At 38.2% G+C, this 72,089-nt stretch overlaps 1 protein-coding gene and 1 long non-coding RNA gene across 4 annotated transcripts; both read left to right on the top strand.

Moving 5' to 3' along the window:
• The first annotated feature begins 1,736 nt into the window (after positions 1–1,736).
• On the top strand, positions 1,737–26,425 carry PI15 (peptidase inhibitor 15). 2 transcript variants are annotated; one of them, XM_065668465.1, is made up of 6 exons: positions 1,737–1,843; positions 2,779–3,120; positions 20,896–21,014; positions 21,296–21,428; positions 21,580–21,695; positions 24,688–26,425. In XM_065668465.1, exons 2-6 carry the CDS (start codon positions 2,848–2,850, stop codon positions 24,821–24,823), a joined length of 777 nt encoding a protein of 258 aa, XP_065524537.1. In that variant the 5' UTR covers positions 1,737–1,843; positions 2,779–2,847; the 3' UTR covers positions 24,824–26,425. The 2 variants fall into 2 exon arrangements, with proteins under 2 accessions (XP_065524537.1, XP_065524536.1); XM_065668464.1 differs by lacking the exon at positions 1,737–1,843 and adding an exon at positions 2,039–2,220.
• Positions 12,385–16,333, top strand: LOC136008753 (uncharacterized). Of its 2 annotated transcripts, none has more exons than XR_010610220.1 (2): positions 12,385–12,405; positions 16,077–16,333. It is a non-coding gene; the product is annotated as an uncharacterized LOC136008753 (long non-coding RNA). The 2 variants fall into 2 exon arrangements; XR_010610221.1 differs by lacking the exon at positions 12,385–12,405 and adding an exon at positions 12,444–12,724.
• Positions 26,426–72,089: the final 45,664 nt, after the last annotated feature.

Raw genomic sequence — 72,089 nt, forward strand, 5'->3', positions numbered from 1 at the left:
TGCTTCTTATTTGAGAACTTATTAGTACAACAGGCTTGGGTCAAGACACTCTCACGCCCTAAGGTCTTTCATGTTCACAACATACTTTCTGTTATTGTGCCTGTTAACACTGCTCATAAACTTTTTTCCTACATTTAGATGAGTAGTTACACTGACTTGCCTGTTAGACATGGAAACAAATAATTAAGCAGTAACCACAAGCAATGGAAATAAAAGAAATCTGATAAGCTGACTTGTTCTTAAGGAAGTGCAGCTCAGTTTTACAGCTGTGAATGTTACAGCTATTTTACAGCATTTACTTGTATGTCCTAACTGTTCTGGGTAGAGACCAGCGTCATAACAGCCTCTGAGTACTGCCACAGGGTGAGTATGAGGAAATAATTATAGCAATCTAAAATGTGACTAACTAGTAAAATCTACCCTCTGAACCTCCTGAGATGTTAAGCTGGTATCATCCCTTTTGTAACTTATTGCAGTTCAGATGAAATCAAAGGACCTGCAGCAATTCAAAGAAACTGAGATTTTTTCCCATTGTATTCAAACAATGGGAGGACAGTTCTTGATGTTAACATAAACAAATATGCACTTCATTACAGAAGAAAGAAAATGGGATGAAATGAATCATCTACAAAGACAAATGATGTGTTAAAGTTTCTTGTATAATCATGTAAAGGGATACCAGCAGCTGCATTGTAAGCAGTCGTTTTGGACAGGCTGGATATGCATATAGTAATATAACTAGTGATGATATTTTATACTTAACAGCTTTCATCACAAAGCACATTATCAAAGGCTAGTTATTTGAGCCTTACAATATGTCTGTGGAAGACTATTATACCATTGTAGAGATTTCATACAGATTAAATGGCCTGGGCTAGGCCACACAGTGAGTGTGTAGCAGAGCCAAAAGGAGAGCGTGAGTGTTGGCTTCCAGCCCCTGTGCTCTAACTACTGGACTTTGCTTCCTTAATACTTAATTTCCATATTGCTTCTGTAATAGAGCTACTGAAAGTTTTGAGCACTCGGTAAGATTTGGTGTAATATCAAACCACTTGTGCTTCTCTCTTCTAGCTTCTTTATGATGTGGCAAAATGTTGTAATTACATTTTTAAGGGTCTCCTTTTACGGGTTGCCCCAGGTCGCCTAGCTCTAGTGGGGGATCAGCCTGATACTGTATTGCTCTCATTGCCTGCCCCCAGTACACAATTGCTGGCTGCTGCTGCTTCTCTCTGCTAGCTTTTGTCATGGCCCCAGTGTTATGCCCTTAGCTCTGCTGTGTGACTGGCTGGACCATTCTGTGCTTAAATAATTCCAGCTATATGCTAATATGAAACAGATGTTTCCCAAGCACTGGCATGAGCTATTGGTCCTGCTGCTCCCGTAGTTTCTCACGAGCATTCAGGTAACTGATACTGGCTAGCCACAATCTGCCTTGAGTTTTGTGTGTCTGAGGGAGAGCAGGCAAGGGAAGAGGATGAAGGGGGAGTGAAGCGGGCGGCAGACTGGTGAGGGGTAAAGGGTAAGGCGCAGCACCTAGGGCATTTGCTCGGCGATGAATAGAGCAGAGACTGCTCGCAAGTAGTGCCTCTCGCCTGCCCTCCCGCTGCCAGGCATGGCTCAGGGCCCCCCCGGGGCAGGCTGCCCCACGAGACAGCACGGGTCAGGACAGGGGGGGATAGCTTTGTATAAGTTCCGTTTCCTGTGAGTGAAGCAACAGCGGTTTGTAAATCCTCTGCGCTTCTTGGTGCTCCGTCAGTGCTTAAAGAGCTGCGTAAAATGTTTGTCAAGCCAGCATGATGCTTGTGAAATGAGGAAAAAAAAACCGAACACGGAGGAAAAAAAGGTAGGAAATACTGAAGATATGTTGCCTCTTCATACTATAGAAACTGGGGGTGTGACTGAATACCCAAACCACCTACACATCGGAGATGCCACCCAATCCCTGCCTGTGTGCTGTGCAGAACTCCTCCCCTCTCGTTTTGGCTAAGCAGAGACCTTTAGAGAAGCTGCCTGTTCTGGCTCATGCGGACTGTAACATATAAAAGCTGTTAGCAGCTGCTGTGGCCAGAAGATTCGAAATCAGCACAGTTTTGTGCTTTGGGGGTTTATAATAGGAGACACTCCTTCACAAAGGTTCATATCATCATATAGGAGAGTGCTGTATATACTGGGAGAACAATAGACTGTATTCTTTTTATTTTTTCTTGGTATTATCCAGAGGTAAGCCATTCAGCTCAATAAGTTTGCTTTGCATGCAGTGTTATCAATGCTTATCACATTTTGCTGAAGTTAAGATCTGAATGCTATTTCTAAGATGTCCTGCCTTCATGCTTTATATGTTGTCTTTTGCCTATTAGCTTATCTGTGCCACATTGTGTCAAAATAATCCATGCATATGGGATAGGCATAGCCTAGGATATATTTTTCATTTTCACTGGAAAACATGCTGTGAGGTTCCTTGAAGTCTCCCCATTTAAGATTTGTAGTGTGTTTTATGGACTGATCAGGTGTGATAGCACTGTCCCTATTTCAGGAATACTGCTAGCTCTGATTATGTGATTCATTGTGTAATGATACTTCATTTGGTGTGATTGTAGTAAAGACATATTAGCCCTTAAGATGGTTATTGGAAATTGCTCAGTAGCACGTGTTCTGACTGGATTGTTGTTATGATTGAGCTGACAGACAGAATCATTTTTCTGATCACAGGCTGCCAGTTCACTTTGTTCTGCTACCCAGATGTACAGAATCACATCTTTGACATCTTCTCTTCTACAGATTTATTTTCTACTGCCCTGACTTAAAGCAGAGTACCTCTGTGGCCTATCCTTCTCCTTTGGCCCCAAAATGACAGTAATCACTGCAATCAGTTGTGCTTTCTTATTTTCCATTCTCTGTGAAACAAGTGCATTAGTGTTACCCAACTCCACTGACCTACTCCTGTCAGACGATAATTTTACTGACATTGAGACAGCTTTGGCAGCTCATCTGGATTCTGCAAAAATTCCCAAAGCCAGGCGGAAGCGCTACATTTCACAGAATGATATGATTGCCATTCTTGATTATCATAATCAAGTCAGAGGCAAAGTCTTCCCACCTGCTTCCAACATGGAATATATGGTAAGTGAGCTTTGTTTATTTCAGAGTAAAACAAACTGTAAGTCAGTGATTTGATTTTCTTAAATTGTGAGTGTTTAGTTGATAAATGACTTTTAGCACTGCTTACTGAAATGTTCTTTCCTTACATTTTTAAAGTTGCATTAACATAAGCAAGCAAAAACCAGACACTGAACTCTGGACTTGGGTTTTCATTTCTATGAGTAGTCCCAGTGAAGCTTCTGAGACCCAAGTAAATGAAGCTGTGAATTAACTCTTTGTTGGCTGGAGGAGTAATGTGTGTGATCACAAGATGTGCTCACACACATTCACATGTGTTTAAAGTACTGACCATTAGTAACCCCATCACTTTTGTGGACTTTGCTTAAAGTCATTGCCCTGATTTATACAAAAGGTAGCCAGTGACCATTTCTAATTTATTTCACACATAATACTTTTGGAGGCAATATGGTAAAACTGTTTGTAAAGTAATTCATCTGATGCACGGTTTATCTCATGCTCACGTATTTTACTTACTGCATATGGTCTGTGTGCATCTAATGCTTCTATTTTTCCATCAAATACAATGCTGCTTTTAAATGTTTCTCTAATATGTAGGATTTCAGTGTACGCAAAATGTTATGTTTGTGGCAGGCACTTTTTACCCATATTGGCAAATACTCATTATATGAATTCTCTGTTCCTGCAGGTATGATAGAAGTTATTCATTCACTGTGATTTCATACTTGGCAGTAGTAGCTAAAGTAGTATGTTTGCTATTTGTGTTCCAACTTTGAATGCATGCATAGTGTAGACCTCTAATGTTAAACATAGGCTGGCCAAGCACAAACTTTTTTGCCTTCTAAGTAGGGTATTCACCCTGTTCTAAAAGCACAGACAAATTGTGTCAGCACCATGTATCTGCTTGAAGTTACAAGAGTTTCTCATATGACAACAGTTAGTTAACAGGTTTGAGAAACAGGACACCATCAGCTTGACATAAAAAGGGGATAAGAGTGATAACTCCTCCTTTTTAGCAGCTAATGACTAACAACTTGGAGACCTTTCTATCACAGATGTTACTTGAATTTGGATTTGATTATAAAATTGGCTTAGCACATCCCAGCACCACCTCAAAATGCTGAGTGCACTCAAAACATATCAGGATGAGACCTGTTGCTATACTATAGGCTGAGTTTGAAGTTTGGTTGAGTGGAAAGGTCAGAGACATCAAAAACAGACAGGTCAGAAGGCAAGCTCAGTCATCGTTTTCATTGCTGTGCTCTCCACTGATGTTTCCTTTGACTCTGCATAAATAAACTTTGTTGTAATGTCTGAGGGAATGGCAGCCTACCATGCCCTTCCTTGGCTTGTGTGCTTTAGCAATGTGCTCCTGCAGTTTGCTTAAGTGAAGCCAACACCCTGTCATATTCCCAGGAGTTTTGTAAGTGCAGTGTTCTTAGCCTGTTCAGTAAACAAAAAAAAAAAAAAAAAGAAAACCAGCTTCAAAAGAGAAAGCAATTTCCCTTGATAATCTATTTTAATGCACTCATATGCATAAACTGCCAAGATTTTATCTGCTGTGGGTATTCTGCTGCAGCTCTGCTCTGCAATCGTGCTGTGCAAGGTCTGGTACAAAATCGAGACTGAAGCCATGCTCCATACTATCTTTTTCTTTGCCTTTCCTACTATTGCTTTTACCAGTACCAACCAGCTGTGGGTTGTGTTCCCATCAGCATCAGCCCAACCAGTAGTCTCAAGGGCAAGGTCTTAGGCTTTCTTTCACGTTTGGCTTCCCAGTCTGAAAGTACTTCATAACTTCATGCTGCAGAATTCAGAGCAGCACCTCAAGCTATCTAGGTAATGATCCAGAGCACACCTTGAACTTGGATTCTGGAGTGTCAGCCAATCCCTTTGCCCCCAATTCTCTTCCAGAATTTAATCAATCTCTGTGTGTCCCATGTAAGAGAGCAAAAAAACCCCAGCGAGCAACATTGCACAAAGCTTGCTCTGCCACCTTCTTTGTAGCCATGGTAACATCTATTTAATTTTTTGCATCTGTGGCTTCAGAAAGGTTTTGGTAGGGAGGTCTTGAAGATGACATGTAAGCCATGCAAAGACTGGGAACCCCTGTATCAGTAAAGTTTGAATTTGCTTGGCCCACTGTTAGGTCTCTGTATAGTTTCAATGTATGGCACAACATCTGTTGTATCTTATAGGGACATAAGGTTGCTGCTGTTATATATAGAAGATGTTGTGTCACTTGCTACTCACTTTCACAAATAACACAGCAAACACACTGTCGTTACCAGCAGACAAGTGCTGTGCTTGAAAGAACCTTCCAGAGCGTGTGTTCCTGTCCTGAATGCTATGGAAAAGTGCAATGGTAGTGATGAAAGTGGCCTTTACCATTTCCCCTAACAATGACTAAAAAGGATGTCACATGTTGGAGAATTACTGGAATTACTTACAGATGCAGTAGGCTGTGGAAATCTTTTGTCTTTTGTAAGTGTGTTGAAGTAGAGAAAGACTAAACAGTTTGGAAGCACAAGAAAAAGATGTTTTCTCATCTTTTCTCTGTCCACAGTCATATTAGATTGTATTTTGTTCTTTTTTCCTAATTCTGTTAGGAGCTCTGTTCTTCTCATGAATTGCTGTATCACATTCTTAGTTTTGTACAGTCCATTTGCTTTTTCTTCTCCACTGGTAAGAACTCAGGGTTTAGCTATATGGGTTGGTTCTTGTGATTACATTCTCCACAGCCAACCTTTCCTGGGGCTTTTTCTCCTTGACGCATTCTGTTCCTTCCCTTGATGCAGTCCCCTTCTCACACATTCATTGCATGTCCCTGCCCATGGAATGGAGTTGGAATGATATAATCATTAAGATTGCTTCCAACCCAAACCATTTTATGATCCTATGATCTATAGAAAATTAGACTTCCTTGTGCATTATTTTGTCTGCACTTACTGTCTGGGAGGACAATGAAAGCCAACAGCCAGGAGTGAAAAACAGTGATGGGGCACACAGTTTTATTATCAGTCCTTAGTGAAAGAAACCGGTGTGCTTTACACCAGTTAGACTTTGGGAAATCTTTCTTCTGGGACATTATCACCCTTTCCATCAGACTTTAAAGTAGTCCTCCTTTTGGTTCTGGTTCTGGTATTGCTGATGGCATCAATTGGAAGTTTTTCTGCAAGTACAAATCTAGAGTCAGTGCATATGTGAAAGATAGTGAAAGAGAAATGAAACAAGGACTTTCAGACCTTTGGAAGTAATGACCTCTTCTTTTAATTTGGGTCTTATGACATCCTTCATTCTTCCTCAGCCTATGACTGTCATTCTTCAGTGTTCTAAAAGCTGATGCCATACCTGCACAAAGAAAGATGACACCATAGTCTTGATCGGGCAAAGGGTCAAAATCATCCACTTGGCTTTAGTGTTTTTTTTTTTTTTAGGGGGGGGGTGTTTGTTTGCTTGTTTCTTTCTTTTTTTTTTTTTTTTTTTTTTTTCCGGAGAAAGCAGAAGGATTCCATTAAATTAATGACTCAGAGAAAGTGAGGTGTAGAATTGCCTGCATCTCTCTAGTGTGAAAGGTGTGTAAACCTGCAAATCTAGTGGAAGTCTGTGTACAAGCAAATCCCTTTTCCTGAATGCTTGTTCTGTACTACAGAAGCCTGTGTTGCCTTTCTGGAATATCTCGGCTACTTGGTAGGCTAGTAAAGATTTGAGCTGTTGCTAGCTGAAATTTGAGTCTCACAAAACATATCATTTAGTATGCATTGGTACTGTCTTTAGGCTCCCAAAACATTCATTAATGAAATGTCTGTTCCTATGAGAATCAAATGTTAATTATACCTTTCCTACAATCACCCCACTTGAGGTCAGTTTTTTAAAAGTCCATATGGTCTTTATTGTAACCCACATCACTGTGTGCATGCAAAACCTGGTCAAGAAGTGCTTACATACAGGCATGCTATTAACAACTTCTCATGTATCAAGCAGAAGCAATAACTCTGATATAGCTGGGCTTTAATGAGCATTGTCCACCATGACATTGCCATAGGGAAAGTGGGGAAAACCTGTTCTAGTTAAAAGTACTCTGAAGTGGTCTGAATAACTTGTTGAAGAGTGATATTGAAAAACTAGCTGTGAGTAGTTCACTGTCGGCTCTGCAAGGGTGAATCCTGAGCCCAGTACTGATCAACATGGTCATTAGTAGACTGGCAGCAGCATGTCTGAAGTATAATAGATTGCATGCTCAAAAACATAAAGCTGAATGTTTGTGGAATGCTGTCTGAAGATAGAGCAGAAAAATGCTCCAGATAAACTTGAGCCTGCTAAGGTATGGAAGATGTTCTGATACACTTTTTTTTTTTTTTTTTTTTTTTGTTCAGTGATTGCATAAATGCACTTCTGTATTTGGCAAAATCTGCCCCTGATTGAATATGTCACTTTGTAGGACTCAAAATAGTAAAAGATTCCCAGACTAGCCTGAAATGAGGTTTTTTTGGAAATGCAGGAGTTATTTCATGGCAATATAAAGATATTTTCTTACGAGTTGGTGGCAGAGGAGGCAGAAGGGAATGGAGAATCTGATCCTATTAATTTCTAGTAAATCCACATAAAAGACCATTATAAAATGGACAAAGGAAATGAACTATTATTCTAAAATAAAACTAATTTTGTTCCAAAAGAAACTCCTGCAGTTGTGTGAGGGAGTCTGTATGAGTCACGGGAGAAATCTGTGCACTATGTGTGGGCCAGGAGTGACCCCTTTTGCTCAGGTGATGAATTTGGAGACTTGTCTGCAGCTCTTCATGGATAGGAAGCAAACTTACAAAGTCAGGTCAGAGAAGCAAGAAAATACCCCACTTAATGGTCATAAATGTAAATAATTGCTTTATTATTTCACTCTTAAATTTGAAAGTCTTGATAATATTTTCTTTCTGTCAAAGTGATCTTTAAAAAGGAGTTCTGTGAATATGCAATAGGTAATGGGTAAAACAGAATGAAAAAAAAAAACCCCAAACAAAACAAACAACCTAACCCCCCAAAAGAAAAACCTACTTCAAGTTTTCCAAAGTCCTAAACCTTTTATATAGACATGGAAAAAGTGAATTATTTTGGTTTTCTCTCAAATTCAGAAGCATTTCTGCTAAATAAGCTTCTCATCTTGTTTACATATTGTTTTTGCTGTTGTCAATGTGGCTTATTACAGACTATTCTATGTCTTAGAGGACATTTTGTTCTTGAGTTGTTTGCCCTGGCTCATCTACATGGTCCCACTGAAATCATCCACATATGTGAGTGAGGATTGTAGGGCTAGTTCCTTCAAGATTTATGTCTAATGAGTTGGATAGGAACTCCTAATTCATATAGTTTATCCCTGCCTTGTTGCAGGACTTCCTTCTGCATTAAATACATATGGTTTTCATCTTGTCTACTACTGAACACATATAGTGATGCTATCTCAGTCACATCTCTTGGCAAATATTTTACCTTAGGAATAGAAATGATTTCCAAATGTCTAACCTAAATATTTCCCTCTAAACCTCAGATAATTAATCTTTATATGCACTTTTTAACGGTCTAATATAATTTCTCTCCTGTTCATTTCAAACATTACCCTTTACCTATTTACTGGTAGTTTTCTTGGTATTAAGATACATGCATGCATATAATCTTTCCTTAGTTTCCATGTGCATGTCTTACAATGCTTCTGTGTATTGGAGCAAATTACAGTTGCATTCAGTTTACAGCTCCTTTGTTAAATCGGTGAGTAGCGCCCTTAAATGTCAAAGCAGATTAGGCCCACAATGCAATGGAAAATTTACTATAGAAGTTACTGGCAGCCTTGTTCCCTTAAATCCTATACACATGATGAAAGTTGGAATAAAGTAATCAGATAGTAAGTCAGGGTACAAAGATCTTAATCTGATTTTCATCATGGCAGAGAACAAAGTAAATCTAAGTATAGCCCAACCCAGTCTTCTGGGAGGAAAGACATCAAAGTGCTGAGAGCTTCCCCAGTGTAGTCCACATATCCCAGTTTGCTGTAGCTTTTAGCCATGCTGGGAATTCAAAGTGAAGTGAGAACAAATGAGAAGGAGTGTAACGAGGAAATGTGTTCACTGGTTCCAGTTTGACCCTCATGCCAATTATGTTTCTATTTAGCCAAATGAATATGTCCCTTCTGCCTGGTGCCATAACCAACACCAGGAGTGCCTAAAGATCATGGGCTAATGAATTCCGCAATATCAATCCTTGGAAACTTAAAACAGAAAGAACTGATGTCCTTTACATGCTTGCAGTTAGGGGTGGCTGTCTGCATGACAATATTGAAAGGAAGCAAACATTTTACAGCATACTCAGCCTTCTTCTGCAGTGGGGGCAAAACATGGCAACTGGCACTAAGCTGAAAGAAAGTAAGAGTAGCTGAGCTTACTTTCTGCTGATTTTGGCACAACAGAGTTACCTGGCTCTCTTTTTCCTCACAGGTGAGTTTATCCACTTATCTATTTCCTACTGCACCACTGTCAGTAATGCAGCACTATGCTACCTGTAGGCTATCAGTAAGATGCAGGATGATGCTGATTTTTCTAGTAGAGTTTCATCTACAAAAGGCTAGGAAACCCTATTAAAGCCATCACTTATGTTCAGAGTGAATGGCAGAAGACTTGTTCAAGAGTTATATTACATAGAAAGGACTTTTCCTGGAAAGTGTTCCTTGAAAAATCTGAAGAACTTCCCCCAAAATGCTGTTGTTGATAAATATTGTGATAAAGAATGACTGTGTTAAACTTGCTTTGGTATTAGAGCTCATTTCCAATGTTTTATGTATAAAAATTTTAAAACATCTATCTAGATGGTGTTTTAGAATATTTACATTTTTTAAATTTAGTATTAAAAGAAAGCCTTCTAGGAGTCTAAGCAAACAAAAAACAACCTAGTAAAGTCTCAGATAGAGAAGCAGCCTGCCCAGAGCCATCAGAATTAGACATTCCTTTATTATTAAATGTAGCACCTCTTGAACTTCTTGGCTAAAAACAGAGACAAGGCATTTTTCACAACAATCTTGATCCAAAGTACACATCACTTTGTTTCAGACATGAATGGAGATGGTAGTAACCTTAAACCTCTCAACATTTTCATTCGTTTTCCATACCTGAAAAGAACATCTGAAAAGAAGAATAGTCTACCCAGGTCTGTGGAAATGTGTATCATAAAGACAGCAAAAGATGGAAACTGTAGGGCAACCACTTGTTTGCTTTTTGTGGACAGAATACTGTCTTTAGCACAGGCACCACCATGTGTGAATGCATCTCCAGGTGCCCTGGGATGGGGTTTGAGGTCTATTTTAACTTAACTAAGAATCACCTGGGTTTGCAGTTTGCATCTTTTGCAGTATCTGTTAATCTGTGTCAAGAAAAAGAATCTTAAATTGAGCTTTCTTCTGAGAATAAATAACTATGCTTTTATACTTTGTCCTGAAGAAGCTGCTATGTGTTTTCTTTTGTCATGCTGCCATATCTTTCAGTCAGACCTACTTAGAAAATAAAAGTATTTTCTTTGAAAACTTTTACAGAAATTAAGAACATTTTTTTTTTGACTGAAAAACTTTAGTGGTTCTTAAAAAAAGGCAAAAAAAGTGTAGATTTTTTTCATCTAGAATAGAAGCAAAACACCACAAAAGAAATGATTTTTTCATTCACATTTTGTGGGTTAGAGAAAAGGCGATTTGCTCTGATTGTATTTAAAATGATGGAGGTCAGACACCTTCCTTGTTAGATTTAGGACCAATTGTCAGGGTGACATGGAACTAGACAAAGTTTGGTCCGTGTTACCACTTCTGAGATAAGCTCTTGCCAACTAAAATATGCCTTGCAGTAGGTTAGGAAAGCACTGAATATTTTAAGATATGTAGCTCTGATATTTATCTTTCCCAAAAGCTAAACAAATAATAGCATATCAGTGAAGCTTATTGTTATTAAATCTGATAGCCTACCAATTTTCTTTGTTTCTTATTGTTTGAAAGCCTGGTGCCAAACATGAAAAGAAATGCAGACAGCCTTTAGAAGAAACAAATTGACTATTAACAGTGGTCAGGATTCAAATGATAGCACTTTGAATTTGTACCAAATAGACATGCAGGAATATAAACTTCTGTATAAAATACAGACTTGAATTTTCATAAGAAAATAATTTCTGGCAATGAGGTTTCTTGCACATATGTCTGGTGATGCCCTGAATACTGTAAGAGAGACCTTCTAGTACTGAGGCCTTCAGAAGTGTGAATCAGATGTTTGGAGGTTTGGTTATATGAGAGTAAATTGGCTATAAAACATTGCACAGTTTTATTTTGAGTTGCATGGGGTATTGGACAAGCAGCTTGATGTATTAACCCTCTATTTATGTGCAAAAGAATGAAGTACAGAACTGTGATTCCCTTCAAGATCTTTTTCTCTAGAGAGAAGACGTTGGCAATTTTCTGTGTAAACTTTCAAATTATTACCTAATGCATTTGGGAAAGGACTTGCACATATGGTAGGCACCAATTACAGTATGTACAGTAAAACTTCTAACAGGTGGTAGTTGAAAGCAAAGAGTATTCATATTCTTAGAGAGAGAGAGACAGGCTAGAGCCCAAATGATCTCAGACCCCAAATAAATATTTAGGTTTGCCAGATCTGTCTATAAATTCCAATGAGCTCATGTATTTTCATCACACAGTATGTATTGAAAAAAGTGAAGGCAAAGAGATGAGGCTCAGTCACTGCTGAAAAAGCATGAAGGCAGAAGGGCTGGTAGGTTGTTTAATTAAGCTTTGTGGGGTAGTGGACATGGTGAGGGGTCCTACAGGAAGTCTCTGAACCTGAAAATGCTACAGGCTTGACTGTGCAAAAGAGAAAGGGAGAAGCTGGGCAAGGGACTCTAGCGTGCTTTGCATGTTGCTGTGGGATTTCTGAGAGACGGCCACTGCATGTGCAAGTGGTACGGCTGGTGCGAGGCTGCACGGCTGAGTGACCCATGAGGACAGGATCTGCATGTTGGAGGATAGCAGCTTACATCTGCTAATCCACTCTGGGACTTGCTCTAGCAGCTGTGGAGTGCAGCTGCACAGATGGGCTGGACACATCAGATTTCATCCATCAGCTGCCCAGTGTTTTTCACACAGGAAGAAATCACTTGCATTGAGGTTTTCTTCTTTCCCACTTGTTGTCATTCCAGAAGAAAGAGCTTCTGATCTTCAGCTGGGCAAACAAGCAGAAGTACAGAGCTAATGGAGAATAAAATCACAAGTCTGAGGTAGAAAGGTTAACTTTTTGTCTGACTGCTGCTAAAAGAAGGTCCTACTGGCAGCCTTTCTGATGTGCATATGAACCATTGTGGATTTGTTTGTGTCAAATAATCATCTGAAGATGCTAGTATGAGTCCACAGTTGACATATATTAATGGAAATTAATATGCCCAAACAGGCAAGAAAATTGCCATTTTTACTGCAAAATACAACAGTGTTGTCATGCAACTGCGTTCAGATTGTGTATCCCAGCATTTACAGTCTCATCACATCATTGCAGTCCTGTAAAGAAGGAGGAGTATAGAAAAGGAGAGTGATCAAAACAAGGTATTTCACCTGTTTGCTCTGGATTTGTGCTCAGCCTGTACCTGGTGCTTGTCACTTCAGCTGTACAAGCGGTGTCAGCCAGCTGACAGGGATAGTCACGCCGTGGCTATTGTGGCATTATGGGCAGCAGCTCTCACTGTACTGGCACTCAGGGAACTTCTAGAAGGGTAGTGAGCGACCAGGATGTATATGCTTTGTTTAACCACCGAGAAATATGCAGATTATTACCCTATCTGATATGTTATTATAACAAACAACCAAACAAAACCAAACAGCAAATTGCTGGGGGCTGCTGCTGTTATTTAATATTCAGAGCAGTGCTCTGCTGAGTTTCTCCTGTACTCTTATGCAAGGGAGGGGAGCTTCCTTGCTACTGGTTTTAAAACTGGGCCAGGAAAGATTAAGGATTGTGATGGCACAAGAAGAATGGAAGCACAGTTCTCTACTGCTTGAATGCTTTAAAATGATCATTAGCAGACTGCCTAGGCTGCCAGGTTAAAAACATGTCTTTATGGATTCCCCAGTTAGCCCATATCTTCTGTCTAGCAATCTGTCTGCTGGCAATTCTCAAGGAAGGAGCACTCCTACTTCTCACATTTTTCTCATAGTTTCTTTGCTACAATGAGGGCTGTAAATTTAAATGCTTCTAAAAACATCCACGTTGCACACACAGATATCCACACAGAATTAGCTTATCACTGTGTATTCTGCTCCTTTTGTATTGAGAACATAAATTCTCGCTACCTGCTGCCATTAATAACTATTTCAAAGTACTTGCAGAGAAGGGGGAGTTCATTGCCATTTGCATTGGTAATGATGTCTCTCATACAACAAGGCATGCATAAACAAGATATAACTATACCGAGGCAGATATTTTCTTTTATCACTGTAAATTTGCACTCTGAGCTTCAGGGAAGGTATCCGATTACTCCAAGAATACATTTTTTGTCTCTGAAAAACAGGAAATCAGGAAATCAAAATTAAAAATGTTTCAGCTTTCTCATGGAAAGTCATCCCTGGCTGAATGGTCATCCCCATTGAATAATACTTCTCCTTTTTTCCACACATTGCATAATGAAGAACTAGACTATCAAGGTTAGGTTGATATTTTTTTCTCAGTCCCCATATTTGCCAGGAATAATGGATCTTAACTTTATCTTCTTCCAAATTCTGAACTTTAAGAACACCTTACAAAGGGGTGCAATTCCAGAGGACAGTGTCAGTCATTCCTTCTCAGGTGTGGCATCTGTGGGGGAGGTAACTAAAATGTTAATTTTCGGTTTACCTTTCAGCTTTAATGACATGACTGATTTAAGTACCTGTTGGGAGGTATTCTGCTGCTTGAATCAGTCCTTTTTGTCTGCCTGTAAGAAAACTGAAATAAACATCTTAATATGCATGTACTTTAGTTTTACTTTTGAAACAATGAGTCATGAGAAAAAGACAATATAACATCACTCTCACAGAACATAAATGCAGTAAAGTGTTGACAGGTGTTACTGATGACTTTGGAAGAAGCCAGTAATTGCTTTCTGTGGGGACAAAAAAAAAAAAAAAAAGAAAAAGAAATCACAGCATGTTTTGCAAAATTTACCAATCAGATAATAAATCTGAGGGTAGGTATCAACAACATGGAAATTTAAAAGTTGTCAGTCTTTTTTTCTTTGACAGTGTGTTGAAGATATGAAATAGAAATGAATGCCCATTTTAGTATTTATAGAGCACACAGATTTTTTCCCTATTTTTAAACTAAGAAACATTGAAATTCTGCTTGTTTTTCAAATACTGAGGAGACATTCTCTTGCACAAATGGGAAACAAGTAATTAACATATTGTAGTATGCATAAAATTAACTTAGGAGTATGACATTTTTATACTTGCATGGGTAGGAATTTTCTGGTTTTAAGAAAAATATCCATCAAGGGTCTGTGTGAAGTTCCAAGATATTTGTTCTTTCCTTTCTTGACTTTGCTAGTGATACTTTGGATGATCTATAGCATCCAAGAACTCCTTTACAACACAGAATATGAGAGGAAACCTTGGCAGGCTAAGGGATCCTTCTCTCTCCTCTCTTCTTGCTAAATAAAAGTTTTCTCTAAAGCAATGAGAAAACTTAATGCATGTGATCAAAAAGCTAAAGTAGTAGACATGCATAGCCACTTCTATATTGAGCTGTTCCTCCTATTTCATCACATCATGAAATTAATATTCATTAAATGCGCTTCTATTATGTATAATGTTCATAGCTCTTCCTGCTATGGAAAAATCTTGGAAAATGACCTGATCCTTTGGACTGACAAGCTGAGAGACATGGACTGCTTCCTAAAGTCCTGTGGACTACAGAGTGAAATCTTACAAAATCAGCTGGAAACACAGGGTTTTAATATTGGTTCCAGGCAGAAACTTTGTGGTGCCTGTGTTTGCACCATCTTGGTTAACATCTTGGGTTAGTTTAAGGAAAAAACAGTCATGTGTTATGAGCTTCACTGACATCCAGAGTTCCTAAATCAGACCTTATTCAGGTAACTGGGAGGTGCTCCATGGAAATAGGAAGTCTTCAGGGAGGGTCACACATTAAATAATTTCAGTTAGTCATACAGAAGGCCTGTAGTGAATATATGACCCCTACTTTAGGAAAGGTACAGATCTCAAGTGACACAGTTCCTTGATACCATCAAAATTCCCAGACCTGATGTTTCATTTCATAGGACCAATGATGGGATCTAGGCCCTGAGAATGCTGCTTCAAATCCCTGCTCTGTTTTAGTCAACGTAATTTAACCGCAACTTCATATATACACCATTCACAGATGTTCTCAGCAAAGTTTGCGTGTTCAGACTATGCTTGTTGCAGTACTGCATTTAAATCTAGGAGTATGAAAATTTTAACTTTACAAATAAAATTACCACAGGGTGAAAGCAGCCAGAGTAGCAGTATGTTTACAATAATATAATTGTCTTAGAAAGTCTGTAGTAAGAACAAGTGATTTGGATTAGGGTTCCATTCAGTTTCCTCTGGTATACTTGGTACGTGTTTTCTACTCACAGATAAAGTAGTGAGGTTGCTATCTGAAGTAGCTTGTGGTTTGAGCTTTAACTCCTGTTCTGCAACAGGATTTGTCCCCTAAGACATGTGTTGAGCAGGGTGTCAAGAGAAAGCTACTCCATTTAATGACTGATATTAGGAGTACAATTCTAACTGTAAAAATGGTTATGTACATTATGTACATACAAAAGCATAGTTATTACTGTGGGAAAAGAAGAGCCAGTTATTTCAACAAGTGTTATGGACAGATCTTCTTAATATTATAGTTGCTTCATCTTTTTTTTTATTCATCATAATGTTTATACAGCTTCATCATCATTTTAATACCTATGAGGATAGTTGCGACCAGGACCTCCTGTTCCAGCAAAGCTGTTGCAACAAAAGGGCAACTCCATCCCTTCTACAATCTAAACTACCTAAGAGCAACTGAGAGACAGCTATAAAACAGCGATAGAGGATACAAAGAAACTGTGACCCACAACATTAAAAAGCTTCCCTTGGGGAAAGAAGTTTGTATTCTGGGCTTCAAGAAATTTCATTCAACATTAAAGATATTTAATTTTACACTCCACTGCTTATTATACACTATTGGAATAAAATAATTTGTTTTACTATTTGTTTACAGAGTGAAACAAACAAAAAGAAAAAAAAAAAACTTGGGCGAAATTCTGACCTCACTCGCAAAATTCCTGCTGACTTTTATTTACACTAAGATTTTAGTCTTAATTCTCAACCAGCGTGTGCTGTATGAGTGCAGAGAACAACACACAGCTGCCTCATAAAGTGTTCTCTCATGCTGAAGCTCCCCATGTAGAAGCACTGGCCTGTTCCCTATATTCAGTCCACTGGTCGATTTTCAAGTGTAGTTTTGCAGTGCAGTTTTGCTGGGAGGAGTGCAGAGAGCGCAGTCGGACAGCTTTCTAGGAAAATAATCTTTGGCTGAGGAAAGAAAAATAAATTGGCCAAAGGATGTTCACTTCAAGTTGCTAGTGGAAGTGTGGTGAGACGCTTTAACTCTATCACAGCTCAGTTAGACCCAGTTGAGGAGTGGGGAGGGTTTCCATGATGGACCAAATCAGTGATCTGGAGAGTTTGGGAGGGGGTATTTATACTGGGTGGAAGGAAGGTGTCTGCTTCCCCAAAGATTTGCAGTCACCACAGAGATAATGAGCATAGATTGGCACTGAGCGTTTCCTTAAATCTTGACCTACTGAGTATGCAAATTTTTCTGCTTTTTTTCCTTTTGCAATTTTACGTTCATGCCAGGCAGCTTTCTCTAACATGTTAAATAGAAACACTGGATTGGCCATCATTTCAAAGTTTATAATTTTGTATATAGCATTGTTTTTGAAAGTCTTTGCTAATTAAATTGGGATTTTTCCTTTCTTATGTCGTGGTTTAAACTCAGTCAGCCACGCAACCTCTCTCACTCCCCCCACTTCCTTCACCCCACTCCCAGAGGGATGGAGAGGAGAATCGAAAGAATGTAACTCCCACGGGTTAAGAACAGTCCAGTAACTAAGGTATAACACAAACCACTGCTGCTACCACCAATGATAATAATGATAAGGGAAATAACAAGGGGAGAGAATAAAATCTCTCACCACCCGAGGAGTAATACCCAGCCTGACCGAGCAGTGATCTAGCCCTTCCGGGTAACTGCCCCCAGTTTATATACTGGGCATGACATGCTGTGGTATGGAATACCTCTTTGGCTAGTTTGGGTCAGGTGTCCTGTCTCTGCTTCCTCCCGGCTTCCCCCCTTCCCTGGCAGAGCCTGAGACTCAAAAAGTCCTTGGTCAGAGTAAACATTACTGAGCAGCAACTGAAAGCATCGGTGTTACCAGCGCTGTTCCCAGGCTGAAAGTCAAAAACACAGTGCTGCACTGGCTACTAATAAGGCGAAAAATGACTGCTACTGCTGAACCCAGGACATCTTATCATACAGAAACCGTCCTTCTGGCTTTCAGGTTACTTCAGTTTATCTTTTTAGAATATTTTTCTATTTCTTTATATGTTATTTATCTATACACAACAATGAAGCCGCATGGTTAAAAAATCCAAATGTCTTTGCCCTTTTCTCTTACATGCCCAAAACAGGGGACTTAACTGAAATATAAATCAATATGAGTGTGGACTCAGGATTGGGATTCTTTGAAAAGGGGAACTCTTACAGTTTTAAGATTTTAAAGATTTTAAGTCATCATGTGATAATTTCTGTGCATCATCTGTCTTACTCATGAAGATGATCGAGAGCTAGTTTTAGAGGGAGTGAGACCACCATTTCTTATAGGAAAATAAAATAAGGAAGGTGAAGCACTCAATCTTCTGCTATGAAATACAAATTATTTATATAGCAGGAAGGGACTCTTCACAAAGGCTTTTCAACAGCTGCTAATAAAGGAATGGAGGAAGTTAAAAGATGCTGCATATGATCCCCTCACCTTATTTCTTATTCAGTAGTTAAGTTCTTCTCATTCTCGCTTTTTTTTTTCCTTTTCTGTTTGCCAAAAATTTCGTATGTCCAGAGAGTGGTCAAGAGTGAACAGATAATGGAAACCAGAGCTCACTATATATCACAGTAATGCTTACCTGCCAAACCCACAACTTATTAACTGAGTTTGAAAGAACCCCCTGAAACTTTACCAGTGAAGTGCTGCAGAAGATTCCTGAGAACCAGAAAATGAAACTGAGGAGAAATGGAAGTGGACTAGCAATGCTTTCACTGTCCAGGGCGGGGGCCATATCTAGTTTAGAGAGGGCATTAATAGTGAAAAACTAATCTGGTCTTCACATTTCTTTCAAACACATAACATGCTATTTTGCAAGGCAATTTAGTATGCAAAAATGTGCTGGATGGACATGAGGAGCTTGGTGCTATTTGTGCAAATACAGTACACATTTAGATTATTGTGGGACTGCAGCCAGGTTACTTGGGAGCAAGAACGCAAACCTCATGTTCAGCCTTCTGGCAGGGAGCGCTCACACCAGAAGCATGATTAATCCCAGCAAAGGAGGGTGTTTATGGGGTGTCACAGTTCTGGTGGAGCTGCCCCTTATGGATGCACACCAGGCAACTGTGTTTGGACTCATGTGCTGGATCCTTGTTCTCCTCTGTTCCCCTGGGCCTGGGCAGGCTCTGAACGCTGACTGTGGCCCTGGCCTCTCAGGCACACTTTTATGCTTGCACCCTCTGTTGTCCCCTCCTTTAACCTTCTTTTTGTGATGTACCACAGAGGTTATAAAGGGTTTATTTTTTACACTATCCACATGCAGCTAGTTGACTTAATATCAGAGATTTGAAGCAAAAAAAATGTCTGTACACTGTTTTCTTTTCCTTGGGACCTGGAGCATTTCCTGGGGTTTGGATGTTGCCATAACAGTCCTGGATCCACTCCCTTGTACCCTAGTACTCCAGCTTACCCTTCTGTACACAAGTTATAGACTTATCTCTAACTCCTCTGAGAAACTCCCCATCATTTTTCAGAGCTAAAGTCAGAGTGTTCCTTGGCTTAAGACCAGTCAGTCCTTCTTAGCATGCTGCTTCCTGACACTTCTCTGTTTTGTCCTTTTACTGGCAGTTTGTTTTGACTTTATTCTGGGACTCTTTATAAATAGGTGTAAAGTAAATATGCCCTGCTTTAAGCACCATCCATCTTACTTTTCCTAAGGTGGTTCAACTTGAATCAAAGTTTGCATTAAGGGCTCATATTGCTCTCTGTTGTGATGCTTCAGTTTCACTCTAGGAGGTAGCCCACCTGCTCAATATTTGCAGTTTTATAAAATTTACTGAATTTTGTCATTTTCACTTAGAAAAATCTCACAAACTACCAGACAAAGTCAGGACATGAATTACTGTCTTGGTCTGTGGTCCGTGGTCTGTGCACAGTCTTCTCACTCTACAGGTCGCAAAATTAAAGCTATGAATTCAGTGTTAGAAATCATGATTAGTTCATAGTACAGAAAATATCTGTGGTATGGGCCACTTTATCCTTTGATAAGTTAATTTCTGACTTTGCCTCTTATTTCATACTTGAGAGAGCATACTCTTTATTTCATAGCCACTCAAGGTTATGAGTTCGGGTTTGTGTTTAAAAAGCTGCAGTGGGCTGGGTAAGCACATTCTGTTCCTGCCTTTTTACCAGAAGTTCACTAAAATTATCCTGCATCAAAACACTCCACTCAGGATATTAAAAATGTAGATCTAACTCCAGAATCTACAGCCTAGTTGGATATCACTTAAACACTAAGTTATAGTAGGATTTATGCATACTTGTGATATAACAGTGAGATACTCTTTATACAGCAGATTCTACTGCTGATCTCTCTGTTATTGTTGAAGGAAGCCCATTTGCTATGTAGAAGACAGCAGAGTTACAAATTAAGAATGTGAGCAGGCAAAGCATATAAAGGAGGCAGTATTTAAGTTCACTTGTCATGTTCCCATCACTGGAGAATTTAAGTCAAATTGTCTCTTCTTACAGAGTTGTTATTTTTTTATTCCAGGCAGGGAGTAATGTCAGCTCCTGTGCAGAATAAAGTGGTGAAACTCATACTGCACCTGGAAACTATCCATAGTCTGCGTTTATGGAATCCCTTTTCTTGACCTTGTGGCCTCAAATATGAAAAGCTGCCACACACACTCTCTCTGGCTATAGATACTCTTGAGATCCTATTTCAAATGTGTTGGGGTTTTGCGGGGTATGTAACACCTGTGCTGAACTGTTCTTCCTCATGTGTCTCTCCTTCACTTTGACTTTCTGTCTGAGTTTCAGCCAGCATTTCACTCCTCTCTACACATGGATCTCATCAACACGGAAGGAGAAATGATAGGAGAATGCCTGTTCAGTAAAGGGCTTTTCCAGAAAAAAAAGAGAGAGATCTGAATACTTGGCTTCCTCTGATGTGGGTGGGAATTCTATCCAGTGTTAGGGCAAATCCTGCTACATCCTGTACATGCTTCCCCACAGTTTTCTGAATTGAAGAGCTCTCTGCCTGGTTACACACCTCATGGGTTATGATAGTATATTTGTGACTTAAGCTACTTGCTTCTTGTGTTCTTGCAGTGTGATCACTATCTGGGATTTTTTTGTCATTCTTCTGCTAAGGATATTTTATTTTGTCAGGTTTGGGATGAAACTCTTGCCAAATCTGCAGAGGCTTGGGCTGCTACATGCATTTGGGACCATGGACCTTCTTACTTGCTAAGATTCTTGGGCCAGAACCTATCTGTAAGAACTGGAAGGTAGGCAGATACCCTACAAAACAGTTATTTTGTCAATCTTTGAACACCTTTTGAAATCCAGATCTTGGACTGATGCAAGTTGTCATCCAGTATTCTAGCAAGAATTGATATCCACTGTGTTCATTTGTCTTAAGAGTATTACTGCTTAATGCTGTGCCTCTAGTGATGCATGGAGAAATGTATATTTAGGTAACTTGCATCAGAATAATTAGCAGCAGAAAGTTCCAAGGATTTAAATCTAAAATTACATGTTTTTCTTTCTGTATTTTAAACAAACCCAGGTATCGATCTATTCTCCAGCTGGTAAAGCCGTGGTACGATGAGGTGAAGGATTATGCTTTCCCTTACCCTCAGGACTGCAACCCCAGGTGCCCCATGCGATGTTACGGACCCATGTGCACCCATTACACACAGGTTATATGAATTATATTCTTCTATTCAAAATCTATCTTCCAAAGCTGGACTTTTCTGTGATGTATTTATAGCTCTCTCTCAAATAAATGTGTGTGTATATATATATATTTCCTTTCAATTTGGACTTCACCAATAATAAATATTTATTCAGATGGTTTGGGCCACTTCCAATCGTATAGGCTGCGCAATCCACACATGCCACAATATGAACGTCTGGGGATCTGTTTGGCGACGAGCTGTTTACTTGGTATGCAACTATGCACCAAAGTGAGTTGCTTTCTTTTAAATATTGTTTACTTTTTTACTTCATGCATGGTTTGGTCCTCTCATAGGATTGCTTACTCCTTTTTCTAGCTTGACCTCTTGTGCTTTTTCTGCCTGCTGCTCTTTTGTTCTAACTTTACATCTGAATATACAAAAAATGCATGACTTTGGTATACAAGGAAGAAAAGGAAATAACTTGATATGTAAGGAACAAGCCCAGACCATTTTTTTCTGGATTATTATCATCATCATCATCATTGTCTTCCTTCTTTATGCTGACTCCACTTTACTTTCAATTCTGTATTTCTTCATTCTATTAAATATAATCATGGTGACCTAGTCTTCTTCAGGTGAGCAATCTCACTGTAGTTCGGACCCTTGATTTACTGTGAACACATGTTGTTGTCCACAAGATGCTTTTGCTTATAACCATGGCGCATAAGTGTATCCATAGCATAGGTTTCCTACAAAGTCCATCTACCTAAGCTCAGTGTCTCCAAATCTCATCTTGCCTTCCATGTTAGGGTCCTTCAAAGGACAGCCATAGGCAGCCCTGTATCAAGTAGCTGTGCAGACATGTGTTAGGTTGAAATGAAGAAATGAATTTTCCCCCAGCATTCCTAGATATCATCCCAAACTTACATCTGGGTGCAGAATGGATCAATAACGTGGCTCTGTGAAAGGTTCAATTTGCAGTCTGCTTTGGACCAGTGCTTCATAAGCATCATGGGCAATGTAAATGGCTGTTTTCTCTGACTCTATATCAGGCAAAGCCATAGTTCTGTACAGAAATCTAAGTATAATTAATTGAGCATGTTTTCCATAAACTCACAATGGCACAGGTCCATTTGTGGTAAAGAGCATGCAAGAATATGTCATTATTCTAGCTGTTACATGAGTAAAAGAATTTCTAAGGATTCTGCAACTTAAAAAAAGATAGGATTTAGTAAGAAAACTGAATTCAGGGAAAATGGCCTGTGGGAATCAAAAAGATTTCTCTGTCATTTAGTCTTTAATATATATTAGAAAAGGGCGATAAGAAATGAATATGAGGGAACAAAGATCAGGCAGCAGAACTATCTGAATTTTAGCTCTACAACGTGACAAGGTGAAATCAAAGTTTATAAGAGAAACCCAAATATTACTTATTATGTATCTTAATTTAAAAAAAAAAACTTAAAAATTACAATCTTTCAGAGTACATCTCTCATGTACATATATAGGAAAAGAAAGGGTTTATGCATTACACATTATTGAAAACTGCTGCGTTGTTCGTGTATAGGTTAACAATGAATTAATGACATTTTACATTTTCTCAGTGTAAAAATCCCACTGTTTCTCAAACAGCAAACCAAAGTCTGGAGTTACAGGCTTCTTCTCTGGATAAGATTTTGAATAGAACTTTGGTTTATAGGTAGTAGAATTGTGGGTTTCCCATCTACTTATTGCACAGTCACAAAAAGGATACTGAGCGATCTCGTCTGGCTTAAGTTCATATTTCCAAGAATTAATTAGATTGAGTTAAGTAGATTTGGCTTAGAGTCCTTGGGCACACATGCAGAATGTTCTTTGCCAGTCAATAGACTGTCTTTCTGAGTAGGGAACTCCTCTAAAGAAGAAGAGGGTGAGTATTACAGCTCTGACCCAAGTTACTGAGGTTGGAATTTGGCAAAGATTTAGGATTTAGAATTCAAATAATTTTCACTGATGGTATGCTGTAATGCAGAAAAAAAATAAAAATCTATGCTTCTGAAATCAGGAAAAAAGTTTAAGAGGATAACTATAATGTTTAAAAGTCCCTGCCCCTGCTTTTCTAAGAGACTCACAGAAATCAGCCATGTGTTGCATAGAAAATGAAGCAGAAATCAGCTTTCTGGATTTCCATATCTGTTATCAAACTAAATATATTTCCTGAGCACTCAGTCCACTGCACTCATTTGGAAGAGAAGTAGGAATGAGAAAATTATTTGAGAGATTCCTACTTTATTCCAAGGCACAACCCAGACCAGGGCTTTTGATCCAATGTTATTGGCTTGGAGGTGGAGGGTGAGAAAATGTTGCATAAATAATTGCATTACTCATTGCTATACCATGTCACATGCAAACTAGGGGAAAGTTCCCTGCTCAGTGAGACATAACATTTAAATAAAAGTCTAATTTTAACTTTCTTTCTGCCTACATCATGAATGTTACATGAATCTCTAAAAGCCCAGGTTTTATATAAGCACCTAAAAGTTTAGATGTGTTTTTCAGATGTTCTTGGATATTTCAGAATAACCTCTTTTACACATGATCAGTTTCCAGACTTGTACCCCTTTCCGCTCAGGCTTTATTACACCGCACTGTTCCCCAGATGGAAGTCCTCCTTCTCCTCCCATTAATGAGACCACTATGAATGCCCAAATACAGTCCTTCTTAATATATTACTGTTAAGAATACTTTTCATCTTACCTTTTCTCTGACCATGGATTCTACCTCAGAGCTTCACAATGTGGACCTAGGGTAGTCCAACCTAAGAACAAGAGTTCACTCAATTTATTTTTCCACCTTTCAAGAGTTACCTTAAAACCAAGTTTTAAGATAACTGCTAGACAAGAAACTGCTCAAGGAAAACCTTGTACCAATGTTCATGTTGCGAAGGTCTCATGAATATAGCCCTCCAGTAAAAAATACTCTCTCCCAGGCTCAGATAATCAAAAATCACTTGGCTGTAGCAAAACCAAGAAAACTGGGACTTTACCATGGAGACTAAAGGATATAGAATTGACCACTGGCCTGGGGTGACACGGTCATTCTCCTGCTGGTTTAGGGGAATTGGTAGATCAATACTTGTCAGTAATCTCCAGAAATATATTAATGTATATTTTCAATAACAGGGCATTTATAGGGTATCACTGAAGACAAAACCTTTAATTTCTCAAAGCAACTATGTTTAATGATTGTTTTTTTTCCTCTCTGACCTTACTAAGCATTTTTTTCCCTTTATTATTTTCAGGGGGAATTGGATTGGAGAAGCACCATATAAAGTAGGAGTCCCATGTTCAGCTTGCCCTCCAAGCTATGGAGGTTCTTGTACTGACAATCTTTGTTTCCCAGGAGTAACATCAAACTACTTATACTGGTTTAAATAAGTTAAGGTTTACATTATTTTGAAAAAAAAAAACCCCAAACAAACCAAAACCAAAACCCCATGGATGAGTAGCAAGAAGCTTGTATACTGAATTTTGCACATATTATATATAGAGAGATATTGTAATAATACTCTGATGTTTTCTTTTTGTATGCTTTTGTATAATTAGCTTTCAAAGTATAGTATAATTTGGTTTTAACACTTTTGGATATAAGACTCACATTAACCCTTTTATATTAATAATTTGTTAAAGGAGAGCAGAATAATTTTCACCTTAGCAAGTGTAGCTTCCTGAAGATTAGGCTCTATAAAAAGCATATTAAAAGATTAAAGAATATTACTTCCTTTAAAAGATAATAGCTCCAGAAAGAGAAAGGTCATTGTTTAATACTGTGCTTTAAAAATGGAGTGTGACGTGCAAAGCAACAAATTGTTCTCACACTCTTATTGGTTCCTCTCATTTACACTGGTGCTTTCACCTGCAATGTCAATGGGACTCTGAGCAGAGGAAAACAAATGTGCAAGAGAAACTGCAGCATTACCTACCTCATGCACATCAATTTGTTATGGCATTTGAAGAGTTCAGCACATGGCTGCTGCTATCATCAACAATGCTGGTGTGCAGACAGGAAAATTAGAGACAATGAGGAACCACACTAGCCAAGATGCAGTGGCTGTTAACTCACACACCTAAAGTCTTACCTGGGTAGAAAGCTACATCACTTTAAATACTGGTATAATAGCACAGCCTAATTCTACTTTCCTGTGTTTCTGAACAGATTCATAATGGCATAATGGTGCTTTGCAGCAGTATATTTATTCTTGTACAGGAAAGCGAAGAAATATACTGCTACAAAGCAACATACGTCAATACATGACATCCATACTGTCTTTTACACTGTAAGTTTGACCGTATATGTGTTGTCCCACTGACTGAAACTCAGCCAGGTAAACTTTCAAGGAGAAATCAGATTTAAAATTATAGGATTTCCAAATAAAGGACATTAGGCAACTTTAAACTTCATACAGATTTTTTTTTTTACAAAAAATCTAAATTTCTAAAGCAATTGGCAGTGTCCTTTAATATATATTGCATTGTTTCTTGAAAATATCTGTGTGAATTAATAAAAAAAAAATACTTTATTCATACATTTCCTACTAAAACATGAACACTTATGGGTGCTTACTAGAACATTTATAAAGAGGACCTCCACTTTAAGATAGAATATTATACAGGTAATTTTCTTGAAAAACAGATTATAAAAAGGAGGAAATCAATTACCTGCCACAACTACTATGTCACTGAAGTAGCCTTGAGTTTTGGCTTTGTATTACAGGACAGAATGTATTCCTCTTGAAATATATGTGTTTAGTCTGCTCGCACTGCTACATTTAGACCTCTGAAGTTTATGAACTTTGAAAAGCAATACTGAGCAGAGCAAGCAGAACAACAGAGGATTTCACTAATTCAACATATATATGTGTCTTTAAGTCACTAATTCAGTCCTTTTGAGGGTGTTTGAGATTGTCACCAAAATATCAAGTATCATATTGGTGATATAAAAGGAAATATCAGAGTTTGAATTCTTCATGTATATTTTTAATCCAGCAAGATAGCTGGGGGGGGGGGGGGGGGGGATGGGCTCTACAGATTATGAAATGTTGCTGCCACTCTCCAGCTATCCATAATCTGATCCCTCAAAGGATGTCAGCAACTGACCTATGGGTCTTCAGGCATTTCTGGTTAGTGACACTTCTGTATCTTTCAGGACAATAACTAGACAGGTTTATTGTCTTAATATATGTCCATGTTTAAAAAGAATAACACTTGTTATATTCTACTATCTTTCATCCTATCAGTTATAATATGAATGGTTTTACTTTTGATTTGAAAGATTTGGACTTGGACAGTGCTCAATCAGTCAAAAACTTTGGTTGAGTAAAATCCAGTCCTGTTTTTCAAGAGAAACGCAACCTTTTTGCATAATCTATGTACACATTGAGAATTCATTGAGACAAAACTACTAGGTGGGTCACTAGCCCTCAACCAGCCCAGTTTTTGAAAAAGATGCATGTGACAAATAAGTTTTTGTTCTGTGTAAGAAATCTTCTGTAGTGGTAAAGACAGCACAGTTAAAACAGTGTATCTAGCTATTTTCAATATTGTTTTTTTAATAGAATATAAGAAGCAGAGCATAAGCATAAGCAAACGTTCAGGTTAAGCCATGGACCCTACAACAGTAGGTCTAACAATAAATGACTATGCACTTTGGAACTTGCAACTTGTATGTTGTATGGTACATTTTCCAAACAGGACTAGACATTGTAAATTAATTTATAATTCTGTAATTCAGCTGAATTTATTATAACGGGTATATATGTTATTGTATCTGTTACTTTTTAAGTTGCTACAAATGCCTTGATTTTGTGGAATATTTTGTTTTTCGTGGACATAGAAAACCTTTTTTTTTAACAAACAGTATGCAGGTTTTTTCACAACATCCCATAATGGTGCTAGGGATTAACTATTGTAATCACACTGTAACTGACAGCAGTAAAAAATGATCTGGGTATAAGCTACTTCATACGAGCAGCTCCTGATAAAACCAGCCACAAGCACTCAAGCATTAGCTGAATGTTTATCACTGAACAGAGAGGATTGCAGGTCATCATGTATTTGATTACCAGATGAAATTTGCCCTTTGATTGTGTTAGATATGTAGTTTACTGAAGGCCTTTCTGCGTTACCTATTTGAATCAGCCCAATTTCTACCATCTTTTTTCTCTTGGATCAGGTAATGACAATGGCCATAAAGCTCTACTTTGACTGCCAGTGTCAGTGCTGCCTGCCTGATTACCTGACACCAAGTGCTGCTAAAACAAAAGTACTGAAATGCACAGAAAACTTCAGATGTCTGGCAGTATATCTGCTCTGATATACTCTGAGGAAAATACTTGATGAGTTCATGGCCATGCTGAGGCAAAATACTGCCATTTGCTATTCTGATAGCCTTGAAGATTTGTGTTAATTCCGTCCAAGTACAGTGGTATGCCTTTAAAGACAGAGAAATTAGCTCAGACTTCTAAATATAAAATTATGGAAGTATACACAAACTAAAATAAGCCTAAAAATATTTTTGGTCAAAATACTGTGAGAGGCACAAGTGCAAAAATGAGGTAATTGATATCATTAAATATTGAGTGCAGCTGTTCATAATGCCTGCTTGTGATTTTTGCCTCATTTAAACATGTAAGATGATGGGTAACAATTGATACCTTTTGGTGCTAACCTCTATGTTCTGGTGCTGAAGTTATATATTATTTTTTGTGGACAATGATGTTTACTTCCAATATTACCATATACACTCCAGAGTTTGTGAGGTGTTTTTCAGCTAAGCATACGATTTGCCACTAGGCCAGGTTTACTTTCAGAGTTCCTTTTTATGGCTGTTTTAGGCTGTAATGAGAGTTTTATGTGCATCAGAGAGCAAAATGTATTCCAGTTCAAAACCAAGACAAGCAGTACCCTCCTCTCATCACAACAGTGAAGAGCTTGTGGAGCAAATTATGGGGAGAGTAAGGCCTCTGACAATCGTAGCTTCAGATTGATGCTGAGCAGGTTTTGGTCATCCCAAATCCTCTTTCTGGGGTAATAAATGATGTCAGAAAATCTGTGCTTGACCTTGCACACATATCTTGGGGATCTCTTCTCTAAGAGCAGTTTGTTCACCTCTGAATTTGATATGAGTTGAGTCAGGCGTCAGTGAAGGCCATGTGAGGTTTAACATAACTTTTGCAGGACTGAGAAAGTTGGATTCCGTGACAGCTTTATGGACATCAAAATTAGACTTCTTGTGCCATCCCCCATCAAACTCGGAAATACCGTGGGGCTCTAAAAGAGGAAACCTCCCAGAGCAAATGTGCTCTGTACCACAACCGGGATCTAACAGAAAGAGACAGATCTGTATCTATAGCCGTATCTATGTCTACAGATAGATGGATTGATAAACAGGTAGAGATTTCTCTTTGTATCTTCTGCGATCAGGTTGCAAACATGGATGCCCTCTTGTGGTTGAGAATTCCCATATTGGTTTGATTTCATAGGAATCCAAGAATTTTGCAAAATTGAAAAACAGAAAATTCGCATGCTCTGGTTGTGAGATCGTAATTGGTCTGATGATCTCAAACTGCACAAACCTTCCCATTTGGATTCATAAGGAGAACACTGGACTTCTGTCAGTAATAACCTGAAATAAACACAGCCTTCTCAAACTGCTTTCTTTCAATAGGAAAGAAATGGAAAATCAAGAAAAAAATATAGCGATTGCCCATCTGCTTAACTCAACAGATGGTCAACAGCCCATCTGGTTAGTTCAATAAAATAAAGTAAACTAAAATAAATCAAATCAAATCATTACTATTGGTAATTTCAGGGCTTTCTTTTTGATTAATCTAATGTACCGAGTTTCCCTCAGGATATCATTATTTTCTGTTACAGAAATTTTTTCTTACACTGCAAGGCAGTGAATTTTGATATTCACACAAGTCAGTGGAACAGATACAAACTTTTAATAGTTATGCCCACTCTGCTGAGCTCCCCTGAGTGTGGAGTGTGAGAAAACCAGACTGAAATGGTTGAAATTTAGTATTTCCTCCGTGTCTCCTGCCAAAAGACAAAATTCAGAGTGGAGTAAGATTTTGAAACCTTATTTGGCAGTCAGGTTGTAAATTCCTTAGAAATCCCTCAGACTGACAATCTGTATAAATTATGTTTGGGTTGTTTTGGGTTTGTTTTGTTGTATTTTGTTATTTGGTTTTTTTTTTTTTGTTGTTGTTGTTTTTTTTGTTTGTTTGTTTTTTCAGCAGAAGACAGAATATCCCTCAGGTTATATGTTTAGCTCACAACAGCAATTGTAACGCAAATCACTGGGATATTCCTCATGCTGCAAACTTGCTACAGCTTCAGTAGATCATCATATAAGTCAGGAAGTATCTTGGATGCAATATTTAAGTTAATAAATTTGTTCCTTAAGAGTGAATGGTAATATTGGAATCTAATAGCTCTGTGGAGTTAAACAGCTTTGTTCCATGTAGGGTGCTCTTACGTAATTGAAACGGTGCTTAAAGGCAGGGTTCATTTAAGAAGCAAACCAACTACAACTGCTTTTTTTTTTTCCGTATGCAACAAGGAAAGGTTTTTCTGAGGACTGAAGATGTTGAGGTTTGGAAAAAGATGTTCCTATGCTTTCTATGTGAACCCAAGCCAAAAAAAGAATTGTCAATGTTCATTCGGTGAAATGTCCTTTTCTCCCCCTCTTATATATTGTCATAATTTTTTGTTTAGATTTTTTTTTAATAATTCTGTGGGTGGGGTTGTATCTGGTTTTTCAAAGAAGAAAGCTTGTTGTGTAACACGTTTTGCAGTGAACTTATCAATATAGCATTTCTTTCATATTGTCATATGATGCTATACATGTTATACCTGAGATATAAATTTGTATCCCTGTTTCAACTTCTAATGCTATGAAACTATAAAGAAATGTACATCATTTTGATCTATTTTGTAACATCTATGCATTTAAATAAATATGTAAAATTATCAGTATTTACACTTGATGTTCTTTTGATATTTCTTCTGTTAATTTGTTCCCTGAAGAAAGCAAGTTTTCAGGGAGATAGTAAAGGACATATCTAAGCTGAATTAAAATTCAGTTTGAATATATTTATATAAGTGCATATGCTTTGCACCTGAGCTCCATTATGTACTTAAAATCTGTCTTTATGTGTCCACCTGTATGAATAGGAGCCTATCTTTTGGTATTGGGAGCCTGAACTCTCTATCAGAATTAGTGTTCAGGGGATGTTTTCTTATGTGCCTCTGGCTGAGAAGAAAAATCTGAACTGTGACCAAAGGAGATATCCACGGAAGATAAGGAAGGTGCCATTGTCAATTTGGCCTTTTCTGGAAGGACACATATTGTAGTCAGAAAAAATAGTAATTCTTCACTACCTGGGTTATTTTATACACCATTCATTTAGAGATACAGCTTGAAGGACACAATTTCACATAAAACAGGAAAGAATAGAAGGAAGAGCAAATTATTTCAGAATTGCCACAGTACATTTTTTTCTAATATTTTTTTACTCTATTTTTTTTAATGATGTTATATGCTTTTTATCATAGAGTTACAGAATTACAGAATGGTTAGGGTTGGAAAGGACCTAAAGATCATCTAGTTCCAACCTGTTTGTGATGTAGAAGTTCACTGAAATATGGGATTAATATTATGTGTAATTGTGAATAAATACAGCCCAAGGTGTTGCCACTCTCTGGGCAATTGTAATAGGATTATGTCAGATGTCAGAAGCTGGCCAACAATATTCAGTTTTGGTGCTTGTCTTTCCCTGATCTGAGCCCAGTACTGTTTGGGCTACAGCAAAAAGAACAGTGGTTATGCTTCATGTCTTCTGGATGGACTTGATTTGGTTTCTTTTTTTCTCTTCTCATCTTGCTTTTCTCCCATGTTTCCCTTGACCTATGAATTGGGGTGCTGGTTTGGGGAAGACAATGCTAAGGCACATCAACCCACTGTATTGTTTTTCATTTTCTCTCTGTTACCCTTTTATCCAGATCTAAGGCTGAAACAACTAACCACTGAAGATTTTCACTTGTGCCTTGTCTCAGTCTCTCAGCTTTCTGATTTTGGTTTCTATCAAGCCTTCACACCTTGGTTTTTCACCTACAGAGCCCAAGACAGGGAGGAGCTGATGTGTATGTAACTCTCACCCTAATATGGAGAGTGGATTTAATTGGGGTGTGTGATTTCAGTTGTGGGAACTTAAAATCAGTCGTAGAGTCCACAGTTCAGACATAGCATGAGATGCTCTAAACTGTGACTTCAACAAGAGGAATGGCATCACTGGTGTCAGCAGGAAGCAAGTCCACATGTTATAGGAGCATCATCATTTGCAGTGCCTTTATGTTATTGCACAGTAGTTATTACCAGACTGAGAATGTCTCATATAAAGCAACAGATTCAGTTTTATTTTTGTTGGTGGCTTTTTTTTTTTTTTTTTTTTTTTTTTTAGAAAATATCTACCATGCCAACAGTGTATATGTCCTCAGAGTGACAATCCCATATATCCACAGATGGTCAATGTGCAATCCCAGCCATTTGCAAGCTTGAAGACAGGCAAACAGCTTCCTTCTCAGAAAATCAGTGTCTGAGAATCCAGTTATACCATTTTTTTTGGGTTTGGCTTGAATTCCCTAGTGACTTCAGTTCCCTAGTGACTGACTTTGATATTATAGACATTAATCTGGTGTTCTCTGACTTCTTTTTTCTTTCTTTTTTTTTTTTTTGTTTGTTTTCTTTCATGTTAATAACACAATAACCTGAAAATTACACTGTCATCCAGGTGAATTATTCCTATGTCTTTAACATAGTCCCCTATGTCTGACTGGGGGACCATTGAAGTAGTTGCATTCCTTACACATATGACAGGCTTTTACAGCAACATCATGTAATGGAAAATGACATAAAGGGTTCTCCTTGACAGATAATAGAGATTGAGATATATTTTCTCAACTTGGCAGTGCTTATAGCCTTTTTTACTTTCTGTGGGTTTTCGTCTTGAGCTTTAGCTCCATTGTTTTGAATCCCCTTTTCATCTGAAGCAAGACAGGTTTATTTGATTTTGTCTGTGAAATCTAGCACTGGACTTGCTCCACTGCATTTTTTTTTTTTTTTTGGTCAAAAAAAAAAAAAAGCTTAAAAGTTTGTGTGTAAGCCCAAAGCTCTCTGAGGTCTTGCTCAATTTGCAGTCCATACATCTGCAGGCACAACCTTAGAGTGCTGTTTTGGAGACTTTTGTAGACATTGGCAACTGTGAGTTGGCGGTAGCTTCAACCAATAAGGACCTTGCATAATGATGCAAGATTTTTCGACCCATATCACATACAAAGTCTCCTCTGTAATTGAATGTATTGAAATTTACTTTTATTAGCAGCCATGGCATGTGAGTTTATGCTTGACCATATTGTTTTACTAGAATGTAGAACAAAGCACAGAGAGGGATGTGCTAATATCCATGTAGGTGGTGAACAAATAATTTACATTATTCAAGTACTGTTTTATCTTCTCTGAGCTTTTAATATCCCTGTGTCTGTTTAGGTACAGTAGGATACTTGGCTTGTTGAATTATGTAGAATTTAATTTTGGCATCATTTTTTCTGCATCAGTCTTTCAAGAGTCTTTGTATTTCCTCCTTGTTTGCTGGATCAGGGGTGCTGATAAATTCTGATATTTACAGATACTTACTGTGATCTACTTGCGTAACTTGCCATATAAACTTCTCCTCGTGTTTACTGTTTTCATTATGCAGAACTGGTGTTTTTACTTTTTTAGTTTTTCTCAAACTCTCCAACTTCTTATAGCTGCACGAGCTTCTTCACTCCTCCCCAGCAGAAAGTCACTTTCTGTTTAGCTTGCTGTATACCACCAACATTTTCTGTTTTCCAGCGAAAAGCATATGTGCCAAACACAACTGAGATGGCAGTCTTCAAAAAAAAAAACAGTGTCTGCCTATGGGTGTGTTGAATGTGCACCCACGTGTGGTCTTTTTTCCTATGGGCAATGCCAGAATCCTGCTGATATATCAGACATGGAAAAATATTTGGCATTAGCCATCTTTTCAAGGATTTTTCTCTTCACAGGTAGTGGAAAATATTTGTCTTTTACATATCTATTTGATTATTTTGAGTATGTTCAGAAGCAAAAATAAGTACACTCATTTTTAGTGAGTGAATCTATTTTACATTCTTCTAACACCAGTGTAGTCACCTGGAGCTCTAAATGTAATGTAATGCAGTGAGCTGGGAATGAAAGATGCTCCAAAAGTGCCTCAGAACCAGAAGATGTCTTTGGCAGTCCCAGAACACTTTTATTTCCTTGCTGAACGAGTCCACGTGGTCCCTGCAGTTGGATCATGATGATGTTGTGACATTTACATCTCCAGAGCCTGTTTCACTTCCTTCCACAGACAAATCATGAAACCTTCCCACCAAAGTAGCTTTGACGGTTGTATGACAAAGCTCCAGCAAAAGATCTGAATGTAATACCTTTCAAAATGTATCACAACCATAGAGCTATAGGTGGAATACATCTGTTTCATTGCTGGTACCCTATCTAGTACCTTTTGAATCTCAGTTTATGGTGAAGGCAGTTGTCATGGGTATCCAGACTGTGACACAGCCTGGCTGGATGGTACACAGCAGTGGAAGATTCTCCACTCCTTGAAAACAGTGTCAAATTCCTCACCTGTTTTGCTTCTCTTCTTTCCAAAGCGTGAACTTTCTCCTTAAGACCAATGGAGTGACATGATTTTAATACAAAAATAGATGTTCTTTACCCAGGTTCTATTAATGTTTCTATAAGTTTCATTATTTGTTCACACAGGCTTGTAATTTGTCTGCTCTTTTGTGGGAATAAACTCAACCTGAATTGTATCCACTTTTCTTCTATTACTTGTAGCTTCTCTGTCAATATTGTAAGGATTGTTTCAGGAACAATCAAAGCTAACTTTTTTCTATCTTTCTTTTTATTTTTATCCATTTATTATCTTTATTATGTAAAAAAAAATAGAATTAAATACTGTCTGCAAACTTTGATATATACATAGTTTTTCACCTTTGCTGGCTCTTTTCAAATTTTTATTCCTCTGTACAAGGTATTTAAATTTCTTTTAACCTGTATGCTACTCTGTGTTTCCCAGAGTTTTATGGTGGTCAATACAGCTTTTTATGCACATAATTCCCCTCTCTTCAAACCAAGTTACTTATTTGCCCTCAGGCATCATCTCCCTTTTTATGCTTTCTTCACAGCCTTTCACTCATACTCTGTGGAAGTTGATGTCATTGGATCATAGAATAATAGAATGGTTTAGGTTGGAAGGGACCTTAATGAAAACCCAGTTATAACTCCCCTGCCATGGTCAGGGACACCTTCCACTAGACCAGGTTGCTCAAAGCCCCGCCAGCCTGGCCTTGAGCCCTTAAACGTATGGGGCAGCCACAGCTTCTCTGGGCAACTTGTTCCTTTCTTCCTGTCAGCAATCTCTGCATATGTGTAGAAGCAGAGCCTGTTCACCTCTTTCAGTGGTAAAAGCAAAACTGAATTTTGACATCCCAAGCATGAAAGGCTGGAATCTTTTCCCCACGAAGTAACAGCAGGCTCAGAGAGCTAGAACATGGAATTTTCTCCTTCTGCTGGCCAGGGAGAAGAAAAGAGGCTAAAATGGTGACAGCAAGTGTTTAGTATTTATGGTTGGTTTCTTGTTTGGGTTTTTTTTTCATATTGTCTATTTAGCTAGATAACCCATATGTGAAGCAGGAGTCTTAGTGTTAGTTTCTTCCTTATCCAGAGGGGATTCAAACCCTCTCTGACTCTTTCAGTAGACTTACAAATAGAACAGTTTACATGTGCAGAAAAGCTTTGTTAAAAGGCAGGTATGCAAGCAGTAAGAAACCACTGCTCCACTAAGTATGGAGCTAAGTATACAGGAGTCATGCAAGAGGCCCAAGGGAAAACAAAAGTAGTGGTTTGAACATGTAAATAGAAGAGTACAGATTACAGCCCCTGTTCCCAGGACTGTAGCTGCTATAGACAGTGATTTTGGCACACAAAACATATAACATGATGCATTTATTTTTATTTATAGGATGCAAAATGCAAGATCCCCAGGAACACATACTAGATCCCACTACCTGCTATGGAATAGTATGTGCATCACCTCAGAGGCAGGAATCACTTCCTTTCTAACCCTTACACAGGCTGGGCAAACCCCCAAAAGAGCTAGGTAGAAGCTATCTTTGAGGTGCGTTTTCACCCTATTGATTCATGCAGAAAAATTAAGAAAAAGGAAGTAGAAATAAACCCACATGCTTGTTAAACATGAGTATGCGCTCTTGGTTGGTTTGTAAATGTAAATGAAGGAATGCCTCATCAGATAAGCATAGGTCTCACTCTATGTATATAAGACAGGAGAAAGTGAATTCTCTAGTGCTGGGGTCACAGAAGGCTAGATTTTGCTACTTTTATTCCAGCTGTGTAGTTGAAAGTGTTACTGGCTGTATTTAATGGAATTAATGTCAAAGTAAGGTAATACTTTTAATAATACTTTTTACTTAAGTAAAGTCATAGTGAAAAAAAAAAAAAACTGTGCTATTTATCTGTGCGTGTAAAAGTATATGGAGATCTGCATATATTCCTAAGCTTTTACATTCCACATTCATGAGAATTTTTGGCAAATCTTAACATTATTGCAGAAAGTATATATCAATCCATAGAATTTACTTAGCAACTTTTTTACTTGTGCCTTAGCCAAGCCTAACCATGTGTGTGCATTAGAAACCCTTGACAAAAGCCAGCTGAGGGCTGAAATGTTGGGAATTTGCCCTCTTCACCCTTATGAATAAATCTTTCTTTAAAAGCAAGGAAAAAATCCTGTTGGTTTGGAATATCTCAGCATGCTGACTGTGCACAAACCAAAGCTGGAATAATCATGCGTTACTGTGATTTGTTTTTGTATTGCCTCCTTGTCATGTTTTGAAAAAAGAATATAAGTATTATAATTTCTTATTGCTTATTGCCCCAGGTGCTTGCCAGATAGTTAAGGAGAGCCAGCTGTTAGCTTTCAGAAGATGTCAGTGGAAGGACTGACAGACTTATTTTAACCAATGCATTCAAAAACCTATAGCATTCCTGCAAGTAGTAAAGCTTTTGCTTGTCTTGACAAGGAGTGTTAGGAAAGCACTGAATGCTGTTGTATCTGTCTTTTTAGAGAAGAGTAGAAAGGTACAAAATAGATACTATGTGATGAGCTGATTCTTCATGGACCACCAGTGAGTGCAGTGCAAGTTACACTTTTAGACCTGTTTCTGTAAATGATGACAAATGAAAGCATGGTCTGGTAAAACCAAAGAAAATGGGTCTATCTCAACCTACCGATAAGCTGTGCTATGAAAGTACTTTTAAAAAGTGCATTTAAAAAGTAAATTTGTTCCACTGCTAACTCTTGGCACCTAGGTTTATGAAAGCTGCAGGTCCATGAAGATGGTTTAGAGCAAAAAGAACCTGCCATCAAAAAAAATCTAAGTGCGAGTATTATCAGCATTGTTAAAGCAACTATTGCAACAGGCTGATTTTAGTTTTCCTGCAGTTAAAACACTAATTATCATTATTCACCACTTGATTTATAACACCAGCTAAACTTTCTCCTGTTCGTGCAGATTTTTTAATAACCACAGCTGTTCTTTCTTGTTCTATCCCATCCCTTAAATTAAAAGGCTTTCAATTAGGCACAACTCCATTGATCTGATCTGGCACCAGCCCTGGCAGCAAAGTCTGCAGTAACGCCAGTGGAAGCTGGCTCAGACCTACCCAGCTGTGTGTGTTGTGGAACGAGCACTGCAGGTTTCTCCCCTTCCTGTCATGTCACACCACCATGGCAAGGGTCTGTAGAGCTGACCAGAAGGAGGAACATGGATGCATAAGGCCACAACTTCATTAACAAAATACTTGTGGTATCTGAGGAGGCCTAGAGCAAGGCTACAGTGCTTCTACTGTGTAATCACAAAGTAGCTTTACCAGAGTTTCTAACACCCCAACTCTCCTCCTCTTCAGTGTAGTGGAATAGGGATCTCACAAGGCAACACCTCAGGACTTGTGCTTCTTTATGTTTAAGGTCCACTAGCAAGATCCCAGTACTATTTTTCTCCTATATTACTTGGATCTTTCATTTTTCTGTACAAGCTGCCTCTTAGAATAACCTAAAATGTGCCTACAGAAATGACCAATGTTCAGGTCTAAGTCATTCACCAGTCTAGCTTTTCCTGACATTGTGAAAAAGATAAAAAAATTGCCAGTTTAACAACAAAACTAACTGCTGGCTACCAAAATTCATTACTAGGAGGAATCAAAGTTTTTTAGTACTATATTGTACAGAAAGTCAGAAAGACTAAACCCTGAGGAAACAACTTATTAGAGGGGTAACGAAGAAAGAAGCAGTTGCTCTGTCTCTGAATTGTGTCAGACAAGCTAGAAGAGATGGGATCCAAACTATGTTCTATGGCTTGTGCTCTGTCCTTCTAGGCATAACCATGGGATGGTAGATGTGTTCTACTTAAAAATCAAGTCTGTAGCAGTCTTCACTTTGAATTAGGAGGTAAGCTGGCTGTGACTATAGTCAACATCACAATGGCACCATTAGAAGCTGAAATACTTAGCAAAAATGTGCATTCATAAAGAAGCATCAGAAAAAACTTGCTAATACAGCTGAATAAATAGCTTACGTAGATAAAGAGGAGATTACAGATTCTCGCATCTGGCCAGTCTCATTCTTCACATGGTCCACTGAAGATTAGACAAATCTATCCCAAATAACCTTTATATCCCTTTCTTTCCTGAAGTTTCCTGTTCTTTCAGCAAGGTAGAAATTACTTTCTGAGACACTTTTTTTTCTTCTTTCTTTTTTTTTTTTTTTTTTTTTTTTTTTTGAGGAGGAGAGAAACTAGCTCAGTTACTAGAAGGAATCTTATTGTTCATATTTTTTGGATCAGTCCTGAGATTCCTCATACACAGGCTCAGGTATGTTAACACACACCCCGCCTCCATCACTTCCTTCAGCAGGTACTTTCTCCTTTATATTTCAGAAGTGTAAGGTCTGCATGCAGCTAAACTGTGCACCTAGACTCTATGTAATCTAAAAAGGAGAAAATAAGATCCTACTGATTTCTTTTTTCCTGTGATTTCTCTCAGAGTGTCACTGAACCAGAAGGTGATTTTAAAGACAAAGGAAACAATATGAAAAAAAAACCCAAACAAAAAACCAAGACTGGATATAGGACTAGAACTTGAGGAATAAATAAAAGATATTGTTTAGAAACCTTTTGCACATAGATAAATCTGTTGATAGATTTTGCATTAAAAAAACCCAAACAAAACAAATAAACAAAAACTGGTAGATCAATACGAGTAAGGAGGAGCAAGACATAAGGATACAACTGCAGGGTTTGAAAGACAAATCAGGATGAGGATGAAGCAGAGACAGTCTAGAAGCCAAGAGCAGGCAGAAATAAGAGAAAGTGAGAAAAAGGGGAATAGTGTAAAAGGCAGGAGGCAGAATAAAGATAATAGAGACTTGACCATTAGGTTTAACTGAAGTGACAGTTAAAAGAAACCTCTAGCTTAGATTATCTGCTGGCAAAGATAAACTATTTTTGTTAAATTATTTTTAATCCCTGTAACTTGCAATTCTATGGCCCACTTCTGCATACCAAAATAAACTTTCTCCCACATTTCTGTATCACTCTATCATTAGGACTGTTATTTCAACTTTTTGTTTTGAAAAACATTCAGCCCTCTAATAGCCAGTCAGGGACACAAGATTTATGTTATCCCTTTTTAAAAAGAAAATGGTCTTAGAAGCCAAAATTTACAGAAGTGCAGCAGAGCAGTTTCAATACACACCAGTTTTTCCAAATGCAATGAAGGTACAAGATAAGTCAGTCACATGAAGCACAAGACAGTACTGAACAAAAGGAAAAAGTGGTATATCTTTGAGACCAGTCCTGCCTTGGCTGGGAGACAGTTCTGACTTCTACTATATGATAGCTCTTCTGATTGTAAGCAAGTAAAGAAAAAACATAAGGGGGAAAATGTACACAACATTAGGCTGAAATATGACCCCCAGAGGGGCAAAGGTTAAGGTATGACTCCTCCTTCCTCCAATGTGCATGTAGGAAAACATGTATTACTGCTTAATCTTTAAGACATCCCACCTTTTTTCCTGGGCTGTTAGCTTGCTTAGTTTCCCTAAACCCAGCTCCAGTTCAAAAGAATGTAAGAGAACTTTAGCATTCTCATTTCAGGTTTTCACCATCTTACACCAGTTTTGTACCACAGAGCTTTACTCCATTCCTTTCGGCACAAAGGAATGGAGTACACATTCCTGTGCCTGTACGAGAAGAAAACTAGAGGATCTAGATATTTTGTCTTTATCTCTAATTACTGATCTTCTTGCTGTCCTGCTGCAGAATTCAGAGCCAACACCTATTTCTGGTGGCTGAGGATATCCAGTATCTTGGTCTAGCCTCAAACACCCATTTTCCTTTATGCAGGAAGAAGCTCCCATCCATTCCTGCAGCTACAAAATTACCCCAAGCACACATGTATCTGCCACTGCTCCTGACTGATTCTGTCCTTACAGGTATGGAGAATGATTCTCATCCCTTACTCACTATTGAAAAATTAAGTACCTTAAAATAACCATTCCTCATCCCAATACTCCTATCACTATCTTGTTGTATTTTACATTTCTCATCTGTTTATCAGTACTGGAGTGGGCTTTGTTACTGACCTGGGTGAGACAAAGAGACCTCTAATGGCTGACCTTCAAAAACTCACAAATAAGAACAAATTCCAGCTTGTATTCAACATTGTATATGAATTATAGCAATTTGCTGCTAATGGGGTTTTATTGAAGGGATGATTAATTCACTTCCTCAAGCACTAATTCATTTGTTCAATCGATCAATCAATCAATTAATCAATCCTTACTTATTTTGAAAAAAAAAATAAAATTCAATCCTGAACTTTTAGCTTACCAAGGAAGGCCTTTGAGGAAGCAGGAAGAGTCATAATCCTCCAGTTTCATCATAGGGTGTTGCTGTTCTTTGTTTTGAGCAGAAAGAAGAAGCTGACAGCTTTGCCATCAATGTTATGGTGACATCCAGACATGGTCTGCTACATATAACCATTGTCTGTGCTCATGCATAGAAAAGGGAAGGGATATGATAAATTTTGTATAGACTGAACGAGTTATACTAGAAGTGCTATTCCCTGTAGACCACAGTAATGTGAATTCAATCTGTTTAAAAAAACCAAACCAAACCAAACCAAAACCAAAAAGACCCACCAGATTCAAATATTCTTGGGAACTATAGGATTGAAAAAAAGAGAGCCACAACACTGGGTAATCAGATACAGACACATCTGAAACAAGTGTAATTAGTCTGTGTGGGTCATGATGATATCTTTTATTTTTTTTTAATACACATGCTTTTAAACAAAGGAACTATTTATTAAATAGCTTAAATTTAAAAGGTTATTCAAGCTGATTTTGTGTGTTCTGGCTGTGGTCTCATGCTATATTACTGATATGAGTCCATCTGTAGGAGCTTTAATGCTGTACCTTTAATGGAGAGAGCATATCACATTCAAATGGCTTGAAAACATGAAGACAAAAATTCCAAAGTATCTATACTAAGGTTCGAAACATAATGAGACTTCTTGTTCTCTGTCTGCTCACTGAGGTGTGAATATCTTGAAGATCATATGAAAATCAACATGACTAAACAAAGGTAATTTCACCACCCACTCTTTTTCCTTAGAACAAAGTGTTCTAGACAGCTACATGTAATCCAAAGGATACAGTAATACAGCTGTCATCTCATCAAGTCAGACAATATAAGAACCATCTATTCAGAAACTTTATTAACCAAGATATATGTTATAAGATTTTTATTGCTGCTTAATTGTGTGATATTTGTGTTGGACTAACAGTACAAAGTGTTGAGATTACGCAGTTCATCTTTACACTACTCCTGGAGTGTTGATTGAGTTTCTTCCAATTATGTCATTCTAGTTGTGCAATCTCCAAATTTCACCAATTTACATTTCCTTTCACTATTTATTAACATATCTTATAATCAGATATTACGAACTCCCGTAAAACAGCAGACTGTACAAAACCATAATACTTATTCTGTAAGTAGCATGTCATTTTTCACAAAGTAAACCCAAAATAAACACAAAAATAATTTGTGTCCACATGGAAGAAGATAGTAGCTTTAGCAGTCCAGCTTGAGCTTCCCTGCCAATGCCTTATAACAACAATTTGTCTGATGGACTTCTGTGACAGCCCTGCTAATCCTTCTGACAGATGCAGTGAGCATAATAGGTTTCGTAAGATACAGAGGAAAAACAGCTCCAGCTTAATTTTGCAAATTTTTTATGCATAACTTGGGTACTCCTGAAAAAAGAATTTATGTTGGAGCATCTCAGCCTAATTTTTTTTTTTTTTCCTTTTGGAAAATAAAGGCATTTTGGGAGTTTCAATGTAAAGTTTTCTTACGATGTTTTGTAAAATAAATATATTGTCATAATAAATATAGTCAAAATCAGAACAAAGTATTTTGACTGGTTCAAAGATAATTACTTTTTAAAAACGTATTTAAAAAAATGCTTTAATTCAACAGAAAGTTGTAAAATATCAGATTTTTAGTTTAAGATCTATTACTATGAAAATGCCATTGAAATAATCTAAGATTCACATTTTGTAATCTTTGAGTGCAGCATGTGTGAATTGCCATTCTGTTTGAAATTACAGATGACATTGAATTTCTGTTAATGTAAATTGCCTTTTGCAAGATCTTTGGTAGAAGACAATTTTTTTAAAAAGTGGGCATTTTTCAATTTCTATTTCTATTAAGGCGAAAGGCAGCAGGAAAAACTGTTGGGTTATTAATATCTGTGACATGTACTAGACAGCATACTTTTATCTGCGCCGGTCGGATGATCCATGCCTACCCTGCAGCATAATGAACAGCCACAACCTTTTAGCATGGGAACTGCCACTTCTGCTGTCTACTCTACAACTGTAACACTGTTAGTTGGTGTGTTGGCTATCACCTGCAAAGAGCCATGTGCTATGGAAGACACAAAACTGGTCTTCTCAAAGAACACAGTGTGGTGTGGCCTTCTTGAAGGAGCAGGACCCTGGCTCCAACTCCCTTCTGCAGCATGGAAGCAAACGGAGGTCAGCAGCATGAGGAGCGTAATGGAGTGTAATGGTTGCTGCTGCCTAGTACTAGACCTACCTATGTGCCAGCATGGGAAGGGACTTCCTTTTTTTTTCTGTCCTCTCTTCTCACATAATTTAGGAATTGCTGACAGAATGCTTAAGGTCCTTGGATTGTGGACCCTATGCTCCTACTTGCTGAGGACCCCCTAAAATAGTTGAGCAAAAGGGCTTAGCTATATTGAGGATGAGCACTGCAGCACTGCACCATTCAGAAACAGAAGTATTCATTCAGGGTGCAATTCCCTTTAGAAAGCAGTGTAAATGAAACCCTTACTGATCGCATTCGAGATGACACTATTTATGGGACTTTTGAGACAAAATGAAAGCAAGGATATTTTTATCTATGACATCAGTGTTATATTCTAAACCTTATCCTGGATGTTTGCTCTCATAGTTGCTTATTAGGTGAGTGGCTTGATTAAACCCTTCACAAACGACAGAAGTAGGAAATCACAGTAAGAGCATAGGGATGCTTTAGCATCTGCTCAGCTCTGTCAAGGTGGCTATCTAACTGCCTCTGAATTTACAGGGAAAATGTGCTGTAACATATCAGTTACAATAGTATCTGAAGCTCCACGTTTTTTGTTGTAGCTCTTAAAGGACTCCATTTTTTGCAGATCAGCTGCAGGCACAGGGAGAACTTGGACCTGAAGTGCTCTGAAGGAATAGTTTGAAAACCATGAGTAAGCTCAAAGCAAGTCCCCTACCAAAAAATGAAAGAGATGTTTATTTTCAAAGGAAAATAACGGTTGGTTTCAAAACAATTTTGTAGTTCCAACAGAGTTCTTTGGAGGAGAAAAGGTATGAAAATATTGGAATGAAGTGCAATCACAAGAATGTAGAGTGAAGGTAACAACAGCAAGATTGTCATTATGAAAAATTCCAAGATTCAGTCTCCCTTGCCAAAACATACATAAATATATATGGTGCTATTAAGGAGACATATACCTCTAACACCAGACAGTATAATTATGTCTGAGCATTATTATCACAGCTAAATAGGTGTTAATTGAATATTTCCTTTATTTATTTTCTTTTTTTGCTGTCCCCTCCACTCTCCTCCAAGATCATTAGCTCCTTGGCAATTGCCTTGTCCTCTCACCACAAGACTGGAGAAAAGTCCAGCAGTCAAGAGATGGAAAAGGCCCAGCTGTTCCACCGTGGAGCTCCATTTGTAGTGATGAATAGAAGACAGTCTCTTGTAATAATAATTCAGCACCTCTGTTTGAGATTGTGCCATTGCTCTGTAGCTGTTACATTCCCTGGAGCTGGCAGAAGGACATCATAAACACTGTTCATTAAAGGAAAAAATCCCTTCCATGAACTAAAAAAACTCTATCCTTCATGTAGTGGCAGGAAACCATCAGCGGAATCAAACCTCCCATGGTGTTGAGCTAACACTATCTCATTACAGAGGCATTAATGAAGAGCTGTATAATCACATTTTTATGGTTTAACAGTTAGAAAAGTAGAATTTAGTACACTAATTGCCTCTCTGGAACAGACAGTGACCACTCCTGAGTGACAAACAATTTCCATCTCAGGTTTATGTTATATATTTCTTCCAGAAGATATTGAGTGTGTATGATAGCAAATTCCTGGAACTTCTCAGGTATCATTCAAAACTTCCAAAGGAATGTTTTTGTTTTATTTCCTCTGCTAACCCAGAAGAAAAGTATGACCCAAACTATTTCACTAGGAAAATTTATGTTTCTGTCCAATGTTTTGGGGGACTATTTTGTTACAGTATGCACACATTAAATATATTACCGTATGTATACAAAATATTAGTACATGTTTTTCAGTCGATGATTTAGAGACTTGTATTTGAAAACAAAATCCAAAAGAAATTAATACATTGACTATTTTTATAATGGTTCAAATCAGCAAAAATAGTATTTTTTAACTCTATAAGCCAGGAAAAAAAAATAAAAAATTATTGTTACTGGAATAAATAACCCGCTTGCTAAATATAAAGTGGAGACAAAATAATAAACTCTCAAGAATTTTCTGGTTGATATTCAATCCGAGTGGATAATACGAACAGATCAGTCCTTTCCAAAGAACCAGATCAGGATATGGTTTTAATAATATGTCACTTTTCAGTGTCTTTGTTTTGTGTATGATGACTGGCTTCAAAGTCTAGTCCACTTCCTTGCCTGAATGGAACTTAAAATCCTAGCCTTCGGATGCTGTGTTAATACAGTGACTTAGTGCAAGGACTTACTATAGCCTTGGTGAAGCTGCTCCACTTCACAGAAGTAATTTGAATAAGTAAAGGGCCCCAGTCTGCCTTTTCCAGGGTATCTCTTAACTCATTCGACAATCATTCTCACATTTTCGTGCCTTTTCTCCTTCAACATAAAATTAGATATTCAATGTAAATGACAAGAGAAAGTGACACCATTCTGGAACATACCACAGCCTGGTGGTTAATGTCATACTCTGGGAGTACAAAAAACTTTTCTTAAAGGATGCATCAAAAATATTAACAGCATTCAGAGTTTTTAATGACCGGCCTATCGAGTAAAACAAGAATTACTCTTTCAGCTGGCTTGGGAACATGTGGGAATGTGGGAATGTGGGTAGGTGTTGATAAGCACGATCATCTACCAAATCAAACTATATTTTGAGAGAAGTGGAGGAATGCACGTTTTGTGAGCCCTGGAGGAATTGAGCTATGAGAAAGGAACTCTGCAGTTTGCTGCTGTCAGATTACAGGCAGATATGTATATACCTAGTAAAAAGGTTTTGGTTTCATAGCAACATTAGTAATGGAAACGCAGGCTAAATTTTGGTAGTCCTAGATGGGTTCTGTGACTGCAAGTATTGACTTGAAAAAAAGGTTTTCTGGAATTTACATACTTGAGTAACCATTCAATGTCCAATCATCAGGTAAGTATTTAGCAGGCAAGCAAATGTTTTCATTTTTTTTCCTAGTAGTTCTTCCTGAACTAGCTCAATTCCTTCCTGATCCAGAATGACAGGATCAATAGAGGCCTGATATTTTATACCTATTGAAGATCTGGCTTTTACTTGTTAATTTTATGAGGTTTTCACTGAAATTAGTTAAAAGCTTTCTGGAAAAAAAAAAAAAATGTCTCTGAGGAACACAGGCCTCTCTTAACAAGACTAAGTGCAGTGCTAATTAAACAAGATGAACATACTCATTTAAAAACTTTTGGGAATAGATATTTTACTGTAAACATCCATGGAGTGTGTCAGTATACTTGATGATTTTGATTTCCAGTGGTTTTTTTACCCAGTTGTTTACAGCTAATCACATTTCTGCAATGTGATGGCATCATTTGCTTTTTTAAAAAACTATATTGTCTGTAAATATAACAAACTATGGCAGAAAGAATCGTAAATCCTACACAGATTTCATCACAAGAAGCATTTAAGTACTTGAAGGCCAGTTTGCAAAGCTCTGTTTAGCTGTTGTGAGTCTTTCATTCTTCCAGTTTCCACCAAAGCTGACTTGTTTTTCACCTTCCTCCTCATTTAATTTTCAGACTTGGTGTTGAAGTTTTGTAATTTTTGTCTCTGGGTAAGTTTATTATAATAGCCACACAAGTGAATTGAAGAGTGTGACAAAGGCTCCTGCTGAAGGCTAGCCAGATGAAGCGTTTTGTTTTCTGCAGTTTTAATATGCTCTTATGGAAACCTGACAAGGAAGGAATTCATTGCTGGAGCTGATAATGCTGAATGACATCTCTTGGTTTATGAAAATTATATCCTTTCTTCCTTCCTCCCTTTTTAGGTTTTGTTCTTTTTATTTTCTTTTTTTCCTTCCTCAGATAAGAGTCGTAGGTCTAGCAACTCCACTGCTTTGCCTGTTGAACCTTTAATTTTCTGCAGTATGTCTATTACTTTCCTGTTTATTTGTTTCTATCACAGCACACCGCCTCCCTTTACGAAGACAGAAAATCATTATGAACTAGGCAGGGCTGAGAAGAGGCTCCAAAGAGGATACGAGCCAGCGAGAATACTCATCTATTTAAAAAGGGACCAAGCATATCCTAAGACTGCTGTCAAATATAGATTTCCCTCTGTACAGCCTCTGTCTGTGTGTGAGAAGCTTTTATTTTGCTTAGGCTTCTGGTACCTGCTAATGATGTGATCACTGAAGTACACGTGCTGCAATGAAAACATCATGCACCTCCTCATGTGTTTGTTCATCAGTCCTCTCTATTAGCTGATCTAGTAGAGTTGCTGTTTTAGCTCAGTGGGTGGAGGTTTGTGGTTTTGGAAGCCACATTTAAATCCCAGTGCTGTGTTTGTGGTTGGCTGATGATCCTGGGGTCAGTTTGTCTGTGGTTACAGATCATTACACCCTGTAGGCAGTAACAGTCATACCACATCATCAAAAATTATACCCTGTGAACACAGTCATGTCTTCTGAAACATCTGAATATTTTAAACTACTAATCTTGTGAAGACTGTGCATGCTAATTGGCTTGGAAAAGACACTTTTAATGAATTTTATCTTTTTGACATGTTTTAAGAATTTTGTTCCTACATATAGCAATTTTCTCAAGTTTGTTGTTGGACAGAAGAGAAAGTATTTTATATTAACACATCACAAATAAAGTAATTTGAGAGCATCTGTTATGGAAAAAGAACATAATGCTTCCACTAACTTCAGTAGATGTTGGATCAGTCCCTGAATACAACAATATGTCAAATTCAAAGCAGGCACAATAATAACAAACAGGCCAACTCTTGCTCTTTTTCCTTATACTGAATATTAGGAAAGTTAGCTACATTCTTAAATACACATCATCAAGTTCTCAACATAACTGATTCTTATATCTCTGCATGAAAGAGACATAGATTCAAGTCAGACAGCTTCTACTTTTGGACTAAAGTGAAAGAGCAGACACAGACTGCTGTAGTTAGTAAATATGAACTGGATGTGCTTTGCAGGCTTGAAGATGAAGCTGTAACTTGAAGTCACAGCATATGTGACTCACAGATCTGAGTAAATATTTGTTTGTTGGAGCCCATTTCTGCTTTACCAGAAGAGGCAGAGGCTTTCGTATGAGTCTCTGGATGTTCTGCAACTTTCTGTAATTGCTGGCTATCCATGTACAAACGCTGGTTAAGATGACCTGGCATATGCAAGTACACTAACCAGTTTCTTTTATGGATGAGGAAATAAGACAGAATAGTGGGATTATTTTTATTTTGGTTTTCTCAATACAGGTGGTTTTAAAAATATAGATAACTTTTTAATACACAATTTTAACAAGAGGATGTAAATACATGTGTTAGAGCTCAAAGCACTTAATCAAAGTAAGTTTGAATTTGCTAATATTTTGCTCCTCAAAAAGTAGAAAAAATGTAATGCAAAGTTATAAACTAGTTGGTTTATTTCCCAATCTCTCAGGATTCTCAAGAGTGCCATACTTCAAACGTATTTTCTGGAAGAGAGATCAATAACAACACTCAAAAATACTTTTATAAATCAATGCCATTTCCTCCAGCTGTTATCTTTCAAGGGGCGTATGTTGTACATGCTACAGATCTATTAATAAAGTAACCACAGTAAAACAACCAAGCAACCAATCAAAAAACCCAGGTACTTCAGTGGCAACTTATTTTGGATTGCGTGCATGCAGACTATGATACATTGTAAAAACATTTCTCAACGACAAAACCCCAAATCTGAACAATTTAAATTAGTTTACTATTAAGTGACTTACTTCTACGCATAAATTTTTCTCAAACTTAACTGCTTTCTAATAAACAAAAAAATAATTAAGGCCTCTAACCTTGTCTGGAATAGAATAAACTCAATTTTGCAGTAAGTTTATTAATTTCAGGGTTAAGAAGCTAGGTTTGGAAGTTATGTTTGTAGTTTACAGGCTGGACTTCTAGGCAGGAGCCATCAGGTTAGAAGCACTGACTCCCTTGCTGAAAAGAATCTTGTTAGGATTGACATATTTTTATATTTGAACACAGGTTATTAGCCTAGTTGCTTCCCTGCTGCCCACTGTGCTTTTAATTTCCTACCTAACTCAATATCCCTGGCAAGTCTCAGAAGGGAATAAATCCCTCTTCAGCATTAGCAGGTCCTGTGCCTCTCTCCATCTGGTTCTGTCTAAATCCACTTTTACTTCTGAATGCTCTTAACTCAGCCCCCATGTCTTAGTGTTTTGATTGGTCTTGTTCAGGCACCTGCCTATCCTGAGCTCTTCCAGATGCTCCCCTTCATCATGGAGCCCAGAGCAGCTGAGTAATCTGTAGTTTAAAACCAGAGACATAGAATTCTAACACTCACAGAGTGTCTCTGCATCTAGGTATGCCAGCTCCGAGTTGTTGGACTCAGTTGCCCTGGTTGGAGTATGTTCAGGGTTGGAGCATGTTCAGTACTGTCTGGAGAACTGACAGGGCACAGACATCCATATACAGATATTACAGAGTGAGGCAGAAACGGCAGGATTTATGGTTGTTATGCTGCCCAAGTGATAAAGACTACAAGTTTGTTTTACCATTGAAACATGAGAAAAAAGAAATATTACTGTAAATTTTGATAAAAACCTCACCCTTGCAATACAGGGTGCCTTTAGCTTCACATAACAAGTTCCCACTTTCCGCCCCCCAAAGAGCTTTTTTTTGTAAGACCTGGGCCCTGGCCACAAAGCATTTAATCAGAACATCCCAAAACTCAGTGAATTTGCAGATAGAGACATTGCTTTGCTTAATCATGGAGAGAGGCAAACTATTACTGTGGTCAGAAGTTTTTTTTCCCAAAGAAACCTCAAAATGCTGTACTACACTTTCAGATATTTTGTGTACCATTACACAAACATAAGAGCTTTCACAGATTTCTGGATATGTGCTAAATAAGACAGAATTCATGTTTCTCTTGTAGCATTCTGCAAGCACCTTTCTTCTCTCCCTGTTCTCCTTTTCTTCCCTCTTTCTCAGAATGTTAAAATATGGTGCACTTGTCAAACTTCAATCTTTATTTCTCTTCGTAAAAAATTCCGCCAGCATTCTATCCCACCAGCCATTTTCCCAACCCATTTTCTGCTTACTTCCCTTACTTTCAACCGTTTTAACCCATTACATCCTCCTACCCCTTTATTCTTTATAGCCATCTCTGATAGATAGGAATATTAAGATCATAGAATCATACAATCATTTAGGTTGGAGAAGACCCTTAAGAGTGAATAAAAGTACTATACTGGCTCAGTTTTTAGCTGTAGTGTATCAGTGAGCAGACTGCAAGGTGAGTTTCTCTTTTATTCCTATGCTATCTCAGTGCAAATTTTCATAGGAAACAGCAGCATAATATCTGGTGTTAGTTTGTTTATTGCCTTTTATAAAAGGGTCTTTCCTGTGGCTCTTGAATATTTATAACAGGTGATGACTTTGCCTGTAAAGTACAGTCTGCTAAGACACACATAGAATTACTATATTGCTGCACAGACCCTCAAGCCATCACATACGTGAAACCCAAATGCATACCAATTTTGAAACCTCAAAGTCAATCATAACCTCACAACTTCTAACATTTTGTCACAAAGGCTAATTTTCAGGGAAAAGTCTTTTGCCTTTGCAGCAGAATCCTTCCATGAGAGTAGAGGACAGAAATATCAAAATCATACAGGAAGGAATAAGGAAGAGTGTCACAGAAAATGAGTTATGTTACCGTTGAGATGAGTGTCATGGCTGGTTCTCACATGTTTGTTTCACTAATCTAGTCTACTCATCACTGCTAGCAGTCCTTGGCCACAAGATTGTCTCCACTGGTGAAGTTACTTCAGATTTATGCTCTATTTCATATTGCTTTTCCTCTTCCTTCTCCATTTATCTTACTGCCATGGCATTGAAAGCCCATGGAATTGCAAGGGCAAATCCAGTGGCTACAGAGAAAATACAATATATTCCCTGTAGCTCCACCTAAGGAAGTGAAGTGGACATTTTAATGGCAGTTATGTCCTAAACTTAAGTGATCAGATCCACTCGTATACAATGACTGAATGAGAAAAAAGAAGATGGTCAGGTTTATTCAAAAGTTATGGATCATGGGCACCTCAGGATAAAAAGAAGGAAGGAAGTTTATACTGATCTCAGTTTATTGCTAGTCTTTTGTTGAAATAGCGTAGGATTTTCTTCCAGCACACTAAATTTGGATTTGTTCATAGCAAGGAGTCTCTTTATTTTAACGTTCTAATTAATGTCCTTATGGAAGGTGCTTATTATTATTGGCTCTGCCTTGTCTGTAATTCTGACAAATTAACAGATTGAGGGAGACTGTGTTGATGTTGCCTATAGCTGTTTGTGGCTTTCCCATTTGAAAGAGTATATTAAAGTTGGATCCAGATTACAAATGTTTAATCTGGCAAAGATATTTGGTGGCCTCTAAAACAAATATTGTGTCATTAATATAGCAGCATCCATAAATGGGACTGGCGACATATAATGCCGTGTCTGTGGATATTTTCAAACCGTGTTTAGGATCCTTAACTAACCCTGTTCTGTGTAGGTATTGCAGTGCCACTGCTTCAATACCTAACTGCAACAAAACAAGTTAAGACTGTATTTTTAGCCTTAACTCTAAATTCTCAGGATTTTGTGGTTTTTAAATGAGACCTTCAGTATTATCTGGACTTAGACTTCTTTTGTGGTTCAACAGAAAATACACAGTATTCAGTTTTTCACTTTTGGTACACTTCTACAATAGCATTAAAAATAGTGAAACCTTTCAAGTTTATTCAAGTTGACATGATGAACCATAATTACATTGTTTAGCACAGTTTATTGTATAAATACAAGCTTAGATTTTTTTTTTCAAGTTAATTTTGATCCAATGCCAAAACAGTTCTTTGAACTATTTGTGCTGATCTTTGACATGATATTCAAAGATGTATCATCTCCATCCAAACCACTGAGCTATTATAATGTTGTTACAGAAAAGAAGAGTGGGCCAAAAAGATATGAATATTGAAGTTAGGAAAAAATTACTGCATGGTAACTAATGTTAAAAAAACAATAAAAAATAAAATAGCATCGTCAATTTTATTAATTCTTTTTACTACCAAAGCAAAAAAGCTAATTCTCTATTGCAAGCTGCAGTCTTTAGGAACTGAGTGGAATAGCTGCTGTACTTCAGGGACCACAAAATGGCATGCCTGTATTTTGGGCTTATGCTGCTAGAAAGGCAGCAGTGCAATTCACCACCGGTGGCACATCCCAAACACCTTTGCCTATCATTTACTCTGTAAGTATTCCACATTACAAGACAAATGTTAAATTTAGTACTCATGGAAACAGCCAAGGTCAGTCAGTGAAATCAGTAAGAACAATCTTCTCTTGGAGAGAACTTCAGTATGTGACAGGTAAGATCATTGCTTAGGAACCTTCCCTACTTAGTTTTTCAGACTATCTATCTTCTCTTTGCTTCTCCTCATATCAGTGTTCTTGAAGAGGGTTTTTCTGTGTTTGAATATGATTCTATAAATTTATCCAACCATGTGAAGCAAGTGAAGACAAAACCTCAAGTCTTTAAAGAAAATGTTGCATACCCCTGAAAGCAGCCATAAAGCAATTCTTTTGGTAAATGAAAACATAAATACAAATTCTTTATTAAAGATGCATGTTCCAAAGGGTGGAAAAAAGATTTGTGTTGTGCAGCAGAAATATGTATGTTTATAAAGTGGGTGTGTAGTTTTTCTGACTACTAGATGTCGTGTGCATCCTTTCGGAAATACTTCACACCTTCTGCCCTTTCAGGTAGTTTTCAAATAGCAAATACTGCTTTGATTACACTTTTCTTTCAAGATCTTGCTAGACTGAAAACACAATCATAAAAATAGGACATTGACATTTTTTGTAGCTCATTTTTTTCTGAAGTGCAAATAAATTACCAGTTTTTAGCATGAGGACTCATGGTAAAAAGGCAACAGTAAGGTCCTTGGAGGCAATCAGTCAACAACACGCAAATCGTTTGCTCTATGTATTTCTAAAAACTCCTACTGCTACCAAATGACACTTGGAATATTACATACAGTGAAAAACAACCTTCCTCCTCTAAACTCCAAACTCAGCTCTCACCCTTGATTGCTGCAAAACCTGCGTTTTTTTATGCAGTAGATACAAAAGCTTCAAGTAACGTGGTACAAGCTTCTATATTACTTAGGGGAAGACAGAAAGATCCTTCTGTATATACTCAGTAGTTCAGTTGGTCACCATCCTGAAGACACTGAAGAGATTATGCTATTCTGACAAAGAGATAAGCACAAGAAAGAATTTCCCATCACCTTGTCAACAGTGATCAACTTCTAATGAGGAAAGAGGCATGGGCTTTTCTGAAAGACTAGAATTAAGATTAAGGGGGAACAGAAGCAGAGAAATCAGTTACACAAAAATATGAGACAGCAAAGACTAGATGATGATGCATATGAAAATGTCAGATTTCTATGAAAAAGCAGCTCAGAATCCAAAAGGAATTATAAATTGCCTGCTGTTAAGGAGGAGCAATAGGCAATAGCTGATGATTTCACTGCAAAAGATATTTAAACATAAAAGCATAAACAAAGTTGGATGATTTTCAGTGTTTCACTGACATCTATTGGGCATAAGGTGTATTGAGTGGTTTTCTAATCTAAATAAAAGCTGATTAAAGAATGTGGAAAGCAGCTTCAAATCAGTGTTTCTGTACTTACTCTATGGAAAAAGATGAACTCTCTGCAAAGTGGGTGGGTGGGGGAAAAAGAACACATCAAACTGTGATTATCTTGTAGGAAATAAAAGTGAAAACCTTATACCAGAGACTGGCATGTTAATAAATCAAAAAAGCAGGTCAGGGAAGCCCACGTAGCCCCAGGAAAATGGGAGAGTGGGGCACACTTTAATAGTATCTCTCCTGTAAATACAGGTAACACAGGACGTTCTCACTAAGACATCAAAGCAAGAAAACCTAATAATAACAATATTTTATTTCATTGCATATAGCAAAATAAAATTTTAATAAAAAACAAACCCCAAACTTCCTGTTTTTCACAGTCTTTCTTCAAGGAAGACACGGTGCAACTCATTGGCTTCTTTATGAAGTATTGAATTATGAAAATATTTATAGAGGTATTCAGACTTGCTTCTTAGTTAGGTTAGGGAGCCTTGCAGAAGTTATGACCATCCTCTCCAGCTAACAGTAAGAAATTCCTAAGTGCTTTCTCAGAACTTTCATTCTATATTGCAACTCTGATTTTATGCATATTCTACCTAAATTTAGCTCTTCTCATCTAGGCCAACTAGCATAAGATATTTCTACCACCAATAGATATCAATCGGGAACAATACTGACATCTGTTACTTAAAGTCATGACTCTTAAACTAACGGAAACTGAATGCTCCTCAATTTTACTCAGCAAAGATTTACATTTTATTTTAGCATTTGCTCCAAATACAGGTTTGTCTAGAATTTTGTTGTCACTAAACTCCTAGATGTACATGGGAAAGATAAATTATGGAAATACCCAAATTTTCTTTTCCTTGAATCCTGCAGTATTTTGATATCAGTTTCAAATGTTTAATCTAGCAACATTTTATGGGGTTTGCACTGGCTCTGTTTTTATTTTGAGCTGTAGAGTAATTTTTTTATTCCTGACAGAAAAGCTCAACAATGAAGCTGCTTGTAAAGAGGGTGTCTGCTATAAAAATAATTTTTAAATTAATTGACTAATGTTACAGAAATATACCCTCCAAATGGTCAAACATTACACCATTAAAATGTTCTTGTTATAATATTTCTTTGTAGTTAAACAATAATTAAGCATGCCTTTTAAAATAGGTAGTTCAAGCTTGCATCAGAAGAAGTCACAGAAATGATGTTGTGAAATGAGGCACATGGAAAGACTTCTGGAAAAAAGAACATCTTATTCAGTATTCCCACGTTTGCTGGTAGAGCTCTACTCTGGCCTCCAGGTTATGCCTCTTCCGCATCATATTAGTGACCCAAATAAATACAGTAGATAATTCAGAATAGAAAGGGGTAGTCAGCTACTGAGAGAGGGTATCATACTTGTCCTAGATCTTTCTGAATGACTCAGATTCTAAGGAAAAAAAATGAGGAAGATTTTTGAACATTAATTTTAGTGGACCCATCTAATAGATGTTTAAACATTCCTGGGAAGAATTAGAGGAATCACTGAGCCACTCGACTATTTCAGAGGCTAAGGAAGAAAATTGAAGTATTTTCTTCTGTGAGGCAAGAGAAGGCCCAATTACATTATTTTTCAGAATTTTGAATGTATATTTTCAGCATTTTCCTGGCCTGAGAACTTAAGCAATGTAATGTGATTCTTGTTTTAAATTTTTTTTTTTTTTATTTTCAGTCTTACAAAGGAATAAGAAGCAGTGCTGACTCGGACTGGCTGACAAGGAAGATAACCCGTTTACATTACATTTACATAAGTACAGCTGTCAAAAAGATAACACAAATTAATACATAATACATAAAGCACACTTAGTCCTTTACTGCATTAGAGCACTCATAGTGACTGAACTAGGAGTTCTTAAAGCCTAGACAGAAATAAGGTATCGCATCCCATGCACTGAGTAACAAACTCATACATTCAAGCAAAAGAAATAAAAGACTGCTCTGTCATGGTGTATTTTGGGAACCAAACACTTCACCCCCGCATGTCAATCTGGAGCCAACAGATTCACTCCCAGCAGAAATACAAGCCTTCAGAAGTATCATATTCATAGATGCGTTTATGCTGTGAACAGAGAACATGATTTAAAAATAACAGTTTCATTTGGATCATGCATTTTAAAAATATCCAAATAAAACTTTTGAAAACATTTTGCTCAGACAATTTTCATATTTGGAAAAGAAATTTTAAAAAGTTATTCTTTATATCCAGAAGAGAAGCTATCAGTCATTGATGGTAGAGATGGTCACTTCCTCCTCTCCCCTCACAACACATGCCAAAATTTCACGAGCCAATCTGTAAACAGCCTTTAATTGTTTCTGCTACTCTTCGGCCTTTTTAAAATAGCTTATTCTTGAATTAAGGATTAAACATTACAGCCATATTGCCCGTGTTCTCCTGATGGTGAGGTCATGTCTGTTTACATGTGCTGGAGACTGGAACAGGACCAGTGCAGTTCTCTCAAAGGTAAGCTCCCATTTGCTTCCTGAAAAATTTCTACAGGATTAAGTCCATAGCTCAGAGGAGTTTTTTGTTAGTTTATACTGTCTTACTTTTCAAAAGGAAAGCACAGGGCTGGCATGTGTGCTTAGTCCTTTTCTCTGGTAGCCTCATACACTGAATTAAAGCCTTTACATCCAAATTTAGGACTGCATCTGGACATCCTAGATCATGATGGACAGGATATTGATGGAGTAGACAAGGCTAGTAGCATATGACCCGAAGGAAAAAGGTCTGGTGACTACACGAAGAAACAAGCGTTGGTGTGCATAAACCCTCCTCTATAAAGAAAGGTAAGATCTACCTTAACACGTATGTATGTTCTGTTCATCTTGTCATATGCCTAACTCTTTTATAATTCATTCAGGGAAACAAAATTAGATTCTTGAGCTATATTTACATTACAACAGATGTAGACTATGCTACCAGATCTGGTCCTGCTTTAAATATCTATCTCAGGTATGAATAACAAGGAAGTTGAAGCACATAAATCACAAAACTACGTAAGAGCTCAGTAAAGTTAATGAACAGACATTTCTCCATACAAACAGCTCTAGATAGATAGGCTATTTGGTTAACTATTTTTGCAAGTCAGCAGTTCATAAAAGACTGAAGGTCAGAAGTATAAAGCAAGCTGTATCTTGACACTGTCTTTCCAAAGAATGTAATAAATTTGAAGAAGGGTTGAACCAGTCTAAAAAAAAAAATTAGGTGAGGCACAGTCTGAAACTGAAAGAAATGTAGATCAAGCTGTTGTTCAGAATCAAAGAAATAACTGTGAAAAGCTTATATGTCATACGGCTCTTCACTTGCTAAGAAATACAAAATTGTTAGACATTTTGCAGGTTCAGGATTATGTCCTGGCAAAAAAATCAGCATGGGTTCACAGGCCACAAAGTTCAGTTTATTTGCATATTTTCATATATGTATGTGATCAAGAGCCATAAAGCTGCTCTTTCTTTTGCTGCTTCAGTCTTGGTTTCTCCTGGGTCCATTTAATGCTTCTCCTTTCCTCAGGCCTCGTACTAGAAGAGAGGGAACGGCTGGTCCATACCTATCCCTTTGTATTCTATTTGCAAAGCAAGGTTTTGGTTGCAGGGGGGCTACAGGGGTGGCTTCTGTGAGCAGCTGGGAGAAGCTTCCCTTATGTCTGATGGAGCCAGTGCAGGCCAGCTGTAAGAAAGACCAGCCGATAGGCAAGGCCAAGTCCATCAATGACTGTGGTAGCAGCTCTGGAATAACAGTTTAGCAGGGGGAAAAGTTACTGTGCAGGGTCAATTGCAGCTGGAGAGAAGAGTGATAATATGTGAGAGAAACAGCCCTGCAGACACCAAGGTCAGTGCAGAACGAGGGCAGGAGGTGCTCCAGGCCCTGGAGCGGAGGTTCCCCTGCAGCCTGTGGTGAGACAGGCTGTGCCCCTGCAGCCCACTGAGGTCCATGCCGGAGCAGATTCCACCTGCAGCCTGGGGAGGACCCCACACTGGAGCAGGGGGATGCCTGAAGGAGGTTGTGACCCTGTGGGAAGCCCACACTGGAGCAAGCTCCTGGCAGGACCTGTGGCCCCGTGGAGAGAGGACCACACATGCAGCAGGTTTGCTGCAGGACTTGTGACCCCATAGGGGACCCACTCTGAATTAGTCTGTTCCTGAAGAACTGCATCTCGTGGAGGGGACCCCACACTTGGAGCAGGGCAAGAGTGTGAGTAGTCCTCCTCTGAGGGGGAAGGAGCAGCAGAAGCAACGCGTGATGAACTGACCACAACCCACATTCTCTGTCCCCATGCACCGATGGAGGGGAAGAGGCAGAGAAAGTGGGAGTAAAGTTAAGCCCAGGAAGAAGGGAGGGGAGGGAGGAATGTGCTTATTAGACTTGGTTTTACTTCTCATTATCCTACTCTGATTTATTGGTAATAATTTAAGCTAATTTCCCCAATTCGAGTCTGTTTTGCCCATGACAGTAATTGCTGAATGATGTCCTTGTCCTTATCTTGACCTATGAGCTTTTACTTATATTTTTTCTCCCCTGTCTAGCTCAGAAGGGGAGTGATAGAGTGGCTTTGGTGGGCAGATGACATCCAGCCAGGGTCAACCCATCACACCTTTCTATGATTTTTGCGATTTTGCAGGATTCTGATACATTCACACTTGAGTAATCTATTTAATGGAGCAGGGAAGAGTGAACAAGTGCATCAACACTGAAACAAAAAGGAACAAATACGAATATGGAATCAGAGTTTTCTTTATAGGACAGATAACTTCCTTACTATTTGTGCAGCAATGTTTACACTGCTGCTGTCAAAATAGCTAAATATTTTGCTGAAAATAGTTCTCTTTTCACAACAATTTATAATAACCCAACAGAAATAAAACAAAGAAAAATTTCATGCCATAACATTTTGGAACCCAAACTACTTTCTACTAATGTATGCAGCTGTCGTGGTTTAAACCCAACCACAAACCTCGTTCACTCACTCCCCCCCTTCTTGCCCTCCCCCTGCTCCTGGAGGGATGGAGAGGAGAATCAAAAAGAATGCAACTCCCACAGGTTGAGATAAGAACAGTTTAGTAACTAAGGTATAACACAGACCACTGCTGCTACCACCAATATTAATAATGCTAAAGGAAATAACAAGAGGAAAGAATATAACACCTCAACACCAGCCGACCAATAACTCGCCCCACTCCCCCCAGCAGAGCACCGACCGATACCTCGTCCAACCCTGCAGTCCCCACCCTTCTGGGTAATTCCCAGTTACATCCTGGGCATGAGGTGCTGTGGTATGGAATACCTCTTTGGCTAGTTTGGGTCAGGTGTCCTGTCTCTGCTTCCTCCCAGCCTCCCCTCCTCCCTGGCAGAGCATGAGGCTCAGAAAGTCCTTGGCCAGACCAAACATTTGAGCAGCAACTGAAAACATCGGCATTATCAGCACTGTTCCCAGGCCAAAAGATCAAAACACAGCACTGTACTAGTCCTAAGAAGGAGAAAAATGACTGCTGCTGCTCAACCCAGGACAGTAGCACACCTTCATATGTGTTCAATTTCCCCATGTTCTAAATGTGCAAGAGCCATTTCATTTGTGAATGAAAAAAATATTTAGAGTAAATGCTGCTGTTTATTTTCAGTGATTTCAGATACCTTATATGGTCATGTAATAAAATTTAATTGAAAGTATTGAAGTTTCTTTGAGTGCAAAAATGAAAGTGAATTCCAATGCCACCTCTTTTGGATGTTAAGTGAGGAGAAGGAAATTTGTCTGGTTTTAAACATATGAAGAAATGGCATAGGTAGCTTTCTATGGAAAAAAAAAATTGTGGAAAACCAACACTGAGTGGAATTAGGACAGTGACAGATTTCCAAATACACTGACTACATCTTCATCTTGGTGAATGACCCTCATGTACTGAGAACTAAGAATGAGGGTGGTCAACTCCACCAGCTGGATCACAGACAGCTGCATGGGACTTACCTGGCTCACTCATAGTGTGGGAGGCAGGTGTTGTGCTGAGGATCTGACTTCAGTGACATGCAGTATATACTCAGAAATAAGTGATTCGAGGCTAAAAGAGCAGGAGCTACAACAGACTGTACCAGGGAAAACTTTGAACAACAATCCAGAAATCAAGAGTAGGAAATCTGCCTTGATACAGGAACACAAATAAACCACACAAAACACAAATTGGTGCTTATGTAATCCATGACAGCAACTAATTGTTCATTAAACAAATAAAACTGATACATTATTTACTTATTTTTCATGCTGGATATTCATGGATTTCAGTTACTTTTCCTGAATAGCCCATGTTTGCAATAAAGGAACAGTTGAGACAACTTTGATAAATTTTCTACTCTATTTCATGCAGATGTTGAAATGGTTTTCTAAATGACCGTGCATATAAAATAAATCAGATCCTTAAAAAAGAAACTATTTTTATAGACCATTACTAACAGCTGAGATAATATTTGTAGCAATCTTTTCCATTATTCAAAGGAAGTGCCTAATAATTAGAGCTTGTTTAAACTAAGCCAAAGGAGAATCAGGCATCCAAAACTGCTGACAGTGAGCCATGCCCTTTTTATAAGAAACAGCATTTTATTTCATGTTCACAGGCCCTTGTTCTCATGGGGGACTTCAACCACCCTGATATCTGTTGGAGGGATGGCACAGCCTAGTACAAACAATCCAGGAGATTCCTCGACTGTGTGGAAGAAAACTTCCTTCTGCAAGTAATAGAGGAGCTAACAAGGGGAGGTGCCATGCTTGACCTTGTGCTCACCAGCAGGGAAGGGCTGGTTGGAAATGTGACACTCCAGGGCAGCCTTGGTTGCAGCGATCATGAGATGGTCGAATTCAAGATCCTCAGGACAGTGAGAAGAGCGTGCAGCAAGCTCACTGCCCTGGACTTCAAGAGAGAAGACTTTGGCCTCTTCAGGAGCCTGCTTAGTGAGGTTCCATGGGATATAGCCCTGGAGGGCAGGGGGGCCCAAGACTGTTGGCTGATATTCAAGGATCACCTGCTACAAGCTCAGGAGTGCTGCATCCCAAGTAGAAGGAAGTGCAGCAGGAGGGCCAGGAGACCTCCTTGGATGGATAAGGAGCTGCTGAGGAAACTTAGAGGAATAAAAGAGGTGGAAGCAAGGACAGGTGGCCTGGGAAGAATACAGGGATGTTGTCCAGGAAGCTGGGGACCAGGTTAGAAAAGCTAAGGCCCAGTTAGAATTAAACTTGGCTAGGGATGTGAAAGACAACAAGAAGGGATTCTATAGGTCCATTGCAAATAAAAGACAATAAATAGGGACAATGTGGACCCCTCTGGAAGCTGTCGGGAGAATTGGCTACACAGGGTTTGGAGAAGGCTGAGGTTCTTAATGATTTCTTTGTCTCAGTCTTCACTGGCAAAGGCCCTGGCCACACCACCCAAGTCTTGGAAGGCAGATGCAGGGACTGTGAGAATGAAGAACTTGGGCCTCCACTGTAAGAGAGGATCTGGTTCAAGACCATCTTTAGAACCTGAACATACACAGGTCCATGGGACCTGATGAAATCCATTCACGGGTCCTGAAGGAGCTGGCAAATAAAGTTGCTAAGCTACTGGACATCATATTTGAAAAACAATGGCAGCCAAATGAAGTTCTTGACGACTGGAAAAAGGGAAATATAACCCCCATTTTCAAGAAGGGGAAAATGGATCATCCAGGGAATTACAGACCAGTCAGTCTCACCTGTGTGCCTTGCAAAATCTTGGAGCAGATTCTCCTGGAAGGCATGCTAAGGCACATGAAAAACAACAAGGTGCTTGGTGACAGCCAGCATGGCTTCACTAAGGGGAAATCCTGCCTGACCAATTTGATGGCCTTCTGTGATGGGGCTACGGAACTGATGGACAGGGACAGAGCTGCTGATGTCATCTACCTGGACTTGTGCAAAGCATTCAACACTGTCCTGCATGACATCCATGGACATCCATGTCTCTTAAATTGGAGAGACATCAATTTGATAGGTGGACCACTTGGTGGATAAAGAACTGACTGGATGGCCACATGCAAAGAGCTGTGGTCAATGGCTCAATGTCCAGCTGGAGACAAGTAACGAGTGGTGTCTCTCAGGTCATTAGTGACTGTAGTGATAGAACAAGGGGTAATGGGTTAAAACTTAAACAGGGGAAGTTTAGATTGGATATAAGGAGGAAGTTTTTTACTGTGAGGATGGTGAGGCACTGGGTTGCCCAAGGAATTTGTGAATGCTCCATCCCTGGCGGCGTTTAAGGCCAGGTTGGACGAATCCTTGGGTGGCATGGTGTGAGGTGTCCCTGCCCATGGCAGGTGTGTTGGAACTTGATGATCTTAAGGTCCTTTCCAACCCTAACTATTCTATGATTCATGATTCTATGTCCTTGTCCTTTTCTGTTTCTTCTTTACAGGAACCGACTGCATTTTATAAATTTGAGAAAGGATCCTCCAACTTGCATTAGCAATGAAGATGCAGCTATGGTTCTTTGTCATGTGTTGTGGTGCCTCTTCATTGATTGAACAACTTTATTGATATTCCAGACTTAAAGCCAACAAGAATTTTGTTCATGGAACCCATTCCAGGTAACATTAAGAAACTTGCGAAATTGGGATCACACCTCTGTATTTGTGCATAGCTCCTTTCCACAGGTAATGAAATGGCAATAACTCCATGTATTCTTCCCATCTTCCAACAGTATTGGGCTATTAACCTAACAAAACTAAAGAAGGCAGAATAAATCAGCAGTGTCAGCCTATCTTCTAAGAATTTTTCTAAATATACCTGCACAAAAGAACTGGCATCCTATAATTTTATTCATAGACTAAAATGTCTTTGACAAAGAATTTGACATCCTTTGCAAATCTAAAGATTGCAAGCTATTTTTGGTGTCTGATCCCTCCGTTTCTCCTTCTAAATGCATTCTTTCTTAAAGATAACTGTCACTAAGATACAAAAGAATTATTACTAGTACTAATTCTAAAAGATACTAAAATAAACAGTATTAGTATGTAAAAAAACTAGTGGCACACATTTCACTGTGTCTACACAGTGTTAAATTTTCATTTAAATTTGTCTTGATCCTCGTACTCTCTAGTGCTTGTTGTCTTAATGTTATTAAGCTATCGCCAGTCTGCTCAGAGAAGCAGTAGTACCAATACCAGTGCGAAATTCCATCGATTCTTCTAAAGTGGTATAAACTTCAAAGACTATCTCTGAACATTTTCATGGCAATTATTTTAAACAACCTGCACAAAACAAATGCCCAACTTAATCTATTTACATCTAATTATAAAAGACAGGAAGATCTAGTTTTGGTTTTGATTCAGAGGACCCTGAGTATAAAGGAAAAAAACAATTAAAACCACAAAACCAAAATAAATCTGGGCCTAACTGTCTCACAGAAAATAGGTTTAGGTACCAAAAAACCACCAAAACATGTACTTTTGCTTTTAACATTTCACCTAATGTTAAAAGTTCTTAACTGTTACGCACTCTTTAGAGGGAATCTTTCCCTTAAGCAAAGCTTTTCCCAGCAGGCCAGAAATGGATTTGAGGTGCAAGATGCTGCATTTTTGTTTTAAATCTATGCTCAAAGTTTCCACAGGAGTCCATGGGATGGGAGTGCTCTTAGCTCCCGGCAAAAAGTGCCACTACTATGTGGCCATAAGTTCCTGCTCTGCAGTGTTGTTCACTTAACTGTTTTGAAACAAAAATCTATATCAGCTTTTCCCATGATACCCTGGAAATGGTAGCTGTCAAAACAAGGCAGGCAAAACAAGAATCTGTTTAATTTTGACCCTTCCATCTTGTGATGTTTAGTTTTCGTAAATAGACCTTCAAAAAAAGGTACATTAGATCTTGACTGTCAGATTTTTTAAAGCTATGTGCAATTCCCTGCATTTCCAGAACTTTTTCAATTAAAATTATTGAATATTGGAACTTCTATTTACTTATAGAAATCGTGGTGTTTCAGTAAGACAATTGGAATCTGTATGTTCTGAGAAGCTCTTTTCAGATGTTGCTGTATTTGTATTTGGATGTTGTGGTTTTCCTTGTGGTGTTCCCTCATACAAATGTGTTTGTTTGCAATATCTTTCTCCGTCAAGCCTCTTCTGAGTTCTTTACTGTATCATTTTCCTTTTAGGTTTTTTTTTTTTTTTTTTTCCTGTTTCGTGTGACCACCTAATGCTTTATAATCATAGAATGTTTTGGCTTGGAAGCGAACTTAAAGACCACCTAGTTCCAAGCCCCGCGCCATAGGCAAGGACACCTTTCACTAGACCAGGTTGCTCAAAGCCCCATCCCCTATCCAGCCTGGACTTAATCACTTCCAGAGATGGGCCATCACAGCTCCTCTGCTCAACCTAGTCCAGTGTCTCACCAGGCTCACAAGAATTGCTTCCTAATAGCTAATCTCAATCTATCTTCTTTCAGATTAAAGCCATTCGCCCTTGTCTTGTCACTACATGACTTTGTAAAAAGTCCCTCTCCAGATTTCTCACAGACCCCCTTTAGGCACTGGGACCTGCTCTAAGGTCTCCCCACAATCTTCTCCAGCCTGTACAACCCCAGCTCTCTCTGCCTGTGTTCACAGAAGAGGTGCTTCAGCCCTCTAATCATCGTTGCCCTTCCCTGGACTTGATTCAACAGGTCCATGTGCTTATGTTGGGGGGCCCAGAGCTGGACACAATACTTCAGGTAGAGTCTCATAAGAGCAGAGGAGAGTGGGAGAATCACATCCCTCTACCTTCTGCTGGTTACACTCCTTTTGATGCAGCCCAGGATACAGCTGGCTTTTTGGGCTGTGATCGCACACTGCCAGCTCATGTCGAGCTCCTTGTCACACAATATCCCCACGTCCTTCTCCTTGAGCCTGCTCTCAATCCATTCTCTGGGCAGCCTGTAGTTATGCTTGGGACTGTCAAAAGGTCATTTTATTGACCCTCTCATAATTATTATTTTTACTCTTGTTCTGAAAATTGGAAATAGAGATTTGCCAAAAGATCTCAACTTATTATCTACAAAGAAAAAAGCATCGCTAAGCCACATGATTCTAAATGGGCAGAATGAATTAATAAGACTGACTTGTGATATTTTATGATTTCCAGTTGGGCTGGGATTTTGGGGATTATTTTCCAACTAGCCAAAACCCAGCTAAACCTCACTCTATCAATAGTAAAGGACATCAGTCCCAAAGTTTAGAAAACAACCAAAGCCCTCCAAATCAAACCTTCATACATGGCATTAACTTAGGAATTGACTATTGATAGTTTTTCCTCCCAGATTTTGAGCTTTCAGGGGTTTTTGTTTCAGATGTCTGATTCCAGTAGCTTCTAAAATGTCTCAAAATAAAAATTTAGTTTCTTGATGGACACTAAGCTCCATGAGCTGTGGCTACATAAAAAAAAACCAAAAAACAACAACAACAACAACAACAAAAAAACACAAACAAAAAAAAAAAAAACCAAAAAAACCCCAAAACCAACCACCAAACACATTTTGATCTTCATAATAAGATCTTGGAGCACAGTCAACACTGAAAATAGTGTTTGTGCCCTTTTTGCAACTGGCGTGTCAATGGATTATTGACTCGGAGATCTGCAGAAATACAGGCTTCTGGCTAGCTTTAGCTGATATATAAGGCTAAAGGAAATCTCAGACTTGAGAATAGAATCATAGAATAGATTAGAATAGAATAGATTAGAAACATGGCATAGCAAACACTGAGAACCAAATATGACCTTAGGTTGTTTGAAACCATAAAACGGAGCACAAAGATACAGATCTCCTGGTAAAGTGGTGCTCTAGTATTTATAAGAGCCCAGATAAACTTCCCAATTTCTATTCAGTAGAAACATGCAAAAGTTCTTGTGTACATCCAACCTTCTTCACAAAAAAATGGCAGGTTCTGTTACAATCAGGCCTTTAGAAATATCAGCGTATTATATGTGTTCTTATTGTAGCCAGTACAGCGTTGTACTACATAATACTACATAACAGACATTGTTCTGAAACGTTTCATAATTTGTATGATTTTTTATAAGAGCTGTTCAATAATAATAAATTGTAAATCCTGTATTAATAGGCCTCATTCTTAGATTAAAAACCTTCCTGTAATCTGCAGATTTGCCAGAAGAGGGAGCAATCTACCTATGGACTCGCAGGGTTTCAACAGCCTTGCTTATAATTCAAAAACCTTCCTCTGACAACTGAAGAAGGGAGGAGGCTTCTCTTTCTTTTAGAAATCTGGCATTTGTCAGTTTCCTTTGTGTCTAAGAGCAGGAACACAGGAGGAAGAGAAGCAGGAAATATTTCTGCAGGTGAAGAAAACATTTTGTGAATTAATTTTCAGTTACATCCTGAAGAAGAAAAGTTTGCTGCAGCTGAAGTCTTGAAGGGCAGGAGGCCTAGCACGGAAAGCTGAGATTAGTGAGTGCAGAGCCTTCACGGTTCTCTGTAGACAGTTCTCTAACTGTTTTATAATCTAGTTTATAAAGTTATGCTAAATATATATATAAAAAAAGGCATCTTGTTTGGGTATGTTTCTTGCACAAACTTCTTGTGTGGAGAAGAAATAAAGGAATCACCACCTTAATATTTAAGGGCAGGAGGAAAACAATGGGCATTTCACTTTGCATTTGCATGTGTTTGACAACATACCTGGGCTTCAAATACAAAAGATTTTAAATTTATTTACAACAAAACTCCATGTTCTCCTTAAAGAAACAATACTCTTGACTCAAAATAAGAAAGGTGGCAAAGTAATAATGTAAACATAAATCCTTTGCATATCTTTCCTTATTTGATTTTCTTGATGTTGTAAATGATATTTGTATGTTACTGTTGCTAAATGTTTCTCTTTTATATCAAGAGCCTCTCAAATGCCAATGCAAGCACTTTGCCTTGAGTGACACCACCCCCACCCCCATCAGGTTAATAAGCACAATTTTTCCACTTGTATGAAGCAAAATTCTTCCAACACCAGTCTGAAGGGTTTCATTAAGAGCATTTATTGGCAGGCTAAATTATTAGTATTTTTAAAAAGTCTGCTTTGCAGCATTAAAAAGACATCCATGTATTTCTATTTTAACATTTATTTAATGATGGACGAACTGCAATTCTTACTCTTAGGAGTAGCACTCTGGAACTTTTGCTATAAAATGGCACAATTCATATGAGTAAATACTGCCTTTTAGAGCCCTAAATGCTTTACTGAGTTTGCAGCCTTGGCAAACTTTACCTAGGAAAATAGTCATTACTCAGCATAGGGAGCACTTTGAAAAGTGAGAGTGTTCAGAATTTTATCCTCAGTGGATCTTAACTAATCTTAATCAGTGTAAATGAGATAGCTGATACTTTCATAACATAAGACCGTTGAATTTTTGAACTCTCCCTCATAATTACTGGGAGCTGAAGGAATTCATCGCAGTTCAGAATTAGCCTTGCATTTGGAAGCATTTATATACATGATGCATTGATACTATTAACCAGAACTGAAAATAGATACCTTTCTGCACTGGAAAGCTACCCAAGGAGAAAAAAAAAAAAAAGCAAAACAAACAAAATGCAAAAGAACATCCAAAGATACAAATCAGGATAGCCATAATTTTCTTCTTCCTCATTCTACAGTTTTATCTCGGGCTGCTACCTCAATAGATAACTGATTTACACCTTGCTAGAAGGGTCAAGACTGTGCTAAGTGCTCAGCATGCACTGTTGCCTCCTGCCATCAGAGAAACCTGAAACAAAAGGAGTTGTAGCTTCTGTTAAATAGAAATACAGCACTGGCTCCACATCCTTCAATAGCCCTCCCTGTACATTTTCCAGATACAGCAACACCAGATTACGGAGAAAGCAAAGTCAGGAATCAGAAAGCAGAGTATCAAACCAGATAATGATTGGTGAATAAATGGCAAAGAATGCTGAGCCAAAAAATGGGGGTACAGAGCGTTTGGTGTCAGCTAATGAATTAATTTGGAAATGTGTGATATGTGTTGTAGAAAAGTGACTGAAAGTTGGAAAAAACACTACAAAAGGATAAGTAACCTTTTCCCCTTCAGTCTATTTTGAGCTGACAAATATTAAAATGAGAGGGTGCCTCTTTCTTTCTACCCCCTCTTCTCTCAGAAAATCTTATATCCAGGAAATACTACCCACAGCAATCCATTTTTTTAACTTAAAACTCTAATCATGGAGATATTACCCAGGAGACCTGATTGCTACCTGCAGCCCTTTCACATAATTTGGTTACCAGGTTCACGATCATTTTATAGTACTGTATTATTTATTTATGTACCTTAAATATTTTGTAATATATTTTATATTTACATATATTAAGACATATTTCACTTGAGATACTCTATGATTCTATGAATACACAATATATTCTATATTTTTTTTTATTAAAAACAGCCATCATTTTAGAAAGACATGTTCCTGGCTGGTCCAGGCACACCTTTGCAGGAAGTATTTATTTGCCAACTACTTACCTTAAAGATCAGAAAGAACAAGTGATAGACTTGGAGGAATAAGGTAACCCAAAGGAATGAACAAAAGATAAGGAATGTGTAATCTCTCTTTGAACTCAGTGAGACAGGTTAGGGCAAACGTAGTGAAGAGGCCCTTCTCTGGCAAGAATTCCATTCACTGGCACCTTGGCTCTGATTCAGATGGGTATTACTCACAGGTCTGACTAGAGATACCCCACTGAAATCACTTCCTGAACTTAGGAAAATGTCTAAGTTCTTTGACAAGCCAGCACTTTGAGTGTTGGTATTTGCAGTAAAAGCCTTATAGCCAAGTAAACACAACAGCATTCAGACATGAGATTAGAAGGCAGGTTAAAATGAAGCTGTAACTGTACTGGTTTGGATAAGATGGCTTTTTATCAGCCCAGCCCAAGTGAAAGTCTCTTACTATCTTTTCCCATCACAATTCAGGCAGCTGGAACAAAGACTGTCACAGTAATCAGATCTATCAAGGGAATAAGCTGGGTGTTTTATTTTTCCAAGAGGTATTTTTCCATGCAAATAAAATCCAAAAAATACTTTGAAAAAATTGCACAGCTTTTATATAAAGATATACATAGACCATAGAATCTTAGAACTGTAGACTACCTCAAGTTGCAAGGGATCTGTGTGGATCATAGATAAGGAAACCTGTCTTCTGTTACAGCAAGAAAACAGGTAAGCACACTTTCATTGGGCCCATGTCGTTTCCTACGTTTCCCATGTTTTCTTCTTGTCCCTATGAGTTATATGATAATGGACTACAGGCAGAACATTAGGGTTGCCCCCAGATCTATTACTAAAAAACTACTCAATAGTGTCATGTTTGTGGTTGAAACCCTTTTCTAGTTTTCAGTCTCGATACTGTCACAGATAATGTATGACTTTGCCTTTTTTCACCACCGTCCTTTAGTTTAAACAGCCGTACTATCCTTCCTGGTGTGGAATGAAAAAACACCCTCAAGATATTTTTATAGAGAATATCTCAACCTTTGATTTGCTAAAAAAAAAAATCAGTTGCTGTCACTTGTAATATAAAAGGCTTTTATTCTTGTGATCTTCCTAGCAGACTTTCAGTGCCTCTGTCCCATTCTGAATCCTTCTTCCCTGGACATGGACAGCTACTGTTATACGTGGAGACCTACCAATGATTCATATAAAGGCACTATTATTTCATTCCCTCTAGGCAGATATATCCTTCATTGCCTTTTTCACAGACACATCACATCATCTAGGTTTCCTGTGACTGACCACATACACAAGTTTTCCTCCTCCTCTGTCATTCTCAATGGATGAGCTCCCCAAGTTTATTGCCGGGATTCATATTAGTGCCTAAGTGCATGACCTTATACTGTGCACTCTTGAAACCCTTCCCATTTCTATTACTTGGGTCCTCAAGGTCATTCAGCTTGTGTGTTAATCCCTTCCATATCCAGCTCAAATACTAGTTCCTCATAAAGCACACTGTGACACAGCAGGCTGTCCTGAAGTTTGATTATACTTTGGTTGAAGTCCTATTTGTTTCTGTGCTTTTGTTTCCCATTAACCATTCTTTCTTTGCCCTTACGTTCAGTATAATTACTCTTACTGAGAAGGAAAGCAAAATATTAATCTGTCTGAGACTATATTTTGATTATGTTTAAACTGTACCTAGTCATCACAGCATGGCTTAGTGATTCTTTATTCCTTGACCTCTTTTTTCCCACACAGATACAGGTCTGGAAAATCTGCTATTGGCTTTAACTCTTTTTTTCTTTAAAGATACAGCTTAGTTTAGCTTTCAAAAATCCTCAATTTATCTCAGTATATCTTAGCTTTCTAGGGAGACCTCTCTTTATTGACCTCTCTGCTATATGATTAATCCTAATATGCCCCTCTCAGCCTTTGAGACCCATCCTCAATTTTTTGCTTGCCTACAAGTCTAGACAGCTTTCACACAGACAAACACAAGGCTTCTACTGCTTCTCACCAGTTTCCCTTGTTTCTCAGTTCAGCAGGGTCCTACATTGACACAAGTCATGGGCAATATTCATGACTGCAATGTTTAGACAGACATTCCTGAGACACATGAGCCTCCATGTGATGATGCACAAAGGATGTTGAGATGCATCTGCAGGAGACTTCCCATAAGACCCTGCCCTAACAGTCATTTTAGGATTTGCAGGTGTAAGATTCCAGGAACAACAGAATCAGAACAAGGGAAAAATACTGCCAGAGAAGCTTTGGAAAACACTGGTAAGGGAAACATGAGTGATGTTGCAGAGATGCAAGTGAAAAGCAGGCCACTGAACTGCAAATGGAAAGTCCTTTGTATTACACAGACTAAGTCATCTAAGGCAGTGTGCAACACAAATTTCTGTTATGCCTATTGTTATTGATCATATACAGTCTTTTTCTGCTGTGTATTTTGAGAATACTCATCTTATTGCTAAAGCTTATTGTTATGTAAATATTTCAGTGTTTTGTCTCCTAACCTCACCTCTTTCCAGCTGGGTAAGATACAATATTCTCAGTAAATGCATAGCTTTTGTTGTTATTAATTTTAGGAGGCATTTCCATCATGCTGGTTTTTATGTTTCAGTACTTCTTTTTCTGTTGCTATAAATCCATTAATCTGATCTTCTTCCAGCTGTGCATTAAACCTGTGTGTGAATTTACAGTCTTCTTCCAAATATATTCTACCTTTTTCAAAGATCTTTTTACCAGTAGTTCCATTCTTGATACTAGAAGGCCCATTCTCCAAATAGTCAGGTAGACAAGATTTCCTGTTCAATTAATAGCTCCCACTTGTTCAGCATTCCAACACCTTTTCTTACTTAGAATCACTGAATAGCTGAGGTTGGACGGGACTTCTGGAGGTTATCTGATTCAACACGCCTGCTCAAGCATGGCCACCTAGAGCCAGTTTTTGGATGGTTTTGAGTAAATCCAAGAAGGAAAATTACAGCCTCCCTTGGCAATCTTTGCTAGTGCTTGGTCAACCTCATAGTGAAAAAATATTTCCCGATATTCAGAGAGGACCTCCTGTGTTTCAGTGTATGCCCATCACCTCTAGTCCTGTCACTGGCACCACTGAAAAGACTCTGTCCTCTGTTACATACTTGTCTTTAAAGCTATCTGTTATTCCTGCTGCATTCCTATAAATTATTTGGAATACTTTCTGGAATAATTTTCCCAGTTGCATTCATTACTGTTTCTATCAAATTCCCACTCTTAAAAAAACCCAGACCAAATTGTATTTTAAATTATCTTCTCACTGACTGTGAAAGAACTATATTGCTGTCCATTGCATCTTTTTTTTTTTTTCCAATGGATGTTTCCTCTAGCTGAATAACTTTACGTGTCTTGATTTATGTTTTATGTTATATTTTCTAATTGTAGCCAGTTTCCTTAAATTAAGCAAAAAGAAAAAAAAAATCTTCATTTTTGAAACCTCAGTAGTTCTGCATCAATACTCTTCCACACTTTTCAAAATATGCACTTTAAATTTAATACAATGACCAAGACTCTGGCATCATCCACATTTCTTTTCAATGTCTGAGTCAGACAAGGTATTAGGCCTAAAATACCCTTTGAATTAGACTATGCTAGAAGGAAGAAACATTATTTTTCCTTCCTTAACATTTTCCTTGCCTGCTATTCTATCCCAGATGATCTTTTTCCAATGCAGGAAGTTAGGGATGGATAGTGTCTTGAAGCATGAAGGTATGCATTTTTTGGTAATACATATACTGTATTTTACTGAGTGGAATTGCAGTTGCTATTAACAGGTGTAAAAAGGCTGAATTCTCCTTACAGCCCTGCTCTGCCCATCTGATGCCAGTGAACCACAGCTCAGTATGCAGATGGTGGTTCCCGAAGTATCAGCGGGGTCTGTAAGGCAAGTGCCCATGGTGTGCAGTCCATTTGCGGTCAGCCTGTGCTCTCTGACAAGTGGCTGTAAAGGGCTGTGGTAAGCCAGGAGAAACTCCTACAGTGATGCCAAAATGTGTCTGTAAGCACATTCTTCTTATTTTAAAATGCAAGAAGGAAAAAATCTTTCAGATGCTCCTATGCCCTTTCATTGTGAAATAGTTCATAAACATTTAAGCAATCTCCTTCTAAAATGTTGATTATTATAAAGGCTTGTCTTGTCAGATATTGTTGTTTCATATAAAAAAC

This window comes from Lathamus discolor, chromosome 2 (genome assembly GCF_037157495.1).
Source record: "Lathamus discolor isolate bLatDis1 chromosome 2, bLatDis1.hap1, whole genome shotgun sequence".
NCBI classification, from domain to species: domain Eukaryota; kingdom Metazoa; phylum Chordata; class Aves; order Psittaciformes; family Psittacidae; genus Lathamus; species Lathamus discolor.

Excerpts from the sequence above, each read along its gene's own strand:
- PI15 (XM_065668465.1), top strand. The coding sequence starts at position 2,848 with ATGACAGTAATCACTGCAATCAGTTGTGCTTTCTTATTTTCCATTCTC. Across the intron at positions 3,121-20,895 it reads CTTCCAACATGGAATATATG|GTTTGGGATGAAACTCTTGC; the intron begins GTAAGTGAGCTT and ends TTATTTTGTCAG. Across the intron at positions 21,429-21,579 it reads TGTGCACCCATTACACACAG|ATGGTTTGGGCCACTTCCAA; the intron begins GTTATATGAATT and ends ATATTTATTCAG.